This window comes from Panthera pardus, unplaced genomic scaffold (assembly GCF_024362965.1).
Source record: "Panthera pardus isolate Hobbes unplaced genomic scaffold, ASM2436296v1 HiC_scaffold_10, whole genome shotgun sequence".
In the NCBI taxonomy this organism is placed as follows: Eukaryota; Metazoa; Chordata; class Mammalia; order Carnivora; family Felidae; genus Panthera; species Panthera pardus.
The window spans coordinates 19,407,349-19,476,994 of NW_026526655.1; the positions used below are offsets into that span (position 1 = coordinate 19,407,349).

At 49.5% G+C, this 69,646-nt stretch overlaps 2 protein-coding genes across 11 annotated transcripts; both read right to left on the reverse strand.

Annotated features, from left to right (window-relative positions):
• Positions 1–19,156: 19,156 nt before the first annotated feature.
• On the reverse strand, positions 19,157–29,552 carry LOC109265081 (C-X-C chemokine receptor type 2). 2 transcript variants are annotated; one of them, XM_019446037.2, is made up of 2 exons: positions 29,467–29,552; positions 19,157–22,412 (listed from the first exon to the last, which is right to left on the reverse strand). In XM_019446037.2, exon 2 carries the CDS (start codon positions 22,385–22,387, stop codon positions 21,317–21,319), a length of 1,071 nt encoding a protein of 356 aa, XP_019301582.1. In that variant the 5' UTR covers positions 22,388–22,412; positions 29,467–29,552; the 3' UTR covers positions 19,157–21,316. The 2 variants fall into 2 exon arrangements, with proteins under 2 accessions (XP_019301582.1, XP_019301580.1); XM_019446035.2 differs by lacking the exon at positions 29,467–29,552 and adding an exon at positions 26,290–26,360.
• A 2,893-nt stretch (positions 29,553–32,445) lies between these two features.
• On the reverse strand, positions 32,446–54,747 carry RUFY4 (RUN and FYVE domain containing 4). Of its 9 annotated transcripts, XM_053904976.1 has the most exons (15): positions 53,880–54,744; positions 52,430–52,578; positions 52,194–52,300; positions 50,598–50,723; positions 50,179–50,285; positions 49,691–49,834; positions 49,162–49,225; positions 48,479–48,619; positions 47,445–48,074; positions 46,579–46,685; positions 40,674–40,820; positions 36,183–36,293; positions 35,296–35,656; positions 33,772–33,957; positions 32,994–33,602 (listed from the first exon to the last, which is right to left on the reverse strand). In XM_053904976.1, exons 2-13 carry the CDS (start codon positions 52,467–52,469, stop codon positions 35,551–35,553), a joined length of 1,830 nt encoding a protein of 609 aa, XP_053760951.1. In that variant the 5' UTR covers positions 52,470–52,578; positions 53,880–54,744; the 3' UTR covers positions 32,994–33,602; positions 33,772–33,957; positions 35,296–35,550. The 9 variants fall into 9 exon arrangements, with proteins under 9 accessions (XP_053760955.1, XP_053760951.1, XP_019301573.2 ...); XM_053904980.1 differs by lacking the exons at positions 32,994–33,602; positions 48,479–48,619 and adding an exon at positions 32,446–32,753 and having other exon boundaries at positions 33,806–33,957; positions 53,880–54,745; XM_019446028.2 differs by lacking the exons at positions 32,994–33,602; positions 33,772–33,957 and having other exon boundaries at positions 34,688–35,656.
• Positions 54,748–69,646: the final 14,899 nt, after the last annotated feature.

Sequence of the window (69,646 nt, forward strand, 5' to 3'; positions counted from 1 at the left end):
TTATGTTGAAATACAGTATTTTTCCCTACCGTAGTTACACTTCTGACCAACCATGGCCCCATCACCATCTCTTGCCCTCAGTTCAGTGGCCCGTTCTTACTAGTTCCAGCAAAAACATTAATTGATAGTCTGGGTTTTATTCGAAAGGGGTTTAAGATGACCCTTTTCTGTGCAACTTGCATTCGAACTAGCGTCTTTCAGAGGCTGAAAATTCTCGTAGATGCAGTCAAAATAAAAGGGCTGCCTCCTCTTTGGTCTAAGGGTCTTTCCTGAGATGTGTCTTTTCTTTTTTTTTTTTTTTTTTTAATTAAAAAAAATTTTTTTTAAGTTTATTTATTTTTGAGAGAAAGAGAGAGAGAGAGAGACAAAGCATGAGCGGGGGAGGGGCAGAGAGCAAGGGAGACACAGAATCCGAAACAGGCTCCAGAATCTGAGCTGTCATCACAGAGCCCGACTCAGGACTTGAAACCCAAAGCTGTGAGATCACGACCTGAGCTGAAGTCGGATGCTCAACCAACTGAGCTACTCAGGTGCCCCCTGAGATGTGTCTTTTCTGAGGTGACCACTAACCAAGAAATCATGATGGACTACAGCCTTTTGCTGCAGAGGTTGGAGAGGCCAAAGATCTGCGGGTTTGTCCCTTCTAGAAAATCCTAAGTGGCTAACACCTATGTTCTTAACACTGTTGTTTGTATCCATCCTGGTATTCTGCGTTTAAACTCAAGATCCTTCTTCCAACCTTGAGGGTAAACATGAATTAAAGAATTAGAAATATATAAAATAAACAGAACATGTTTCAGACTTTCTAAAATTAGTTTTTTTAAGAAATAAAAGTATTTCATGTACATTGTTTCAAAAAAGTGAAATAGCTTTATAAAGCTTATAATGAACATTAGCGGCAACCCTCCTACACTACTCCTTGCAGGGAAAGGCAACAACTTTCAACTCTCATAGCTGTTTCATTTAATGGTGCTGTACATATTTCTTTTTTAAAAATTTTTATTTATTTATTTTGAGGCAGAGAGGGGCAGAGAAAGAGGGAGAGCGAGGATCCCAAGCAGGCTCTGCTCTGTCAGCACAGAGCCCAACTTGGGGCTCGAACTCACAAACCGTGAGATCATGACCTGAGCCAAAGTCAAGAGTTGGTCATTTAACCGAATGAGCCACTCAGGCACCCCAATAGTGATATACATGTATCTGAATATCATGCTTATTCAGCTGGTTCTTGATTCCTGTCCCCTGCACCCTCCCCCCAGTTTTAGATATCATTTATTGACCTTCTCCTTTGGCTTCTGAGGATTTAACGCTTTTTCAAACTCTCTCCAGCATTTACCACTGTCCAAGCAAACGTAAATACTGTCTCTCCCATTCTCCCAGGAAAGATAATCACACTTTCTGGTTAAACCAACATTCAATGTTTTTGCTATAATGACTATGTAAAAAATTATTCATAGTTGGGTACAATGTTTACATTTCCTTTCTTTGTACAAGTTCTATTTTCTCTGGAATTAACAATAGGATTTTCCATTACTTTTTATTACATCATTCTCAAATGTCTCTCTCAATACATCAATATTCATCAGATAATCTATATATATATATTTTCTTTCTTGGAGACTTCATTCATGGGGCCCTTCATAGTCCTGTTTTCGATCTGGACAGGTTAACTCTCCAGGCCTGCCTTCCCCCCCCTCCCCCCAAATAGTTTTAACTACATTTCCAGATAGATTTTAGAGTCTGATAGCCAATTTCTACAAAATTATCCTACTGGAATTTTGATATGGATTATTTTGAATCTGCAGATCAATTTGGAGAAAGTTGATATCTTAACAATATTGAGTTTTCCAATCCATAGCATGGTATCTTTCTCCAGTTTTTTATGTCTTTTTTTTAAAAAAATTTTTAAAAAATGTTTATTTTTCAGAGAGAGAGAGAGAGAGAGAGTGTGTGTGAGCAGGGGAGGGGCAGAAAGATATGGAGACACAGAATCCAAAGCACAGAGCTGTCAGCACAGAGCCCAATGAGGGGTTTGAACTCACAAGTGGTGAGATCATGACCTAAGCAGAAGTCAGACGCTTAACTGACTGAGCCACTCAGGTGCACCTGTTTCTTTTCTTTTTTTAAAAAATATTTGTTTGTTTCTTTATTTGAGAGAGACAGAGAGAGTGTGAGCAGGGGAGGGGCAGAGAGAGAGGGAGAGAGAATCCCAAGCAGGCTCTGCTCTTAGTATGGAGCTGGAATCAGGGCTTGATCCCATGACCCTGGGATTGTGACCTGAGCTGAAATCAAGAGTCAGATGCTTAAATGATCCACCCAGGTGCCCCAACCAGTTGTTTTTTTTTTTATGTATTTCCTAATTTATCTATGCAATGTTCTGTAGTTTTCAGTACATAAATCTTGTACCTATTTTGTTAAATTTGTCCCTAGGTATTTTGTGGTTATTTTGATGCTTTTATAAATGGTATTCAAATTTTTTTCCAGTTTCTTTTTCTTACCAGTATATAGAAATATAACTGCATTATGTAACTTGACCTTGTATCCTGGGACTTCAGTAAATTCTCTTATTGGTTTTAGTGGCTTTATTTTTTTAAAGATTCTTTTGGATTTTATAGGCACATAATCATGTCATCTGAGAATAAAGACAGTTTTATTTCTTCGTTTTATTTTTTATTTATTTATTTTTAAATTTTTTTTAACGTTTATTTGTTTTTGAGACGGAGAGAGACAGAGCATGGACAGGGGAGGGGCAGAGAGAGAGGGAGACACAGAATCTGAAACAGGCTCCAGGCTCTGAGCTGTCAGCACAGAGCCCGATGCGGGGCTCGAACTCACGGACCGCGAGATCGTGACCTGAGCCGAAGTCGCACGCTTAACCAACCGAGCCACCCAGGCGCCCCTATTTCTTCGTTTTAAAAATTTCTTTTAGTGGGGCACCTGGGTGGCTCAGTTGGTTGAGCAACCAACATCAGCTCAGGCCATGATCTCATGGTTTGTGAGTTTGAGCCCCTCATCGGGCTTGCTTCTGTCAGTGCAGAGTCCACTTCAGATCTTCTGTTCTTCTCTCTCTCTGTCCCTCCCCCTCTCCTCTCACTCTCAAAAGTAAATAAAGTGTTAAAAAATTTTAAAATAAACAAATAAAATAAAATGTCTTTTATTCATTTTTCTTGCCTTAATTCATTGTCTAGGACCTCCAATATGATGCTGAAGAGAAGTTGTGAGAGTGGACATTCTTGCCCTGTTCCCAGTCTTAGGGGTAAAGCATTCAACCTTTCTCTATTAAATGGGATGTTAAGTGACGATTTTTCACAGAGGATCTTTATCAGGTTGAGGAAGTTCCTTTCATGAATGGGTGTTAAATCTTCCTCTTTCTTTGAGCGCATGGCTCTGGTGCTTTAATGCTTACTATAACTACTGCTTTGTGACCAAGGGCAGATTTCTCAGCTTTCTTCGACTACCTTGTAAAATGTGTATAATAACAATGCTCAGCTAAAATCTATGAGGATTAAATTAAATGAGCACACAGCCACCAATATAGCATTTAGAAGAATGCCTAGTATACAATAGGTACTATATAAATATCATCTATCGTCATTATTTTGGTTTATCCTTTATTTTGCTAGATTAGTGGGTCTTGATAAGGAAGGATATAAGGGAAATAACTTTTTGAAGACCTTAAGTTTCCAAAAAAGCTTTTATTCAGCTCCTGACTGGTATTTGGGCTGAGTATTGAATTCTAGGTTGCAATTCATTTTCCTTCAGAATTTTTCAGGCTCTTAGTTTCATCTAGCTTCTAGGGTTGCTGTTGACACTGCTCGTGCTATTCTGATTCTTGACCTGTTGTATGAGACTGACTTTTCTCTTAGAAAGTTTTAGAATATTCTCTTTATCTTCTTAGTGTTATTTTAAATTTATTTTTAATTTTTATTTGAGAGAGAGAGAGAGAGAGAGCATGATGAAGGGAGAGACGTAGAGAGGGGAGAGAGAGAGAGAGAGAGAGAGAGAGAGAGAGAGAGAGAGAGAGAATCTCCAGCAGGCTTCATGCCCAATGTGGAGCCCAATGTGGGGCTCAATCCCACAACTCTGGGATCATGACCTGAGCTAAATCAAGAGTCAAGCTCAACTGACTGAGCCACCCAGGCACCCCAATCTTAGTTATAGAATGCACAATGATGTGCCTTGGCGGGAGCTCTTTTCTCATTCATTTTGCTGGTGAATCCGTTTAATCTAGAAACTCAGATTCTGTGAAATTTTCTTGTAGTATTTATTTGGTACTTTTCTACCCTTCATTTTCTCTATTCTCTTCTTTCTGGGATTCCTTTTACTTGTGTGTTGAATTCCCCAAGGTTGATTCTCTAATATATATTTTTAAATCACTCTTTGTTTTTCAATGTCTTCATCTTTCCACGTCTCATGAAGTTACCCTTAACTTTATCTTCCAGCCTGTTAATTGGCATTTAAAATTTCTAATATCATATTTTGAATTTCTAATAGGCTTTTTTCCTGTTCCTTAAGGTTCCCTTTTAGAGCACCTCTTTCTTGCCTCACCAATGCAATATTTCCTCTTATCTTTCTGAGGTTATTATGGTTTTTGTGAAGATTTCTTTAGCTCCCTTCATTGTCTTTGTGTCTTTTCTTCTGGTCTAATAACATCTACTTTTTGATTTCTATTAAAAAATATCTCATATATTCTTTCACATTTTCTTTGTTGTTTACCTTGTGGGATTATACCTTTAGTGTCATTTTTAGTGGATTTTTAAAAATATAATTTATTGTCAAATTGGTTTCCATTCAACACCCAGTGCTCATCCCAACAGGTGCCCTCCTCAATGGCCATCACCCAATTTCCCCTCTCTCCCACCCCCCATAAACCCTCTGTTTGTTCTCAATATTTAAGAGTCTCTTATGGTTTGCCTCTCTCTCTCTCTGTAACTTTTTTCCCCCTTCCCCTCCCTCATGGTCTTCTGTTAAGTTTCTCAAGATCCACATATGAGTGAAATTTAGTGGATTTTTGAGAGGGAGAAGAGATAAAAACATTCCTTCAATCTTGCACTTTTTTAGATAAAACTCTCCTGGATTTAAAAAATATACTTATTGTTTTTATTTTATTTTATTAAAATTTTTTAATGTTTATTTATTTTTGAGAGAGACAGAGCATGAGTGGGGGAGGGGCAGAGAGAGAGGGAGACACAGAATCAGAAGCAGGCTCCGGGCTCTGAGCTGTCAACACACAGCCTCACATGGGGCTTGAACCTACGAACTGTGAGATCGTGACCTGAGCTGAAGTCGGACGCTTTGCCGACCGACCCACCCAGGCGCCCCCCAAAATATGCTTATTATAAAGGCACATTCAGATGCTCTGTTATCTCCAGTCCCTCAGGTATAAATTCTCCCAATTGTTATGTTGGCTGAGTGTTGATGGTAGAGGTATTAATTCTATGGAATATTGATTGTGAGCTCATATGTTGAAGAGCATTTTGTTTCATGGGCATCTTGCATATGTTTTGGATTATGAAGAAGTCTACCCAGGGGACGTGTCATGGCTATCTTTACTGGAGCTCTACTGGGTCACATGGTTCAGAGCATTTGTTGTTGTTGTTGTTGTTGTTTTTCTTAGTCCTGGGTTTCCACACCATTTCAAAGGGCAGATTTGTGTCCTCACCATTTGTCACTCAGGCTTGGGATTTGGGACTGTCCCCCAGGTGGCTCTCTTTTCCCTAGGGCCTAGGGAAGGTAGTTCACTTACAGGACACGTCTCAGAGCTAACTGGTATTTTTCTATCTCCAGACAAGCGTGGGCCAACTCTTTCTTGGTTCTTAGCCTTTTTCTGGGAAACCAGTTCCAGTTCCCTGCTGCGGGGTCTGTCAAACCTACTGCAGACCTTCTGTTGTCACTATTCCCATCATTAAGATACATGACCAGTTCTAGCATCCTTCTGGGTTCCTGTGGTTTTAGGTCCTTCCTAATAAGTCCAAACCTCTTTATGTTCCTCTTCTCTCTCTCTTTCTCTCCTTTTGCTTTTGATCTCACATATTTACTTAAAAACTTAAAAATACATGTTATCTAACACTTCTCTGTAGATTGTGTGTGTGTGTGTGTGTGTGTGTGTGTGTGTGTGGTTGTTGGTGTTTCCCATGCCTCCTCAGCCCAACATCATGATGATGGGATATCAGTAAAAATTGAAATATCTCATGAAATAAAAACAAAGTTTCCCTTCCTGTACTCTACTTCTTCTTTTCAATGAAGATAAGCATTGTTAAAACCTTCTTCCAATACATTTTAAATGTCAACCTGGAAGTCACATTGACCAGATTTCTAGTTAACTCACAGTGTGATGTGTATGTGTGTGTTGGAGGTACATGGCACTGGGTTATCCCAGAATTATCACCCTCTTCTTTCGGCCAGGTTCAGATTGGGGGTGTGGGAGAAGTAAGATATAAAGGTAAGTAGGAAGGTGCTTGTGAAGAAATCCAGTCATTTCCGACGTTGTATTGCCCAACAGAAATGTGAGGCCACATCCGTACCTCTTTTGGTTCCCATGTTGTAAACAAGGCTATCTTCCTGAAAGGGTTGGCTTTGCTCCAACTTTGAAAGTGTTGAGGGTGGAGGGAGATTAAGGACGCAGTGCAGGGCTCCCCACTTTGACAGTGTACTGTGCACTCCTCTTAGCTGGGATCCTGATGATACTTAGCATGTACTATGCCCTGTGCACATTGATTGAGGTGTTCTAGAAAACATACGTTCATAAGTTAGGATCAAATAACCAGTTATTGGATTATGTATCAAATGCCTACTATGCACCCAACTTCGTGTTAGTTCCTTAAGACAAGGGCACATACTATAGAAATGAAACTTAGGGGACAAAGGAAACTTGTGAATGGAGGATATGTGAAGAGTTATGAAATTTCCTGTCGCATCATGGTGGCCAGAACAAAGAGATCTAGCTGGGGGTCCTATTGTACTACAAGCGGACTATGAAGATTTGGGAAAATGCTTCTAATTAAATAAAAGAGAGAGAAAAGAAAGACTTAGCAGCTGTGTGACCTTGAATATTCACTTAAACTTTCTGAACCTCAGTTTCCTCTTCATTGAATAGAAGTTTGATTAGGGAAGCTCCCTTCCAGTTCTAAGAGGTGATCTAAATCTAAGAGTCTACTGAGAAGTACACATGCATCTATATTTGTGCAGATGTATAGCTCCATGTAAACTTGATAAGAAACTTTTATCTTTGCTCAGATCATGATCATTAGTGATTAGGTACGTCACAGAAGGCCACTTTGTGCTTTCCAGGCAGATGCTGACTAGGCCTAACATGAAGGGTTCCAGAGAGGCCTCCCTTCTCTCCCTTGCTCTCCCCTCTTTCCTCCTTTCTTCCTCCTTCCCTTCCAATATCTCCTTTTCTCATCTATCAGCAATTAATTCCTTTGGGTTAGGCAGGTCATCTGGAAAAAGGGAAAATGCTCCTGGGTGAGGGAAATACTTGTCTTTCAGTCATTAAGCCTAGAACAAAAATGGCTGGAATCATTCCCTTGCACAGAAGACTCTCTCCTTCTGAGCCTTCAAGGTCATGAGAGACTTGCATGCTGCGATCTGACATGTCAGCTTAGCCTGTCACTAACAGATGTGTCTGCTAATTGAAAACCTACTCTGTGCCAGGCACTGCGAAAAGCACTTCTTACATTCATTATTTCATTTAATGCTCGCCGAGACCTTATGTTAGGAATTATTACTATCCCCATTTTACAGATGAGAGAAATAAGGCCCAAGGAGATTAAGTACCTTGCTCAAGGTAACACAGCAACAGAGAAGTGGCAAAACTGGAGGTTAAATCAAGGACTAAGTGCTTTCAGAGTCTGAGCTCTCAACTGCTCATGGTAGGTGGAGAAGCACTATGGTAGAGCGAGACCCATGTGGGGCTTTGAGTCAGGATCGGTCTCCCTCTATCCTGACTTCTTTAATCCCGAGCAAGTAACTTAACTTGTCTGAACTCCTGTCTCCTTGAAGGGATGATAGCATGAGATGCTTGGCAATATACGGCAGACTCTTGGAATAGACCAGGGCCTTGACAAATGGCAGACATTATTATCATAGCAGAGCCTTGGAAGGACGACTCAGTTGAAGAGCTGGCAAGTATCCTGAAACCTTCTAACTTTAATGGCAGTGCTTCCTGCATGATATTACAGGGGTTGGGGGCTAATAGGAGACAGTTGGTATACATTACTTTCAAAGGCATCAGGCCACTCTGAGATGAAAGGACAGAGCTTGGAAAGGGGATCAATTGTCTTGCTTCATGTTCCTACAACCATTTTTTTTTCTCCTGAATCATTCCCATTAGCATCTAAGCTCCCTTCTTATAATAATCATCCCTTCACCCCACATCCCTGTCAGCTACGGTCCTATTTCTCTGCTCCACTTTGCAGCTAAGATCTGAGTCTTATGGCTCAAGGGATGCTTCAAACCCATGAAGGGAGATGAGGGACATTGAGCAGAGTCTCAGTTGGAACCTGACCTGGGCCATTCTGGGGGTTCATGTAAGCCTGAGCACACCTGAAAGGAACAAGAGGTCAGGAGCTTTTTAGGAAGTGAGCTCATTTCTATGGGACTAGAGTAAAGTCCATGGGCCTGCAGAGGGTAATGAGTCAGAACTAGGGGCAATGGGAGTGGGCGTTGTGGTTAAGACCATGGACTCTGGCCCATGGATTCTCACCTGTCAGGGAGATGGGGCTGGGAGAGAAAATGAAAAACACTGGGAGATTTTGCCAGTGCAAGCAACATGCTCAGGGAGACTGGGCCTGTTCTTTCTAGGTGGCCAGGCTGGAATTGGCAGAGGAATGAGGGGCAGCTTGACGAAAAGGCCAAGGGGCTTCAAAGGGGCAGGTGGGAGGCAGTCCCAGAGAGGTTCCCTGAGGTGACAAATCACAGCTTGCTCACTGGGTGTCTACATACAGGTTGTAAGCAAAGAAAGAGCTCAAGAAGGAAATGGCGGGCAGATTTCCGGGACCACCAGTAGCAGAGGAGGGCATTACTTCTCCACAAACCTCACTTCCTCCTTCTTAAAGATCTATTCTCCCTGGTCTCCTGCTTTCCTTCTGCATGTTCGTCTTCTTTTCAGTCTCTTTGGAAGGCTCCTCTTCCTCTCCCAGACTCTTAAATGCTGACATTCTTCCAGATCCAGTTGTTCCCCTTTTCCTGCTCTTTATCTATTATCATCTTTCCCTGGGTGATGTGATCTACCCCTGTGGCTTTAATGATCTGCCACCTCTGTGAAAATGATGTTCAAAAATGTGTTTCTAGGGTAGCCATTTTTCCTGGGCTTCCCGAGCTAAATTTTCCAAAGCACATCGACATGCCTACTTGGACCCTCACCATAAATCCAAAATGAAAGCTGGTGTCTTCGCTCCAAAACCTGCTTCCTTCAGGCTGTTTGTGCAAGCTACGGGTGGAAGAAAACTTTTTGACCCATTCCCTCTTTTTCGCTTCCTCACTCCTATCCTTGATGGCCGAGTCCTGTTGTCTTGCCCTTAAAGGTCTCTTAAACTCCACCCACATTGTCCTTACTTTGCCCAGACTTTCATCATTTCTGCTATAGCCTACTGACTGGACTCCTGCCTGAGCCTCTAGATCTCTGGGTCCATTCACACACTACTCATGGAACAGTCTGATTTCATTATTTATCAGCTGAAAGCTTTCCCAGAGCTTCTATTTCTTGTGGGATAAAGCTCCAACATTTTGGCACAGCACTCAAGGCCTCCTGAGGTTTGGACTTGCCCAGTCTTATCTTTCTTATCCTCACATCTGTTATGACCTTTGCTTTGGCCAGACTGTTTTCCTTAAATTTCCCCTGATACATAATGCTGTCTGCTTTGGCCTAGATTTCTTTGCTTGTAAGTAACAGAAACTTGCTTTAAAGAGACCGAAGCCTGAAAGGAATTTAGTGGAAGGGTCATCTGATGGAACCCAAGGGTGAGGAGGTTCTAGGAGGGACAAGAACAAGGAGGAGGAAGGTAACTCTTTTCTTGGGCTCTCTTTCTTTGGGGGCTACTGATTTTTCACCTCTACTTCATTTAGCAAGTCTGTTTCACTCCTCTTTCTAGGCATACCAGCTTTCTCTGCTTCTTCCTGCTCACAGCTACTCCATAAGTGAATTTATATCACCCTAAATCAATTGAAAATTCCAGGAAACATCCCAGGCTTCCATTTCCAGGCAAGCAACTCTTGTTGGCCCAGCTTTGGCCATGGAGGCAGCTTCGGGGCAGAACATACATAGCTTCATAAGGGAGGCTTGGATGATACCTTCAAAGAAGTCTCTAAACTCTCATTGCTGAGCTTTTGCATATACTATTCCCTTTCACTGGATGCCCTTTCTTGCATCTCCAGCTGTTAAATTCTACTCATATCTCAAAAGTTGGCTCAAAATTTAGACTGTTTTGAAAACCACCCTACACAGAGTTATGAGTCCCTCCATGTGTTCCCATAAAACTATTGTATGTCTTGACTCGAATGCTTATTGCGTTTGGGTTATGTCAATTAATTTTCTCCGTGTTTCCTTTAGACCTTAAGATCTCGGGAGTAGACACTGAATCTTTTCACCTCTTTTTCTTTAGAGTCGGGGGAAGAGTGAGGCCTAAAATGGGGGTAGATCACCTTTTAGATGAATGAAGAGAAAGGTGATTAATCTCCATCTACCGCATGTAGGTATTTTTCAGGGCAGGATTCAGGCATATGGTGGGAAAAGAGAAAATACCACACTGACTTCTTCTAATGGCAGCATGTTCTTTCACTGTTCGTCAGAGTCCTACGAGTGTCAGCCCCGAGGAAGCTGTGTAATTTAGGATTAGTGTTCTGCAGGTTTACAGGGTTCTGACTTCCTCGATAAAAAGGGCCTAATCTGATTTATAAGCTGATACAAGAAAATGAATGGCTAAACGAAGAACAGACTGGGTTGCAGAACACGTTTTAAAAATGTTACCACCTTCTTAGGACAGGCAAGTTGATAGTGGCTGTGTTCATTTTATATTAAAACTATAGTTGGGAACTCATTTGAACTTTATTATCAATGTTGCTGTGCATAAAGTTTAGCCCAAATTATGACTGACCTCTGTAAAGTCAGAGCAAAATTAAAATTTTGAATAAAAATTAATAGCTAACATTTATCGGAGTTTACAATGCTCTATTACTGGGCTAAGTGCTTTTTTTAAATATGTTTTTTAAAAAGTTTATTTAGTTTGAGAGAGAGAGAGAGGGAGAGAGAGACAGAGAGAGAGAGAACACGCGTGCGCACGCGCACAAGCAGAGGCGAGGCAGAGAGGAGAGACAGAATCCTAAGCAGGCTCCACGCCTTCAGCACGGAGCCCGATGCAGGGCTCAGACTCAGGAACTGTGAGATCATGACCTGAGCCAAGATCAAGAGTCGGACGCTTAACTGACTGCACCACTCAGGTGCTCCTGAGCTAAGAACTTTAAAAAAATTTTTTTAATTTTAATTCCAATTAGTTAACATACAGTGCTGTATTAGTTTTGGATGTACAATATAGTGATTCCATACATCATCTGGTGCTTATCATGACACGTGCATTCCTTAACCCCCATCACTAGTTCCCCCATCCCCCCTTGCTCCTCCCTCAGGTAACCATCAGTTTGTTCTCTATGATTAAGAATCTGTTCCCCGAGTGCCTGGGTGGCTTAGTCGGTTACAGCTCAGATCATGATTCCGCGGTTTGTGAGCTCGAGCCCCGCATCGGCCTCTGTGCTGGGGCTCGGTGCTGACAGCTTGGAGCCTGGAGCCTGTTTCAGAGTCTGTGGACCCCTGTCTCTCCGCTCCTCCCCCACTCATGCGCTGCCTCTCAAAAATAAACTTAAAAAAATCTGTTTCCTGGTTTGGTTCTCTCTCTTGTTTTTTTCCCTTTGCTTGTTTGCTAAGTGCTTTAGATGTGTTCACTAACTACTCTGATCCTTACAACTACCCTATGAGGCTGGTTTTATAATTAGTCCGTTTTGCAGAAGAGGAAGGCGAGGCACAAGAGTTTAACTAGAGTCGGGATGTGCCTGTAGGGATCTGGCCCCGAAGCTAAACCTACTTACAGGTGGTAGACCCTGGGGCCAGACCCTTAAGTAGCTAAATCTACCACCTAAACCAGCTCCAAATGTTTACCTGCTTCTCACGATGGGTGGGAATACATGAAGAAGTGTTGGGGACAGCCCTCTAAGTCTCTAATTTTGGGTTTTCTTACCCCTTGAATCTTTATCTGTAGGTGCTGGAAGAAAAAGGTCATGGGCACAATCTCATGAGTCTTGCTGTCAGTCCTATGCGAATTAGTTTCCCCGGCGACTTGACTGGAGGCTTCCTGGTCTAGTGAAGAGGGTAATGGATGGGGAATCTGGAGACCAGGGTCCAGCTCTGCCTCTGTCACTTGTAGTTCAAGACCTTCGGCAAGGGTCCATCTGCTCTCGGTCTTGAGTCACTCACCTGTCAAAAGGGGAGTTCAGACTGGAAGGGGATATTTTTAAGCTCCCTTCCAACCAGTCTAGATTTGGGTAAAGCAGTTCAGGGCCACCACTCGTAGATGGGCAGGTTTGACACTGCACAGTCTAAGGGGGGTGCCATTTGCAGAGTATGAGGTGAATAACACACACACACACACACACACACACACACACACACATATATATATATATATATATATATATATACACATGTATGCCCTAAGCTGAATTAGCAGGGCCTCCCCAAAACGGAGGGTTTTTGTGCAACCCTGACCCTGGTCCCCGGGAGCTACTATGACGTTGAGAGTCCTGAGCCTTTCAGAAGCTCCCTGGAAGTCACGCTCCTGCATTTTGACAACTGAGTGAGACCCTCGGCAAGCGTAGACTTATGGGACAGCAGAGTTGCCCAAAGTGCCAGCTATGCAGTCTCGTGTAGTAAATCCCGTAGCATAATGCTGGACATCCGACAAAGTCCCCTAGAAATGCTAGTTGGTATTATTACTGTAGTGGAATAGAGAAGAAACATGGGTCAGATCACCTCATGGGATTCAAGACCCAATCTCTGAGGTGGCTTGGCACAGAGCCAGCTTCGATAGGAAGCTGACCTTGCCATTTATGGCCGGGGGAACATGTCTGACATCAGACCTTGCAAGGCTCTGTTGAGAAATCAGTTGTGTGTCTGTCTTCTCCGGGAAGGTGACTTCTCCGGGAAGAATGTCTTTGAAGGGCTGGGGGAGGGGCCTTGAGTTGGGGATGTGATCTCTGTTTTCCCCGCTCTCCCTCCCCATCCCCACATCTGTTCTATTTTGAGCGGATGGAATGGTCAGGAGGAGGCTGAAATGCAAGGCCACCTTGCTTTGGGCTAGGGGTCAGCAGGAGTTGGAGGGTCTTAGAAACTGGAAGCATACACGGAGAGAGAGAGAGAGAGAGTAGAATACATACCTTGTGCAAGGGAAAGACTCACCTTCACACACAATTCTAATTGCAACGGGGCATTTCTCATCTCTGGTTTGGGCAGCTCGGCCATCACTGCTTCTGGGTCAGTGGGCTTTACGCTTGAGTCTTGATGATACTCCTCTGGGACTCCAGATTTCCAGGACCCCACCCTCAGCTATTCAGATTTGGTAGGACTGGGACCCTCCCCTTACATCAACCTCGGGTTGGAGCGGTGAGTTGGATGCCTTCCATGCATCCACTCTCTGCCTTTCTTACCCTGCTCTATGCCGTGGGATGCTGACCGATAGGGACTACCTAAATGGATTCCCCTGTCCTCTGGATTCTGAGCTCAGCCAGCGGGAACCCTAGTAGGAGATGGGTGGGCTGAAACTTCAAGTCAGGGCATTTATTCCCCCCCCCCCCCCCCCCCCCAGCTCTGTCCCTGCTAGTTGCTGGGATTGGCTCCTGCTGGGCGGCCATCATCATACAGCTTCCTCCCTGGGCTCCCGTAATGTCTCCCTTGCTTCACTCCTCAGACCTAGGGGCAGTGACAGCTCCCAACTGTTACTGGCCTTGGGGTGCTGCACCATCACTCATTTTCTTTTCCCCGAGCCATTTCCACATGTTATTACACTCTCACCAGTCTGATAAAACTCTCTCTCCTTGCCCAGCTTCAGTACGCCACCTGGTCCTGCCAGGGCTCTGATCCATTCAGGGATTGTCCATAAAGCTGCCTTTTAAGCAAGGGGTCCATCTTAAACATGGAGAACTTTTAGAAATACTGCTTTATGGCCTTTTATGCTCTCTAGTTCTTTTTCAGTCCCTTGGTTCTTAACTCATTTGAGACTAAGGTGATGTTTTGCAAAGGCAACTTTACCAGAAAATGAAGTTAAAAAAAAAAAAGACTGTTCAATGGGAAAATATAAAAGCATAGGAACATATCCATAAAGCCTAGCCTCCTTGTCTGTAAGGAGACCGATATGCGTGCAGCCTGGCATGCCCCCTCCCCAGACAATAGGCCTCCACTCCCCCCCATTTTTGAGAAAATCCCACCCCAATCAAATACGTGAAACAATGCAAAACTGTGTGAATTAATCCTAAATATTATTCCGCTGTCCAATTCTCTTTAACTCTAACGCCTTTCGATAACTGTGTATATCCTCCCAGATATTTTTCTGAACATTTATAAACCCATATATATTATGGTTTTTTTTTTTTACAAAAATAAGCCATTTACTGTTTTACTTTCCTTTTTCATTCAGTATGCTTTCTTAAAGATCTTTCTGTGTCCATGCATATAACCACCTCACTATTCTTTAAGGATTTTTAAAACAGCTTTATTGACTATAATTTACTTACAATAAAATTCACCTGCTTTAAGTATATACCATCCAATGACTTTTGGCAATTTTCCAGAGTCGTATGACTATTACCACAATCCAGATGTAGAATATTTCCATTGCCCCTAAAAGTAGTCTTGTGCCTGTCTTCAATCATTCCCTGCTCGCATCCCGAGCCCTACAGCTCACCTGATCTCTGTCTCTGTAGATACGCCTTTTTCAGACATTTTATGTCGATGGAATCATACAATGTGTGATTTTCTGTTCTGACTTTTTCCACTGAACACCATGTTTTTACCTTGTGTTTAAACCACTGCATTCAATGCATTCCATGGTGTGGATGTTCCTTCGAGCCTTATTGCATCTTTCCCTCCTGTTGAACATTTAGGTTGTCTCGAAGCTTTGAGTTTTAACAGCAACGCAGTGACAAATATCCTTTGTCTACCTACGTGGGTATTTGTATAGGGTAGATTTCTAGAAGAGTAATTCCCGAGTCAGAAGGTATATACACTAAAATAATACGATCAAATTACCTTCTCTAAAGGGTGTCCCTATTTACCCTGCTACCAAGTATGGGTGATGATATTGTCTTCTAATCTGGTGGCTTCTGACCCCCAAAACTATAGGATGTGGCAGCCTCCCCTTGACTCCCTGCAGTGGCTGCTCCAAGTGACCAGAGTTGTCCTTTGTTCTTCTGGTAACTTCCTTCATATTCTTTCCCTTAATTTTAGTGATTAAAATCACTTTTGTGGTGAGTAGAACACATACTACAGGTTGTCGAAAACTAATGTTTTTAGCTTTAAGAATAGTGATACATCAGGGGCGCCTGGGTGGCTCAGTTAGTTAAGCGTCCGACTTCGGCTCAGGTTATGCTTTCACAGTTTGTGAGTTCGAGCCCCCGGTGGAACTCAGCACAGAGCTGGCTTCGGATCCTCGGTCTCCCTGGCTTTATGTGCCCCTCCCCCACTCGCACGCACGCTCGTTCTCTCAAATATAAATAAACGTTTTAAAAAAAGAATAGTGACACAACAAATCCCAGGTATCCATATCCTAGGTAAAGAAAGGGAATATTACCAGGAAGCCCCTAAGTAAACATTATCCAGATTTCGGTGGTAACCATTCTTCTTCTTTCGAGTCTGCACCTATGTTTGTGTGGAAGATTTGTAATGAGTTGATGTAGTTAAACTGGAATCACGTTTCCTCAAGCTCCCTTTCTTGCCTAGTTCCGCCTTAGCCGTCGGCCAGGAGAGACTTCTGTGTGAGCTTTACCAGCAGAAGCTGCATTCTTTTTATGCTCTGGAAGGTCAGCGCGAGGCAGCAGATGCTGATCTATGTTGTGCCTCATTTGCTGGCTCCTCTTGTCAGTGTGGGGCGGCTGCTGAATCTGCAGCACTTCCTGCTCCAGAGCCAGGTGTGCTCTGACCTTCATGACGCAGGCATTGGCGTGTCCCGCAGGCCATCACACGTTGAACTTGAAGGCCATGAGAGGCCAGTGCAGGTCTCAGTCTGTCGTTGCACGGTCCAGCTTGTCCTATTCTCTGCTTCACGTGATCTCTCCTTCTCAGCCACCTGTCCTGCCACTTCCGGGTCCCAGCACCAGAAGCAAAGACCGCAGCCTGACCTAGACTGTCTAGCCAGCTCCCACAACTGCATACAGTCAGATCCCTATAACCCATCTCTCCTCCAAGGGGTCCCGCTTTCCTAATTGAACCCTGCGTGACAGCGCGTGTGTCCTCGATAGAGGGTTTAGGGCTGCCTGTCTTTGCACTTTGTACTGGGTTCCAATTGTCTCTTTAACTGGCTTGCGTACCAGCTCAGAATACGGTAACCCTGTTCTGAGCCTGCTCCCAACCCTGGGCCCCAAGCCTCAGTTGGCCCTTACCTCTATCATATGAGTGTAGGCAGTGAAGTAGAGACTGGCCCTACCTGTATGAGCAGAATGCTCTGAGACATTCATGTATATATTTCCCCCATCTGTTTGTAAGGGGCCTGAAGTCTCACCACTAGAAAAGCAAAATATCTGGGGCGCCTGGGTGGCTCAGTCGGTTGAGCGCCGACTTCGGCTCAGGTCACGATCTCGCGGTCCGTGAGTTCGAGCCCCGCATCGGGCCCCTGTGCTGACAGCTCAGAGCCCGGAGCCTGTTTCAGATTCTGTGTCTCCCTCTCTCTGACCCTCCCCCATTCATGCTCTGTCTCTCTCTGTCTCAAAAATAAATAAACGTTAAAAAAAAAAAAAAAAAAGAAAAGCAAAATATCTGAAAAAACGAACCACACTAGGAATTTTTATTGCAGCTCTACTCTGACCCAGCCATGAGATTTTGATGAAGTTGCTTTGTTCAGGCCTCAGTTTCCTCATTTATGTACTGCAAGGGTTGGCGGGGAGGGAGGGGGCCTCCAGGTTGCCTCCGGCTCCACTATGGCAGTGGTGGCATGGTTTTCCACGTGGGTCTGCATGCGATGAATTTCAATGTGATATGCAAACTGGAGGTACTTCTTTATGTCACCCAAGAGAGACTGGAGGCTGTCCTGATCTCATGAACAGAGGGAGCCCATCCCGCAGAGAATGGGGAGGGGTTGCTGTGGAGGAAGGCGGTATAAACTTGGGCCACAGAGAAAAAAGGGTGTTTGTGCAAGTAGGGGAATGTATCTCCAGAAGCAAGAGCCCCCCTCTCCCCTCTTGCCCCCCTGCTTAGATGGAGCAGGCAGATCTAGACAGAAAGGAGCTGGGCCCTAGGGACGCCTGGGTGGCTCAGTCAGTTAAGCGTCTGACTTCGGCTCAGGTCATGAGCTCACGGTTCTGTTTGTTCTGTTTGTGAGTTTGAGCCCCGCGTTGGGCTCTGTGCTGACAGCTCCGAGCCTGGAGCCTGCTTCGGATTCTGTGTCTCCCTCTCTCTCTGTGCCCCGCCCCGCCCCCCCTGCTCACGCTCTGTCTCTCTCTCTCTCTCTCTCTCAAAAATAAATAAACCTTAAAAAAAAAAAAAAAAAAAAAAAAAAGGAGCTGGGCCCTGCCAGTGGGACTCAGGCCTGGAAACTTGGGAGGGAAGGAAGAAATCAACAACTCAAAGGCAGGCCCGGGATTTGCCTCCTCCTAGTGATGGCTTGGTCGGTCAGTCCCTTGTGCCAAGGGAGGAGGGAGGGAGAGAGTGAGAAAGAGAAACATTAACAGACACCTAATTGCAACTGAGTCTCTGCCTGATTGCTTCTGGGCTTGTTTAATCCTCTTATTTTCCTTGGAGAAACATGCTTCCTCGAGCCCTTGTTATAGGAGGAAAGAGCAGAGCCCCGGAACCAGAGTGAAACTTCCCACTGACAATGATCTCAGGGAGCCATCTGGCCCATCCACTGTGCCAGGTCAGAACACCACCGGCCCCTCTGGCAACTCGGGTGTTCCCTCTAGTAAATACATGCTCACCTGCCTTTCCCACCTGCTGAATCAGAAGCTGCTCTGGAGGCTTGGCCAGAGCGGTGGGTCATGCCTGAACCTGAGCTTAGCACAGTGCCTGGCACAGAATGAGCTCAGAACAAGGGATAAATCGTTGCCTGGATTAATCCTGTTTGCACTTTCCTGAGTTGGGAGTGCTAGTTACGTGCCCTTCGAACACTCCAGCTCAAGAGATTTGCTCCTGCCTCCCTGGTGAGGCCTGTTTTCAGGCCTCCGATTTAGTGGTCAGAGAGCTGGTAACAGGAAGGGGATCAGAACCTGGTAAAGTTTGGGAACTGCGCACTTCAACTCCCCTTGACGTCTTATTTCCTTAGCAGGCTGCTCAGAGCTCTCTTGTCCCCTGCAGAGACAAGGCATGTGAACAGGAGGGCTGCCGGGGAAGGCTCTGCCATATTCCAGAGCCCTGGGCTGGCAGGCCCTTAATAAATACTGCTAAAGCAGTGAGTTGAAGCCTTTGTTTTGTGCAGAAATCAGTTCCCCATGCTGCAAGAGTGTGCTTTTGCCAGTCTGGACGATGGACATATGTGTGCACGTGTGTGTGTGAGTGTACGTTTTGTGTGAGACTCGAAGTAGGTGTTGCTGACGGGGCTCAGGAGAGCTCTCTGACTTCCTGCTCCCCCGTCTAGCTGATCTGGTCAACACACTTGGCTTTTCTAATCCCATCCTTGACACTCTTGACTATGGTTTCACCCAAAGTCACGAGAAGCACTAGATGACCCCGGGACACATTTCCTTCCATAACACATGACCAGCAACAACAGGCTTGGGCTCAGGATGAAGGAGATAGAAAGGCTGGCCTCGATCTCTATTTCAATCCTTCTCTCTGTGTGTCCAATAAACAGCAAAGGGGTTTATTTATTGTAAATAAATTTACACTCGGGACCTCTGCTCACCCTTATCTGACTTTCCAGTTTGGATGCTTTTTGTTGCAAGTCATTAAATACTCGACTAAAAGTGGTTTATATATAAAAAAAGACATTTAATTATCTCCCTTAACAAGAAATTATTGGTAGATGGTTCCATGGCTGGTTCAGTGGCTACAATTTGTCTTTTGGGAACTAGTTTTTTTTTTTTTTTTTCATTGTAGTAAAATACACATAACATAGAATTTACCATTTTTACCATTTTTAAGCGTACAGTTTAGGGGCATTAAGCACATCCACACCTTTGTACAACTATCACCACAAGCCATCTTCAGAACCTTTCATCTTCCTCGAATGAATTCTGTACTCATTAAACAATAACTTCCCATTTTCTCCTCTCCCCATTTCCTGGTAACTGTTATTTTACTTTTTGTCCATGAACTTGACTCTTCTCGGTACTTCCAATAAGTAGAATCATACGCTATTTCTGTCTGGCTTATTTCGCTTAGTGTAATGTTTTCAAGGTTCATCCATGTTGTAGCCTGTATCAGAACTTCATTCATTTTTAAGACTGAAGACAAAATTCCATTGTACGTATATCCAACATTTTGTTTGTCCATCATCCACTGAAGGACATTTGGGTTGTTTTCCCCTCTTGGCTATCGTGAATAATGCTGCTATGAACACTGGTGTACCAATATCGGAGTCTCTGCTTTCAGTTCTTTTGGGTATACACTTAGACATGGAATTGCCAGATCGTATAGTAATTCTAGGTGTCATCTTTTGAGGCACTGTTTCTCACGGCAACTGCACCATTTCACATTCCCACCAACAGTGCACGAGGGTTCCACCAGTTTTTCCATATCCTTGCCAACACTTGTTGTTGTCTGTTGTTGTTGAATTGTAGGAATTCTTTATATATTGTGGAAAGTAACCTGTATAAGATATACGATTTGCAAATATTTTCTTCCATTCCGTGGTTTCCCTTTCCACTCTGTTGATGGTACCCTTTGACGTACATAAGGTTTTACCTTTGATGAAATCTAATTTATCTATTTATTCTTTTGTTGCCTGTGCTTTTGGTGTCATATCCAAGGAATCATTGTCGAATCCAATGTTATAAAATTTTTCCTCTATGTTTCTACTAAGAGTTTTATCATTGAAACTCTCATGTTGAGGTCTTTGATCCATTTTCAGTTAACTTTTGTGTATAGTGTAAGAGAAGAGACCAAGTTCATTCTTGTGCACGTGAATAGTTTTCCCAGCACCATTTGTTGAAAGACTATCCTTTCCCCACTGAAGAGTCTTGACGCCCTTGTTGAAAACAATTTGACCATTTATGCTTAGGTTTCTTTCTGGGCTCTTCATTCTCGGGTCCTTTTTATACTTTGACTCCATCTGCCTAAGTATGTTGGGCATACTTAGTTTTTGCCACTTTGTCACATTAAATCCTACAACCATATTTAAAGGCAAGAACCAAGGGTGTGTGTGTGTGTGTGTGTGTTTAATCAGGAGTACTTCCCAGGAGTCCTCCAGTCCCAGCAGACTTCCTCTTAAGCAATGGTGCACTGAAGCCAGTTTGTACCTGCTTGTGAAAGCAGATCATTACATTTCCTAGATTTTTGTGAGCTGGTTACTAAACACCACCACCCCTGACATCGCCACGGTGGAGCATTTACACCAGGCAACTCGGCAAATGCTACAAATCAGGACTTCCCCCCCCCCCCCGGGACAGTGGTTGACCAGCACACTAATGCCCTTAAATCTTATTAGTCAGAAGTGAATGATAAGGCCACTCCTAGCAAAAAGGAGTCTTAGAAAGGAGTACCTGTCCTTTTTGGCCTCTCTCAAGGGAAGTGGACTTTGCTGACAGGCAAGAAAGAGAGAGTTGGGGCAGCAACCAATGCTGTATGCCACTAATGGCTCCCAATGGTGGGAACTTTCTGTAGTCACTTAAAAGAATGTCTGTTAAATGTCTTTAAGTGTCTCAGGGGACAGGGTGCTATGGGCTCAGTGGTAGGATGGACTGAGCTCTAGCAGCTGACATAGCAACTACAGTAAGGGGAGGGGCAGCAGGGCAGGCTTTCTCAACCATATAAGGAGGGCCTGATGAGGATGTGACCCCAGTAACTTCCTGTAACCACAACGGGGGCTGCCTTGACATAGAGACTGTGGACAGCCAGTGGGCGTGAGGCTTAGAATGGGGTGTTGATGGCAAGGGAGGAGCCCCGAGGGGCTGCAACAGGGGCAGGGGCCTAGAAGGTAGTAGAAGTGTTCCCTGAAGAAGAGCCAACAAAGGAAGGCCTGCTGTCCTTGGACAAGTGCTCCTTGCTGATGAGGCCATGGATGGCCATGATCTTGATGAGTCCATGGCGAAACTTCTGGCCAATGAAGGCGTAGATGATGGGATTGAGGCAGCTGTGGAAGAAGCCCAGAATCTCGGTGGCATCCAGGGCCCGGCCAATGTCATTGCGGCGCTCACAGGTCTCTTTGATCGCCCGGAGCCTCATGAGGGTGTCTGCGACCAGGACCAGGTTGTAGGGCAGCCAGCAGAGCAGGAAGATGAGCACGACAGCAAAGATGACCCTCATGGCCCGGTGTTTCTGCCCCATGTGGGCCTCAAACAGCGTGCGCAGGGTGAGTCCATAGCAAAACAGCATGACCATCAAGGGCAGGAGGAAGCCAAAGGTCTGGGGCAGGACCCGCATCACTATCCGCCATTTTGTAGTATTGGCACCCATGTCCTCATAGCAGACTGGGCTGGAATAGGGGGGATAGATGGCCCTGCGGAAGATGAAGATGGGCAGGGACAGGATCAGGGACAGGGCCCAGATGCCTAAGCAGATGAACTTGACCCAGTGCCGCTTCTGAGTCAGCGTGCGTGTGGCATGGACAATGGCCAGGTAGCGGTCCACGCTGATGCAGGCCAGCAGCAGGATGCTGCTGTAGAAGTTGATTTCTTTCAGGAGCGAGACCACCTTGCACAGGGCTGTGCCAAAGATCCAGCCCTTTGCCTTGGAGGCAGCCCACATAGGCAAGGTCAGGGCAAAGAGCAAGTCGGCTATGGCCAGATTCAGCAGGTAGACGTCAGTGACAGAACGACTCACCCGACTATATAAGACAACCAGTATCACCAGGGAGTTTCCCAGCAGGCTGAGCACAAAGACCAGGGCATAGATGACCACCATGGCATACTGATTGATTTCCAGAGATTCTGGCCTGCATGGGGCAGAGTCTGACAGAATAGTGGGCAGGTCAGGGATGTAACTATAATTTTCCATGTCGAAGAGATCTTCCAAGCTGTAATTATCCCAGTCTACTTCCATATTTGAGGCAAACTTAAATCCTGGCCTAGAGAAGAGAGGTGAGAGTTACTGCACAGGAACATCTCCCCAGACTCTAGCCTGTTTGCCCATAAACCTCCGACAGGACCCTTCGCTTTGGCTTGTATATTACATGCAAGCAAGTTTCACGTTAGGAAATAGTGGCTCTAGGGTTTTGAGACTCATTTACTTAGTGATAAGTGGTACATTGCATGAAGAGTGTAGTTCCCTTCAAAGCCAGAGAGGTTCTGAGCACTTTCCACGACACCACCATCACCCAAAACATTGTTGAAACTTCCCTTCAAATAATCCCTATAGAGCATGTCTTGGATTCTTCAGTGGTGAGCATGTCTGGCTGTTGAGGCTGAATTTAATGTCAGAAACATGAGGTACCATTTAGTTCTTGATCTGGGGGATGAAGCAGGCAATCCAGTTGGATTTGACCACTAGAAAAAGATCAAGGTTTGACTATAAAGCTGAGGGAGGAAGCCCTTTGTCCAACTTTTTGAAAGTTATTTAAAAGAAGTGTGCGGGGAAACAGATTTAGTGGTAACAGCATACAGTTGCAAGATACTTGAGCTAGAAGAAGGAGAGTTTACTCAGTACAGCCCAGTATTTTCCTTTCAGGATGCAGGAGACCTGCAGTGGGAGTATTTGTGTAGTTTGGAAAAAAGTATATTAAAAATCCTAAGCAGGTGGCTGATTGATTCTCCAAGTGGGTGGCAATGAAACAGGGTGTCTCGGGAGCTCTGAGGAGCCATATTCTGTCATGCTGAGGTGAGCAGAGAAAGCCAGCGTGCTCCCAGCATGAGGAGCAGAGGCAGCAGGAAGCAGAGAAGACAGGTGGAGACACACTATCCTTGTTTTGGTGGCTTTCCAGTTCTGGTGGGGATACTCTCTGTCCTGCTAGGGAGTGCCTTCATCCGTCATTGGCTCCCCAGCACCCCCAGACTCTCCCCAGGTAAACCTACTTCTGTTGGCTCTGCCCTTGTTACGGGGATAGCCCAAAGCCTGCCTCTGGAGGAAGCTGCAGTCACTCTGAAATATGAACCCAGTTTTCAAACAGGAAGTAAATTAAAATAGACTAGCTACCAAATTAGTTCCTTTTGAACCACAAAATATGTCACCATTGTGCCATTTCTTTATACCAAGGTATGACCATCCTGTGACCACATGCAAGTCTGTGACCCACCTCAAAATGGAACCGGTGTCAAAGAGAAAAAACATAAAGTAAATGGTTCTGGGATTACTTCAATACTAACTAGGATCACCATAATAGAACAAGATGGACAGCGACGATGTTGACAAGGATGTGGAGAAATTGGACCCCACATACGTTGTAAGTGGGAACGTGACATGGTGCAGCTACCTTGGAAAACAGTCTGGCAGTTGTTCAAAAAGTTAAACACAGTTACCAATGGCCCAGCAATTTTACTTCTAGATATGTACGCAAGGGAATTGAAAACGTATGTCCGCACAAAAACTTGTACACAGATGTTCATAGCAGCATAATAGCCAAAAAGTGGAAACAATCCAAATGTCCATCATCCAATTAAAGGATAAACAAATTGTGGTCTATACAAACAAGGCAATATTATTCAACCACAAAAAGTACTGATCTATGCTACAACGTGAGTGAATCTTGAAAACATTATTCCAAGTGAAAAAAGCCAGACATAAAAGGCTTCATACTGGATGAGTCCATGTATGAAGGAATAGGCAAATCAGTAAAGACAGAAAGCAGATCTGTGGTTGCCAGGGGCTGGAGGGAGGGGGATATTAATGAGTACGGGCTCTCTTTTCAAGGTGATGAAAGTCTTCAGGAATCAGACAGTGGTGATGATTGTATAACTTTGTGCGTATATTAAGAACCACTGGTTGTACTTTGGAAGTGGGTGACTTTGACAGTGTGTGAATTACATCTCAACCAGAAAAAAAATAACCAAAGGGCAAATACATTGAAAAGCAAATACAAATAGTAAAACAATAGCATCAACAACGAAACTCCCAGGGAGCTTTTCTCTTTAACGGAAGAAAGTCTGTTATTGTCAATCACACATAGTAAAGAAGAAAGCTGGGTAGGGATAAGAGACACCAGAAAGGTAATGCCCTTTCCCCTAGAGTGACAGAATTCTTAGCCTTCACTTTCCTGAGAGGTTATTACTTTTTTGCCTAGATGATGGAGGTCAGTTAAGTTAGCCTCTTAGCCCATGGAGACCACGCACAGAGCAGATTCGATCAGTCTGTGCTGGTGGTGGTGCCCTGTCTGGCCAGAAGGATAAGGTGGTTGTGGGATAGGCAGATGGTACAGCTGGCTCAGCCATGGTTGTTGGCAAGACCTGCAAGTCATTGGCTCCACAGTCCCATAGTCAAGAGCATGTTTATCCCAGGGTCACATCCAAGGAAGTCACAAGGTCAAGGGTAGGTCGCCTCTGGGAACTGATGATCAAAGGTGCTCTCAAGGGAAACAAGTGACCTAAGAGAAGGCCCACTTTTGAAAGTGGATGCAGAACTTGTGCCCACAGAGGAGACCCCTCCCTCCCCCCAGTTATGAGCATTGGCTGTGAGAAGACAGGGCTAAGGCGGCCACAGAAACTTCCCCATCAGGACAGGACAGGCAGCAGTCAAGTATATTTCACAGATATGCCCTCATTCTGGATAATCCAGTGCTCAGCTGTACTTCCACAAAGTGTCAGTTGGAGGGTCCAGAGGGAGGCCCCGCAAATCAGGATAGAAGGTAGAGAACTTGGGAAAGAGAACCAGGCCAGGGCAATGACCCCCAGCCACTGGGGGATGGGGGGGATGAGGTTTGTTGTTGCTTGTTGGGTTTTCGATTTACCAATCTCTAGGGAGGATGTTTTGACAGTTAAAGGGAGAAACTAAGGGAAGGGAGTTAACATATCTGAGATCTGCTTTGTGCCTCATAGGTACGTGATCTCCCTTGATGGTTACAAATAGATATGATTAGCCCCTGTTTACAGATGAGAAGAGAGGCCCAGAGAGGCACAAAAACCAGCCCAGGGTCACAGAGCCTACAAGTGCTGCAGCCAGGATTCCAAGTAGGTGTGGACATCTCCACATGCTACTTACAGTCTATAGACCTGCTTCATGAAAAAAAAAAAAAACAAAACATACCTCATATATTAAATATACTTCTAAGCTAAGTTCTCAAGATCTCATGAAGTCAGACTGTATACGGTGGACTCCCATCATTTGCTGTTTTGTGCAGTGCTTTCTTAGCTATTCTGTAGACCCAGAATGAAATCTACAGCCCTTGCAGGAATGATAAACCAAACGCCTTTGAACTGACTAGCTGCTACTGACCACCCAGTCCTGTTCTCGGTGAACGAGCAGGAGACTCCCTCATTGAGTGAGATGGCCATACCCTTGATGACTCATGGCCGTTCAGAAACTCCACAGATGGATGAGTCCAATTTATTTTATGAAAATGCTATAAAACGGAGACATTTATAAGATCCCAAACATTGAAGGCAATCTTTTCAACAGCAATGGAAAATTCAATCATCTCAATACAATTTTAGCATTCTTTCTCTCTATAAATATAATCCACACATATTTGCATTTAATATAGTGGACGGGGTGGCGGGGGGGGGGGGAACTCAGCAATGTCTGTCCCTTCCTCAGACCCAATCCTAGCCAAAGCAGGAGAGCTCACTGAGTTAGGAAGGGAAGGGGGTGTGAAGAGAGTTGCCCTAAGTGGTTGTTGGAGAGAGGTGTAGGGATGAAGGGCAGAAGCTCTCCCTTTGGGGGCAGGGAGGCCTAAAAATGGATAAAGCCCACCCAGGGTGGGGAGAGGTGTCTGGGATAAACAGAGGCTGGGTGTTAAGAAGAATAGAGAACAGAAACATTCTGGAAGGTGAGAGGGTAGGTGTTCCAAGACTTACCAGGAGTCTGGGACTTTCACCTGTACAATGCGATGCGTCCAGGAGGGCAGATGTGCCTGACTGACAGGGCGGCTGTGGTGAGAACACAGTGGAGGAAGTGAGCAGAGGATTTAGGTTGCTCAATTCTAGGGTGGAGTCCTCAGGGTGCTGGATGCTTTTGATAACTTGAATAATTAATTCCCAGGTCAGCTCTTGGATCACAAGTAATTTTCTGGACCGGTAGAGTTCCATACTGGTAAGGGACATATGGTGTTTTCTAGACAATCTTTTCCATTTCACAGATGAGGCAATTGAGGCCCACACAAAGGCAGCGGTTTGCCCAGGACAGCATGGGTTTATCTCACCTTTGCCCTGGTCTCAGCAGCCCCTGGTTCTTTCAGCTGCCTTGTCTGACTCTCTCCACGCTGCAGCTGCCTCGGGCAGCTCCCGGCTCATAAACCTCTTTCACATCTCAAAGGAGAGTGACTCATGAAGACGACGACAGAGATCGTTTCCTCCTGCCTCCTGTCCCATCCCATTCACCCCAGGAACCCTTAAAGCCTCACAGATTCCTTCTCCATGTCACATCCCTGTGAGAACTCCCACCCCCAAATGGGGGCCCCACTCTCTTGTCTTCCACCTCCCTGCCCAACCATCTGCCCTGACCAGGGGCTCCTCTAAGGGCATTGCGATTCTTTCTCGGCTTGTACACTTGGGATTGGCTCTGCTGTAGCTACCGTCTTTGGAGCCAAGACCATCGGATTTGGAAAGAAAGCCTTTCGGGAAAAATTAACAACGTATCCAAGTCCAAACAGTTTTGAAAGCAGTGTTGGGTGGCACTAGGAATGGATTTTGTCACATTGGCTATCGATTACAATGGAAAGGCAGAGCAGTGAACACGAATTCACGGCTCCCTCCCAAGCCCCCACCCCAGCAAACGATACCTCCATCCCCTCCACTACGCCTTACCCTAGCCTGTCAGTCCGTGTGTCCCTGCAGAATATTCTCAAAGCCTGCAGCAGACTCACCCAGGCTGCCTGCCCCTACAAAAGAACCTCTGAGTCCAACTGTTTAGCACCCATTCTTCGTCACCCTTCTCTTTCCCATGCCGGAGAAGAACGCAGTGACTCCTGACCGGGTGATGCCAAAACCAGACAGAAGCTCGTTATACACGGAGAGAGGAACATGAAAGCAGGATAAGGATTCTGCTAGCCGAGCAGCTCTGGCAAGTGACTTTTCCTTTCCAAGTCTCAGTTTACTCATCTGTCAGATGAGACCAATGATAGCATCTAACTCGTCAGGTTGTCCTGAGGATTGAATGAAGAATTACCCGTAAAATTCTTAAGACACACAGAAAGCGTGATGTTAGCCTTTGTCCTCATGATCTTTAAAAAAATTTTTTTTCATGTTTATTTATTTTTGAGAGAGAGAGAGACAGAGCGTGAGCAAGGGAGGGGCAGAGAGAGAGGGAGACACAGAATCCGAAGCAGGCTCCAAGCTCTGAGCTGTCAGCACAGAGCACAAAGCGGGGCTCGAACTCACAGACTGTGAGATCATGACCTGAGCCGAAGTCGGACGCTTAACCGAGTGAGCCACCCAGGCGCCCCTATCATTGTGATCTTTATTACTGAAATAGTGTATCAACTATACGATGACGTCTCTCCACTATACCCCCAAGCAAGGAAAAGCAGTGGGTATGCTTTCCAGGCTGACTCTGATGTACATCTTCACTTTTTCTGACCTGGATAACAATAGTCACATTAGCTATAATGTTGAGTGCCTACCAGGGTCCAGCTCCTGGGAAAAGTGCTTTCCAGAATTTGTATTTTAGGGGCGCCTGGCTGGCTCAGACAGTGGAGTAAACAACTCTTGATCTCAGGGTCGTGAGTTTGAACCCCATGTTGGGTGTGAAGAGTACTTAAACATAAAATCTTAAAAAAAAAAAAAAAGAATCTGTACATTTAATCCTCTCAACAAACCCATGAAGTACACATTTGGTGAATGAGGAAACTGGACTCTGGGAGTTAAGCAACTTCGTCAGAGTGACGCAGGGAACTGGGTTTTAAACAATTTTTTTAAAAAAATGTATTTATTTTTGGGAGAGTGCAAGTGGGGAAGGACAGAGAGAGGGGGACAGAGGATCTAAAGTGGGCTCTGTGCTGACAGGCTGACAGCAGTGAGCCCAATGTGGGGCTTGGACTCACGAACTGCGAGATCATGACCTGAGCTGAAGTTGGACGCTCATCTGACTGAGCCACCCAGGTGACCCTTAAACAGTTTTTAAGCAATGCTTTTTACCGGACCTTAAATCCTGTATTCTTTCCACTGTTAACAAGGGGCCGGAACCTAGCCTCAGGTTTCTGAGCTCTGTTAGGTACCTCTCTGTCCCAGGCAACTAAATGAAAAGGTGTCAAAAGGGGAGCCCAGATTTTTTTTAAAATTTTTTTTTAATGTTTATTTATTTTTGAGACAGAGAGAGACAAAGCATGAACGGGGGAGGGTCAGAGAGAGAGGGAGACACAGAATCTGAAACAGGCTCCAGGCTCTGAGCTGGCAGCACAGAGCCCAATGCGGGGCTCAAACTCACGGACCGTGACATCATGACCTGAGCCGAAGTCGGACGCTTAACCGACTGAGCCACCCAGGCGCCCCGTAGGGGGAGCCCAGATTTGACATTTCCTCACCTGCCAGCTTCTTCACGTCCACCGGGTTGATTTCATTTCCCCTGAACCCACCACCTGCATATGGATGTTGGGGTGAATAAAGAACAGGCTGGTTCTGCTGCTGATGGTCATGAACTAGGACAAGTCAATTCTCTCTGGGCCTTGACGTGGCCCGTTGGAAAATGAGGCGATTGTTCTAGATCTGCATTGTCCAGTACGATAGCCACTAGACACATGGAGCTACTTAACATGAGTTAAAGTGAAACAAAACATTTAGTTCCTCAGTCATAGCAACCATCTTTCAAGGGTTCAAGAGCCACGCGTGGCTATCACGTTGGACGGTGCAGATACAGAGTCTCTCACACTTGCAGTAAGTTCTTTTGTACCATATGCTGTCCGGGTGAAGATTTTGTTAGCTTTAGCTCGAAAACTCATCACCCCGGTTCTCGGGGGCTCAGTGGAGGAGACTGAAGTTTCAAAGTCACGTCCATCAGAAAAATGCCCCCGGCGGCCCTCAGCCCGAACACTCACTTACCTGCTGTCGCCGCTACAGCTGCTGTTGTAATTGGAGTGGTCACTGGTACCTCCTCTGTGACTCAGGGCTGGAAGCAGTCAGGGCTGTTGGACAGGAAAAAGAGTGAAGTGGACTTTATGGGGAAACCTCGAACCTGGAGTTGCCCAGGGTGAATTCCAGGAGGCCCGCCAGGGGGAGAGTTCCCTCGGAGGAATGAGGTCTGTCCGGAGACTCTGACTCCAGGCCCAGGATCCGCCTGGAGATTCTGTGATGAGCGCTGGGGATTTTCATGCCTACCTGAAAGTCTAATGGCTGCTGGAGGAGCCTGCCAGTCTGAAGGTGGAAGTATGCCTAGTCTACCTCTGTCCCCGAGCGTGCGGAAACTGCACCTCCTTCTTTACAAGGAAGATGCGGGCGACCCCGGTCCCCGTGAACAGGCTTGCGTGCCCTTGTTGCACACCTTCTTCCTTCCTTGTAGAGTCAGCGTAAGAAGTGTCCCTCCTTCTCTTTCTGGTAAATTCCTGCACTGTCTGTGGAACACACTGCCTCTCACATCCTGGAGGGTCCTGCCTCCCGGCCTCTCTGCCCCATCCCCCATCCCTTTCCCTGAGCTCACCCTCCCTCTGTCGGAGGACCCCTCCAGCTACCACTCCCCTAGTGCCCTCCTCGCAGGCAGACTTCTGGAGAAAGCGGGGACTGTCTTCACCTCGCCACCTCTTGTTCACCGCTCAGCCCGCTGTAGCTAGCTCCCTTCCCACCGCTCTGCTGACGCAGCTCTTGCCAACATTACCAATGACCTCAGGCCACGGCCTCCAATAAGCCCTTTTCTGAAATCAAGCCACTTAAATATTGGAAAAACAAAGCAGGACTATGGTAAAGAATAGAGGCACCACAGAAGCATCTGAAGTCAAACAGGAAGGACTCTTTCCATCCTTAGATTCACATATACCTAGTGTCCATCTTTCCAGACTTTTCCCCATGCATATACAAGCGTGTTTTCCTTCCTTCCCTAAAACAAGTGATAGTTAACTAGATGTACCATCCTGCACCTTAATACGCTGTCGCGGACCTATTAACCCATCAGTGCATGTAGATCCGTCTTTCTCTTTTCAGTGACACATACTGGCCCGTGGTGCGGATGTATCACGATTTATTCGATAATTACCTTATGGACGAATATTTAAATTTTGCTACGAGCATCTTTGGGCGCAGGTCTTTGGGAACTTGTATGATTGTATGTGTGACTTAATTATAATTTTGCTGGGTCATATCTGTGCATGTTTAAATTTTGATAAGGCTATACCAGCTTACGGGGGCTCTACTTACCGTGATGAGCAGGGCGTGATGTGCAGAATTGTCCACACCACCGTGTTGTACGCCTGAAAGTAATATAACATTATATGTCAACCATACTTTAAGAAAAAGACTGTATCAATTTATTCTCCCGTTGTCAGTTTACAAAAGGGCCCCTTACCCCATCTACTCATGTCTGCCAATTATGTTAAAATATTCCCCCCCCCCGCCCCCGTTGCATGCCCTGTAACTGTATTTATAGTGAAATGGTTATTGTTCAAGTGTTATTTAACCTCTGTAGCACTTAATCCCCCTGACCTCATTCTTTTTTTTATTTCTCCTGCACCTCTCTTCATCTCACTTTGGGGCATTATTTCTCAATTCATTCCTCAAATCTGGATGTTCCTCCGGGCTCTGCCTGGGTCCTCCTCTCTCCCTGCCCTCCCCAGGCCAGCCCACCTGCCCCCTGTTGGCTTCAACGGCCACCCAGTAAGGGCCAGGATCTCCCATACCTTTTGCTCCTGACTCGCCTCCTGCACTTCTCGCCTAAGCTCCAACTCCTCACGGGGCCACCTCTTGAAATTTCTGCTGAGGCTCCACAGGTGCTGCAAGCTGAGCAGGTAGAAAACCAGTCTCGTGGAATTCTGACCCCACCCTCCCAGCCGGGCATCTGCCCAACCGGAACGGCCTGCCCCTTGCACACCCCTGTCTCAGAGGCTATCTCTTTAGCATCTCTTGATTATCGCCATCTTCACTGACAGTGTTAGGCAACACCGCAGTCCTCATGCAACAGCTGTGGATTCTGGAGCTGGACTGTAGACCTTGGGGAGGTTATTTAGTCTCACTGGGTCTCAGTCTCATCGTCTGGAAAATGGGGCTGTTGAAAACACCCACTGCATGTTAGAGTGTTGTCATGCAGATTAAATGAGTCTATATTTATAAAGCACTTGGAATGGTGCTTGGCACCATTTGCTACTGCTGTTCCTACTACTACTAATCACCAATACCACTAGATCATCGTCCCCACCACCACGACAGCTACAACTATTCTCCTAAGTGATCTCGGCCTCAAATCTTTCCCCTTTAAACCATCCTCTACTCTGCTCTCAGAACCATCTTCCAAAAGTGTGAATTTGATCGTGTTCTTTTCTTTTTAAAACCCTTGGAGGACCCCCATTGAGCTCAGGTAGAGCCCATCTCCCGATTATGGGCAACTGGTGCCCCTGCATGTGACCTTGTGTACTTCTCCAGCCTTGCTGCTGGCCACATCCCCCTGACCCCTTAACTACAGCCACAGGGAACTACTTGCAGTTCCCCAAAGAGCTGTTTGGTTCCCCCACAGAGCCTGGCATGCATTTCCCTTCCCCTTGGAAGGTTCTTCCTTACCCTCTTGGTCTGGTCAACTCTCCATTTTCCTTTAAAAATTTTTTAAAGTTTGGGGTGCCTGGGTGAGCCAGTCAGTTAAGCATCCAACTTCGGCTCAGGTCATGATCTCGCAGTTTGCGAGTTTGAGCCCCATGTTGGGCTCTGTGCCTACAGCTCAGAGCCTGGAGTCCACTTCATAATCTGCGTGTCCCTCTCTCTCTCTCTCTCTCTCTCTCTGCTCCTCCCCCTCTTGCTCTGTCTGTCTCTCTCTTTTTCTCTCTCAAAAGTAAACATTACAAAATTAAAATTTTTTTAAAGTTTACTTATTTTGAGAGAGAGTGCACACAAGTAGGGTGGGGACAGAGAGAGAATCCCAAGCAGGCTCCACACCATCAGCACAGAGCCTGACGCGGGGCTCGAACTCACAAAACTCGAGATCGTGACCTGAGTGGAAATCAAGAGTCAGATGCTTAACTAACTGAGCCACCCAGGCACCTCTCTTTTTTCCTTTTAGATTCAGCCCAGTCATGACCTGTATGGAATGCAGCCCTTTCTCTCTGTGTTGTCCACCCCCTTAGGCTTACCTCTATCATGGCTTCAGTTAGGGGTTTTGTAATCTCTGGCTGCTCCCTCCTCCCCACTGTGAGGTTCTTCAAAGCAGGGATTTTATATATAATAAGTAATATACATATAAAAATATAAACATAAATAAATATATAAATATATAAATATATAAATATATAAATATATATATATATATATATATATATATATATATATATATATATATAAAATCTCTGCATCCCCAAACCAATCACAGTTGTTTGGCACATCCTGGGTGCTTCCTATAATTTTGTTGAGCACTGAATGAGTTGACAAAGTAAGGGGATTGATGTACATTGGAGGATCTGATTGACATCTAATTGAAAGACATAATTATGTTGCCAAAATTTCCCATCACATCAATAGCAGTAATAGTCAATAGTCACATCAATAGCAGTAAACCCAAACAGCACTGGCTTAAACCCTCTGTGCTCATTCAGGGCTTCATCCCCCTGTAAGGTGCTCTCCAGGAATTTTGAGGGGGTCTGTTGGGAGTGTCCTGGGTGCTCCTGTGCATGCTGCTGCGCTAGACATGTGTGCTGGAGTCACTGCTGAAGGACTGGTACTCTTGGTGACCCTTGTGGAACCTTCTGCCAGAGGATTCCCCAAGGTCTAACAAGCTCTTCTAATGTCTTTGTGGAGCTTTTGTGCTCTTCGTTGGAGTTGGTGTGGACTCTTTGGGGGGCAGTGTTGAGCTAGAGACTGGTCCTCATCATAGCCCTTCCATCCCACCTAAACGGGGAGAAGGTCAAGCTCCCCCATTTCTGGCCCCTGATTTCCTTCTAATGAGTTCTTGTCCAGGAGCATCTTGCCTTCTCTTTGAACATTGGCTTCTGCTACCTCTCTTCTCTCCCATCGGTTCATCAGGCAGGCCTGAACTCGACACTGGAGTTCAACTAGAACATGATGCCGTCCACTATAGTAAGAACCTAATAAAAGTATCTGAGCAAATCTAATCCTTAACAAGGGATCGCTGTCCTTTAGGGTAGGGGTGATTCTATTGCCCTGATTGCTCCAGAGCCCCAGCCCTGCCCCCCTCCACTCCCTCCATTCCGTGCCCCTCACCTTGTTGTAGCTTTTGCTAAGGAGAAGTTCTTACCAGCTCTCCAGGGCAGGAACTGCTATTGCAAAACTCTTGCTCCATGCTATGGTAATGGGATGCAACTCTGCGTGTCCCTGACCCCAAGAGGCGGTCCACAGGGGCTGGTCAGAGCCACAAGGTTGCCCAACTACTGCAGAGGCTCTGGCAGTCTGTGTGAGGCAGAGGGGATGGGGATAATAGCACACATGCCTATTTGGGGCCACAGAGTCTGCCCTGGAGCCCAGATAGGGCAGCTAATCCCTATCTGGTACAGAGTGGGGCCTGTGCTTCTTCTGAAACAGTAATCTCAGAAGCACCACAATTGGGAGTCCAGTGAACGACACAGAATGTGTGTAAGACTTCTTGGGCAGTCAGGGGATATGATCTTGTACCATGAAGGTACACAAATCCTCATAACTATCTTTACTAAAGTTTAGTTGAGTGAGCACTGCATAGAGAGTTACCTAGTCTCAGCTCCTCCGTCCAGGCACTCACAACTGGGGACTGACCAAGTCACCACAGTGGTTGGAAGGGCAGGACAGAGAGGCCCAAGCCTCATGTCTGAGCCTCCTCTCCTGCCCACTAAACCAGATGCTCTGCGAAGCGGCCGGCCCTCCCACACACTGCTGGTGGGAGGGGCCAACACACAACTCTTTTGGGAACAACTCAGCAGTTTCTTAAAAGTTAAACATATACTTATCATATGACCTGGCAAGTTCATTCCTAGGTATTTACCCAAGAGAAATAAAAGCAAAGGTCTAGGGGCACCTGGCTGGCTCAGTGGACAGAGCATGCAACTCTTGATCTTGGAATTGTGAATTTAAGCCCCACATTGGGTGTACAGATTACTTTAAAAAACAAAAATCTTAAAAAAAAAAAAAGTAAACGTCTATGCAAAGATTTGTACACAGATGGTTATAGGAAATGTATTTGTAACAGTCTCAAACTGGAAATAATCCAAATGTCAGGCAACAGTTGCATGTGTAAACAAATTGTGGTATATCCATGCAGTGGAATACTACTCAATAGTAAAAAGGGACTATTGAAGGCAGACAATAGAGAGTGTAAAATTAGGATTCCATTTATATAAAATTCTGGAAAACTAGTCTCCAGTGATAGAAAGCAAGTAAGTGGGTGCCGGGGAGAGAGGAGGAGGAGGGAGAGGTTACAAAGGGCATGAAGAAATTTGGGGAATGATGGGAATGATGTCCATTATTTTGAGTATGGCGATGGTGTCATGGGTATATATTAAAGTGAAAACTCATCAAATTGTACAATTTATGTGAAGTGTGTTAAATGTCAATAGTAACTCAGGAAAGATGTTAAAGACGAAAACACAACAAAAGCAGACCTTCAAAGCAGACAGGATGCTCCTGAGTGTGGTGAGCGGTGGGCTGGGTGAGGTGGGAGTGTGGGAAATGTCAGGGTCTCTGGGTCTTCTTCTTGGTCAAGGACATTCTGGGCCTGGAGGAACTTTAGAGAGGATGGCGCCCGGCTCCCTCACTTACAGAAGAAGCCCAGACAGCTGTGAGCTCTCTCAAGTCGCCCAGCTCATGGATGGTGGATGCAGGGCTTCAACCTGCCTCCTGCCTCCTGCCTGCCAGCCTGGGTCCTTCCACTCCCACACTACAGAATGCGCACACAAGTGTTGTCCGCCTTAGGTCACCAACTTCCAGAAGGCAGGATAGGTCAGACCAGAGGGGTGGGAAGGGCGGAGGGGAGGGAGTTGACGGGATGGGGTGGGTGGCCATTCCTGGGTGATCTCATTGGTCGAACTGAGCTGCTCCCTTCTGGGAGCAGGGTGGGCAGTGGCGCCCTCTCTTCTTGTAATCCACAGAGCAGGCATGGCAAACCAGGCCTCCGCAGAGCCTAGGAGCAGAGGTGGGAAGAGTGGGGAGCTCAGGGATGTGTTTGGGGGAGGGAAGCATGTTTCTCATCTCCCATCAGAGCAGTGTGTCTCAGGAGGCCTCCCCTTTCCTAAAGGGCGTCCCAGTGCCCCACCCCCTCCAGAGTCCTCTAAATGGCAATGACAGGTTCTCCTGCTGGCCCCCCTCCCTCTCTCTCATGGCTGGTCCTGCCACCATGTTCCTGGAGGAAGATGAGGGGAGCAGCTTCCTCTGTATAGGAGATCTCTCCCAGACCAGGAGCCTGTTAATCAGTCTCTTCTTGGAAGGCTGGCACAGTCCCATCCTCCAGACACTGTTGCTCGTCTGACTCCTTTCCACTGTTCTAGCTCATGTCTATGCTAAGTGTTGTGTAAAGTGAATGGCCAGCTTTAAGTGGCTCTCATAAAAGCCCAGTTCCTGTGACACCTCCCTTCCCAGAGAGGGCAGAGTGCTGTGGGCTGGTGGAAGCAGGGCTGTCCCAGAGGAAAAATTCTGTGCTCTCCCATTACCTGCATGGGTACCGCCGAGACAGCCGGCCAAAGACCTTGCTGCAGTCAACACAGCATCCGGGGGCCATGGAAGAGAGATGCTGGACCTTCTGCCACAGGTCATCCTTCTCTCTGATGAGTGGATGGAGGTGGGGACACACACACACACACACACACACACACACACACACACACACACACCAGGAGGATGGAGATGACACAGGTAGAGATACCGAGACCGGGAGAAAGAGAAACACAGAGACCAAAGGAAGAGCAAGAAAGAGAGAGAGAGACAGAGAGAGAGAGAGAGTCATACAGAGATACACACACACAGAAACAAGAAAAGGAAGTCAGGGGGTTGGAGAGGGAGACAGAGATAGAGTGGTAGATAGGGAGATAAATGTAGAGAGAGAGGGAAAGGCCAGGAGAAAAAGATGTGGAGACAGTCAGGGACAGAGACACAGAGAAGGAGAGAAAAATACAGAGAAAGACGGAGAGAGAGACATAGTGACAGAGAAGGAAAGAAATGAAGAGATCATGAGAGACACACACACACATAAGAGGTGAATGAGTCTGCAGTCTTTGGGAAGATGGATGGTGACACCCCAGTCCCCTCCCCCAATACAACCTTGATCCATTATTTAAGAACCTTCATATCCCACCTCCTCCAAGGAGTGTTCCCTGATCATAGAAGCCCCCATAAGTTTCTTACGATGCCCTTATCTTTTATTTGGCACTTGATACAACCCCCCTTGTATTTATGTATGTTATACTCCTGCAAAACTATCTTTACTGTTGTTTTTTTTAAAGGATGTTTAGGAATGTGGGTTTAAAGTCTTTTTTTTTTATCAAGATGATATATACACACGATTTAAAAATCCAACAGTGCAGAAGAACTTATATCAAAAGGAAATAGACACCCTCCCTACTCCTTCCATTCTCAATGGCAAACCACCTCTTACACTTGTCGCTTTTTCTCTTTGATATTACTTCCACACTTAAGTAATATGCTCATATCCTCTTTTTTTTGATATGTCAAGAGAGAACATCTACAGAGCTCCTTACCTTGATGTCAGAGGACTTAGCTTGTTTATTACCATCCCCACTAACTCCACCTCCTTCCTCCCCATGCGGCTATATCCCTATTTTTGGTTCCTCTATTACTACTGTAGTTTTACAGAATATACTCACACATTTATTTCTCACTCATTCTGTGAAGCACAGATAGCATCCTGACTGCCATTCTGTAGTATGATGATACCAGCATCACTTCCTCTTCGGTTGGCCTCCTTCATCCGCCTCCTACTCGTTATCTATTCCTGCTATGTCCAATATGGTAGCCACTAGCCACATGGGGCTACTTAACTTTATATTTCATTTAACTAAAATTAACTAAAATTAGAACTTCAGTTCCTCAGTCACATCAGACACATTTGAGGTACTCGGTCACTACATGTGACTGGTAGCTGCTGTATTGGACAGGGCGAGTATAGAACATTTCCATCTTCACAGAAATTTCTATTGGCTTCTATTTTGTGTACTTAATGTTGTTTAGGTAATAACATTTACATTTGTTCTATAATTACAATTGTTTACTGTGCTTTGTCTTTAGGTTGATTCTAACATTGAAAAAACCAATAAATAGTATTTATATTATTAGAAAATATATAAGCATATTGCTTCAAGGAGAGCTAAGATGTGTTCTAAACATTTCCTTGGAAATTTTTTGTTTTTCCAGGACTTTTTAATTGCCTTTCTTTGCTCCTTGCAAAGTCCTTGCATGACTTGCCTTTAACACAGTCTAATTGTTCCCTCTCCTCAACAAATTCTTCATCATATCAGGTATGGCATTGATTCTCTTTTTGCCCTGAGACCTGCCTCCTCAGTACTTCTGTTTCAGCCTGGATGTACTGCTCCTTGGGTTTGACAGCCACTTGTCATCTTGGAAATTCCCTTTTCTTCTCTCCCGGGCTAGAGCTACTGTTTCCTGAATTCCACATCTTCTCCTTTCTTGGTAAGCCAAGCTTACTTCCTTGTTTTTCCGAAGCACATCCTTAATTAACTTCCCAAGAAGGGCCCTGTGGGAGGTAAATTTTCTATAACCTGTCTTTCTGAAAAATGTCTTTTCCCATATCACCTTCTCTAGTTGTTTTATAGTTTGGCTGGATCTAGAATTCTAGGGCAAAAGTTAGCTTTCCTCAGAACTTGAAAGTATTGCACCATTGATTCTTAACATGTTTTTCTGTGTCCTACTTCCTTTATAGGTGACGTGTCTTTGAGTATATTGTCCTCATCTTTGTTTTATGGCGATTTCACAACAGTGTATCTCAATGTGGGTTTTGCTCCCTTTCACTTATTGTGCTGGTCACTCAGTGAAATCTTTACATCTGAAGATCTGCAACCATTAGAGCCTGGAAAGTCTCGCATACTTTTATCTTATATTCTCTCTCTCTCTCTCTCTTTTTTTTTTTTTTTTTTGAATTCTTATCAGTTGGAGAAGAGATAGTGAGATAGTGAATCTCCTGGAATGATTCTTTATGTTTCTAACTATCTCTTTCATGTATTCCATCTTTTTATGCCTTTTATTCTACATTTTGAGAGATAGCCTCCTCTTCCTTTTCCCATCCTCGAGTTAAAATTTCAGAGATATTTTTAATTTCCAAGAACATTTCTCATCTTTTGTAGGTCACTTTTCACATTATCCTGTTTCATAGGATACCGATCTTTTTTGTTTACCTTTGTCTCTGCTTCTATGTTCTAGACTCTTCTCAAACATCTGAGGATCCATGGTCATGATTTCATGTTTAAGCTGCTGGAGCTTCAACAGTGGACAGGGGTGGTTGACTTGTGGCTTCTCTTTAGGAAGGATGGGGCAGGAAGCTAACTGCCACATCAGACTGTCAAATGCCAGAACACACTGTTGTTTATTTGGGACATTTAACTTTGTTTAGAGAAGGAAGTTTTAATTATTTGCCTGGGAGATAGACCCCTCAGGGTTGATATTCTGAAGTTGGGGAAGCAGGCTGAAAGCAGGGGATATACACTGATCTTTCCAATGACTTTATCGGTCAATATTCCTGATTACTGTCCCTTATCTCATTTCTGCCATCTGTTTTCCTAGTGTCTCTGGTCCCTGAAGTTCTAACTTGGGCTAAATCCAGTCTCTACTTCTTCATCCATTTTCTGGCTTCTGGAAATTAGCTGAAATCTCTTATCTGTGGTTGGCTTCTCCACCTTTCTCTCTATTAGAAGTTTTATTTATTTATTTATTTATTTATTTATTTATTTATTTATTTATTTTGACAATCATTCTACTGAGATCTCAGGATGGAAAGCAGATGATGTGTTGTCTACCACCTTGATGTAGAAATCAGCCTCTATAGCTTGCCTGCCCACTTTGTGCTTAGGGCCATATTTTCCATGATGCTTCTGCAAGGGACATTATATTATGTATCTTGGGATCTCGTGATGAGTTTCTTTAACACAGGAAAAAAAATTTCCTTTCCTGATGAACTGGTATATTTCCTTGGAATGCATAGTGACATTTAGGCAATTTACTGTGTTTCCATTTTTGATTCTGCCAAGATGCTCAGAGCTAAGTTTTAACCCTAATCCTAATCCCTCAAAAGTATGAATGTTTCCTCTTCCATTTCATCTATTTTTCTTAACAATCATATGTATATGTCTTTTATTGTTGGCTACCTTAAATTCTTTTGTGAGATACATGGCTAATTTTTTATATCTCCCTTTCTCCCCATTGACAGCTCTGTAGAGGAGGTCATTCTTAAATTCTTTGTTTGTTCTTTCCAGGTTGACTTCTCCCTTCTCTCATCTTTAATATCACTTGGATTTTTTTGCAAGAGGATTTAGTCCTGGATGATCCCTCAGTGACCCTCCAATTCTAATGAAACCCAAGTCCAATGCTGTCCTGTTTCCTGAACTGGGTCAAAGTATAGCATTAGTTCCCTACTAGACTGAAGGGCGGAAACCAGGCTTTACACACCTCCTCCATTGCTCAGTGGTTTAGTGGTTTGGAATCCATCCTGGTAAGCTCTCTGGTACCTAGGGCAGCTGACCTGGGATGGCCCACAGGCCCAGTGGTCTCAGGAAGTCGACCAGGCAGTCAGGGGTAGCACATATGATTACCTCTTGGTTAACCTCCTTTTTTCTTCTCTCAAATCCTTCTCCATCTATGGGCTCTTTTCCCTTCCCCTAACCTTAGTAGGTATGTGTGTATGTGGGGGTGTGTTGGAGTGGTGGCGTGCCTTAGAGCTAGAGGAATCCATGCAATTTATATGCAGTGTGTCCTTGGTGTCCAAGTCAGCATCTCTGACCCTCAGTTTCCTCATCTGTGATATGAGGAGAACAGCTGGGGCGGCTAAAAGAAGATGAGTTAGCATATATTAAAGTTCTGCTCGATAGTTCTCAGCGGAGTAGAATTTTCATTACCCAGTCTCTACATCCCATATCATCCCCTCTTCTGCAGTCCTGCCCTGCTGTGTCCACCCTTACTGAATCAGTTCCAGCACCCTCATCTTCATGGCGTGGACCAGGTCCCGCTGCCCTCCAAGCTCCTTCTCATACATGGCGTCCCTCCTCTCAGCCTCCTGCTGATTCTGCTCCAGCTCTGTCTGCAGCCGGGCCCTCTCTTCCTGACACCTGGGCACAGAAGGAAGACTAAGTTCCCAGCATCTGTGACCAAGCTAGGCTGGGCCTCCACCTGACAAGGAGCTCCTGGGGGAAGCTGGTGGTACCTCCTATAGCTGATGCGCACACACACACACACACACACACACACACTCCCTTCCACACACACACACTGCATACATTCTCCATACCCCCGCGCCCTCCCACGCCACACATACTCACACACACATAAAACACGCCATACCACACACCAAGCTGAACACCACGGATAGCATGCCATCTATAGGCTGACTCCTTACCAACCGTCCAGAGGAATGAAAACAGGGTATAGCCTCCTGTGTTTCTTTAGAGAAGGTGAGCCAACATCTCCATTGGTTGTATTTCTTTTCTTTTCTTTTTTAACATTTCCATCTTAAAATGTAATTTTCTTGAAAGGCATGCCCACAATTGCAGCAGCTCTCTGGAGGGAAGGGGGGTATCTGGCAACCCAGGCTGGATGGGCTTTGCCCAGCTGAGAACAACAGTTGGTTTGGGAGTGGGGTAACTGGTGTAGGACTTAGGGGGATATTTTTAGGTTTTAAAATATTTTGAAAAATTATGGTACATTGTCTTTTCAATTAAGAAAATAATGTTAAACATATGGCTTCCTTAAATTTTTGTTTCAGTTTGGGCTTAGAATCTCCTCAGCTCTATTCTTGCCTCTTTTTTTTGTCTTTGGTGGCTTCTTAGAAGGTTCCAAGAAGTCTACTGCACTAGAAATAAGAAAGTCCCAGCACCCCCCCTCCATCACTCAGATGAGGAGGGTGTTGCAAAGGTGGGTGCACATCCTGTGACCTCAGGGTGTGTGTGTGTGGGGTGTGTGTGCGCACGCACACGCACGCACGGCCACACCCCTGGCTTTCAGTGTGTTTGAGGCTCGCAGGAGGCTTGCCAATGAACTGAATTATGAATTTTTACAACACTGCCGTGTAGCACACCTCAGAGAAGAAAGCTGGGTAGGCTGTAAAGTCAAACTGACAACAGAGATCCACCATAATTCCAAAAAGACCAGTCCCTGCAGCTTTAAGGAAGGGTGTTCTTGTGTTTGGGCACTGGACCAGGGCTGTATTTATTTTAATGAACATCTTGGCCTTCAGTGTCCTTGTTTCTTAATATTGGTATTTGATTTTCCTGAGCTAGTTTACTTGCACACTGATCCCAGGGCCTTTGGTGTGGCCAGTGCAGGTCCCAATGTGAAACCCGTGGTTAGTGTGTGTCTTTGAGGTGGGAGGGAATACTTATTAAGCACCATCTGTGTGCCAATGGCTGTTTGAGGTGCCAGGAATACAGCAGTGCCTACGGCTCCTGGTGGAGCTTATAGTGTGTTGGGGACAGTGCTCAAAAGAAGTGATAAACCAATAGCATAATTAAGCTAAGCGTGTGACGGAGATAAATGAGGGGCGGATAGAGGCTTGAGAGGGTGTTCACGAAAGGCTTCTTAGACAAGGTGACCTTTAAGCAGATGTAAGAGATGAGAAGTCAGCCAAGCAGAGCCAGCGAAGGTCACATGGAAAGGTCTGCAAGTTGGCAAGAACTTGCTTGTTTGAGGAACTGAAAGAAGACTAGGGAAGCTGGGATACCATGAAGTTGCAGGAGGTGGGGGTAGGCAAGAGATGAGGTGGAAAGGGGCAGGGCTCTCTCCCTCACTGGCCCCAGGAAGAGTGGACTTGAACCTCAGTGCAATGGGAAGCCACTGAAGTATTTCCAGCAGGGGCTGACAGACACTCCTGGTGCAGGAGAGGACACGGGAGGAATTAAAGTCTAGAGCACCTGTTACACGCCAGCCCCCGAGCTTAGTGCTTTATGCCCTATTTCATTTAATTTTCACAAATATGGCAGACAGGTGATATGGTCATAATTTTACAGGAAAGAAAATAGAGCTTCAGAGAGGAAATAACACTTGCCCAGGGTCACACTGTTTGATATGTGGAGGGAGAAGAAATCTGGACGCAGGCCTGTTGAGCCATAAGCTCTATTGGCCTCCCCAACTGGCCTCCCCATACTTTTGTCCGTGCAGGGCCCGGTCGCCAGTGGTTTATGGCACAAGTGCTGAGTGGGCAGCAGGTGGGAGCAAGGGATAGATCCTCATGAGCCCCTGGTGTGCCCCAAAGGAGCTCAATGGGGAGCGGGGTGGGGAGAAGTGTGATGTCTGCCTAATTCTGTCTGAGGACCTTCCACTTACACTTGCCCTAATCACTTTTGCTTTGAGGTCTTATCCAGGGGCAGAGGAAACCTACCTACTTGGAAAGATGGTCCCACAGCGCATCTGAGCTGGAAGGAGGAACTTTAGAGATCCAACTGTCTCCTTTTGCAAATCAAGGACCAGAGGCCAGAGAGGGAAGGCCAATTTCTCAAGGTGCCACAGCCAGAAAGCTAGGAAGTGGGTACTAGGTGCCCCATAGCTCAGTTCTAACTGTGTTTTCATAGCCCCTGGTTGGTCTGCTAAAGCCTGAGGCCAGGCTTAGCTGGCCCACTGTGTCTTCCCTATGTGTCCAGCCTGGGGCTCTGTGCCCAACTGGCTCTACGCTGCCCACCTTCTGTCTATTCTCCACACCAACAGACATAGTAGTCCTGAAACCCACGGGGCTCTCCACTTCCTGCTCAAGACTGTTCCAGCCTTCCATAGCACAGGGAGTCTGTCCACTCCAGCCACATGGGCTTGCTTGATTACAAGTGCACTTCTGGGATTTTGCCTTTGCTGGCGTTCCTGCCTGGAGCACTCCTCCCACGGTCTTTGCACGGTCATTTTCCCAGTGGCTGGGGTTTCTCCTCAACTGTCACCTCCTCAGAGAGGAACCCCGTGACTCTAAATCTAGGTGAATCTCCTGTCTCTGTCCCCTTTCCTGGACTGATTTTTTTTTTTAACAGCGCCCATGACTACCTGACATCCTATTCCTATTTGTTGATCTAGTGTCTGTGTCCCCAGGTCTGTGAGAGCAGACACTGACTGCTTCTATTCACTGCTGTCACCATGCTCATGGCCGCAGGAGAGTCACAATATACTATCTGCTGACCGAGTGGGCTCCCTGGCACTTCAATCCGGCGGTAGTGAAACAGTCGCCCCCAGCTTGATGCCCGTGGCCCCTTTTCCCTGGAGTGATGTGTTCCTCCTGAGTCCCTGGATGCCAGGAGGATCCCTCCTGGCCACGGGAGCTTCCGTCCTGCTATCTGCATTCTGACGACTCTCCCGCAGATCCCCAGCCCAGGCTTCTCTGAGCTCCACACTCAGCTGTCTGCTCAACAGCTCCACTGGCATGCCTAAGGGGTGTCTCACACTTGGCATGCTCTCCCCTCAACTCCTGAACTTTCCCCACAAGCGAGCCCTGCCACAGCACACCGTCAGCTGTGACTCTAGCTTTCCAGCTGGTCAGGCTGGAAAATGAGTCACTCCTGACTCTGTCTTTCCCTCTCCCCCCAGGAAGCCCCGGTGAATCCAGAATCTCGAAGCTTCTCTGCACCTCCACGACCGGAGAGCATTCAGAGGCACTCCCCTGCCCTCCCCTTCCTCATCGCTGTCCCTGCTTCCACCTTGGTTCCTTACAGACTAGCTCCACAGAGCAGCGGGCTCGAGCCCTTGAAAGCACAGATCAGTCCAGAATAGGCACATCTATGGGGACAAATCAGCAGTTGCCTAGGGCTGGGGGGTGGGGGGGGGGGGGGGGGTTGGGAGGAAGTGGGCAGTGGATGCTAATGGTGCAGGGTTTCTCTTTGGGCTGATTAAAATGTCCTAAAACTGATTGTGGTGATCAATGCACAATTTCATGAATACACTAAAACCCACTGAACTGTTAAAAAAAATGCAAACCTACTTAACCTTAAAGCACATAGTCACATCTCCCCCTCTGCTGTGAACTCTCAGTGGCTCCTATCTCACTCTTAGTCAATGCCAAGGTCCTTTTGATGACCTGTGAGGGTCTCCTATTACCCAACTGACCTCCCCCTACCTCCTCTCCCTCCTCTACTCCCCTGAACCTCCATGATGTTCCTAGGACCTGCCATGCCCATTCCTGCCTCAGGGCCCTTGCTCTTGCTCTTCCTCTGCCTGGAATGTTCTACCACATGCCCAAACAGCCCATTCCTCATTTGCTTCAAGTTTTTAACTCAAATATCACTTTTTCAGGGAGGCCTTCCCTGGCTGTGTCGCCTCATTTAATATCACCCCTGACACTCCCATTCGCTGCTTTATTTTGATCTTCCTAGAACTTGTCACCTCTGACATTCTACGTAATTAACCTGCTTATCGTGTTTACAGATTGCTTTCTGCACTAGAAGGTAAGCTCCACAAGGACAGGCGTTTGGTCTGTTTTGTCCGCAAGAGGATTTCTGGCACACAGAACAGGCCTGGAGCAGCTCTGAGGGTCTGTGGATAACGGACTGGATGACAAGTGAAGAATAATCGGCTGTGAGACAGGGGCTCCCCCAGATGAGGGAGCAGCCTGGGCCTGGTTGTCTCCTTGGAGCCTCCCAGCTGCTTCCTCCAGCCTGTCTTGATCCCAGAGAAGGCCCCTGGGTGGGCAAGGCCTCTGCATTCACCTAGGGCCTGAATCATGGGAATCCTTGCTGACCAAACTGCCAGGCTCAGCTGAGTGTCTGGTGGGAGGAGACCCTGGGGGCCTTTTTGGGTTGGTTTCTGGGCCTATAGTGTCTCTCAGCCTTTGAAACAGAGACTCAGTAAACAGCTCCATGATTCAGTCTGAATCACAGCTACCCAGGCTCTGATGGGGTTCAGGCTGGTGCCTCTGGCCCTGGGGCAGGTGTCAGCCATGTGCAAGAGTCAGGGGCAGGTGAACTGACTGGGGCACACAGAGCTAAGGGAGAGAGGGACAGAGAGACCAAGTCAGACCAAGGAAGATCTTTGCATAGCAGAGGTATTTTTTAAAATTATGAAAGAGAAACTCGGACACTGAGAAAGTGTTCTCTGGGCCCTTGCGGTTAATGTAATGACAGGAAGTTGGAGAAGGTGGAGGTGAGAGTAGCTGAGGGGGAGGCAGAATGAAATAAATACAGGCACACAAAATATTGGCGGAGGGCCCGTGTTTAAGCCCACAGGTTCTGGAATCATCTACCAGGGTGTAGACCTCAGCTTCTCCACTAGTGACACTGGGTGAATTGTGTGGCACCTTTGAGCCTCAGTTTTCCTATCTATACAATGGAAATTCTTAGAGAACTTATCTTATAAGTGTGTTGGGAGGAAATGCCTAGAACAGTGCCAGGGACATAGTAAACGCTCAGTACATGATAGTTATGATGATGATTATGCATTAAGAGAGTGAAAGAAGACTGTGCAACAGGGAACAGGAAAATGAGAGACAGAGGACCAGAGGAAAGGTGGACACTGAAGGGGCAGGAGTGTGGAGGGGCAGGGAGGGAGACTGGGAGAGAGGGGAATGGCAGTGGAAGAGGCAGCAGAGAGATAAAGGTGAGTGTGGGAGGGGAGGGAGGGACAGGAGGCATGCACCCCTGCTGCAGGCTGTTGGGAAGGCCAGTGAGGGAGGGTCTGCCAAGGGGAGGGGAGGGGTCGGTGGGAGCTCCTCCAGGAGCCCCAGGAGTAGTGCCCTGAATGCCTCAGTGTCCCAAAGCTGTGCCCAGCACAGGGCCTGATGTACCAGAGACGCTCAGAAGCCTCTTGCTGGTGTGACCATGAAGGTGAGCGGGCGCCGGGGGGGGCGCCTCCTGTCCTGCTGGCCTCTGCTGCCCACCTGGCAGCAGTTGCCAAGGTTGCCAAGGTTACCTGCTGAGCCGCTCCTGTAGTGTCCGCAGCTCCCCTTCCTTCTCCTTCAGCAGCTGCTCCTGGTGCTGCGCCCGCTCCTCGGTCTTCCGGAGCCCACGTCTCAGGCTCTTGGGGGTGGGAGGTAAAGGAAAGGAAAGGGAAGCTGGAGGAGGAGGGCAGAGATCCCAGCCCCGGGTGTGACCTGACAAACATCCCCATGAGACCCCAGGGCCATGCGAGATAGCCCTTGGGTGGAGGGCTGGACTGAGGACAGCACTGGGAGCTGAGAAGCCCGGCTCTGACTGCCCCTGGGAGAGGATGATGATCACAATTCAAGAGAGTGAGAGGGGACTGTGCAACAGGAACAGGAAAATGAGAGACAGAGGAACAGGTGAAAGATTTCTTCCTTTGCTGAAGGATGAAAGTTACAGAGCTCAAGGATACAAAGAAGGCGGAAGGAAGGCTCGAAATTGATCTTGGGGATCTCCAGGAGAAACATCTACAACCAGAGCTGCTTGGTGGGATGTGCAACAGCAGAACTTAGACATTGGTGGGACATCCGCCAATAATGAGGGCTACCGAACTTGAGAACCTGTCATTGCCCCGAAAGAACTGTTGGGGGAGGGGGGGGTCTTAGACTCCAGGGCCTGCAGGAGCCAGGCAGGTAGTACTGGTGAATAAAGTGGGCTTGCAGTGAGGCCGTAGGGAGAGGCAGGGACTGTGGTGACCTGAAGAAGACCTTCTCAGAGAATAATAACCCTGTGCAGACCAGTCAGAATTTTCTGTGGGCTGGAACGCACCCCTCCCCCCGGACCACTGAAGACTCCCACCTGGGGGCCAGGTTAGAGAGGGGAAAGGAGACAGGTACAGAGCTCAACTGTTCTCACCTTGACCACATCCTGCAAGGCCACTTCTGCTTGCTCCTTCCTCCTGGTCACACTGGTCTCTCCTGTTTCCTCTTGTGGTTTCTCTGGGGTGAAGTCTTCCTTTGTTCCCAGGCCCCAAAGGACCCGGGGCTCCCCTGGAATGCTAGGCACCTCCCACTCCTGCTGGTTCCCTGACATTGTGTCCTCTATTGTCCCTGTAGGGCTGGAGGCCAGTAGCCCACGGACATGACCCCGCTCTGCTCCCCCTTCATGAGTCCCCTCCGCACTGGGAAGAATCCTTCTGCCCTTGGCCTCTGTGCCTGTCACCTCCTTTGGAGCCCCCTCAGACCCCTCTCCCTGTCCCTGGATGCTGGGTGTTGAAATCTCCAGGCAGATCCCAGTTCTTGGGGCTCCTTTCTCCTGGGCTTGCTGAAGTTCCTCCCCTGCTGGTTCCCACATGCCCTGGGAGGACCCGAGGCTCCTGGGATGTTCTCTTTTCTTTTCCAAAAAGGGAGGAAGATGCCTTTGTTGCTGGGACCTGGGGAGTCCGGCTAACCAGTCTTCCTTGGGTGCATCTTGCAGACAGCTGGTTTGGCTAGTGTGCAGCTCCTCTGGCTGGACTGCTGTGGGGTTTCCACGTGTGGCTGAGATCTGCAGAGAAGCCCCAAAGCCATCACTGCTCTCAGCACCAATTTGCCAACCAGGTGGGTGGGAGAGGCCACAGACCTAATCCAAGGAACTTACTAAATCTAAAGGAATATTGATTTAGGGCCCAGGAATCAGAATGTTAACATCGCCCCAGGTGGAGGGGAGGCCCCAGCTTTGATCCTGGTCAGGGAGCAGTAGTGCTCCTCAGTGCTCTTTTCTGTCCCCACCTCCCTGCCTCCCCTGCGTCTTCTGAAGCGATCTGGTTTCTACTTCCCACCCTCTCCTCTGACCCTGCCCCCTGAAATTCTCTGGGTTTCAGTTTTCTTGTCTGTAAAATGGGAATAATAACGCCTGCCTTGTAGAGTTGTGGTGAAAGCTTAAACAGACCGACAGCAGCTAAGGGTCACCTCTCCTGAGAAGCCGTCTCCAGGCTCCCCTGTTCCTCCGTGCATGGCTGCATCACCGCACTTAACAGGTGGCGTTGCAGTGTGTTCCCCCTTCTGGGCACAGGCTGAGTCCTCACGGTATCCGTACCTGGTGCTAGGAAGCTGGTGGAGTGTAGAGTGAGATTGGGGAATGACAATGGCCATGAGCTACCACTTACGGAGCACGTGGCCAGGGGCCTTGCTCTGTGCTACACGCAGGCTGTCTCTACACTTCCTCACAATCACCCTGCAAGGCAGGGCAAGTACCTTGCCAAGGGCCTTGGTTATTAGGGCCAGAGCTGGGATTTGAACCCAGAAACCTGACTCTTCAATGTCTCCAACTGAATGAACTGAGACGTTTGCAAATTGTCCAACGGAGGTTGTTTCCTTGATGTGCATCCTACACGCTTCCGGTTACCCTCCCCACCGCCGCCTCCTCTCCTGGGCCCCATGGCTCCCGCAGATGGTGCCAGTGGCCCCCTTCTCTCCCCGATATCCTCACCACCGTAGGACTACGAGCCCTTTCTTGTCCTGTGGCTACCCAGTCCCCAGGTCTACATGCCGGCCTCTCTGTCTGTCTGTCTGTCTCCTCAGCTACTGCCCATCCTGTGGGGCCCAGCAGAGACGGAGAAGAGGCAAATCAGAATGAAGTTGGGCAGAGGCACCTGCTTTGGGGAGTCTTTGGTCTTTCTGGGTCTTCTTCCCTGGGTCCGGCTGGGGCAGCAGGACCTGCAAGGGAAGGTGGCAGGGGGACCACGGGCCTCTCTCCAGCAGTGGTCGTGGTGCTCAGCGGCAGGACATCCCATCTTTCCACCCACCCACTCATTTCGCTTCCGCTCCCGCCTTCCCACCTTCCCACCCTTCCATCCTCATGTGTGCATCCCCCTCTCCATCCATCCACGAGCCTTGCCCACCACTCGTCCTAACAGCCACCATGCGCTCGTCCTTCTAACCCTCCACCCCAACCATCCAACGACTCTTTAGTGAGTGTGCAGTCTATGCAGCATCATGTGACAGGACAGATCGTGCCAGGAAAATAGAAGTCTGGGGAGGTGGAGAATCAGAGGCTCAGACAGCAAGGAGGGAAGAACTGATGGGACCGGAGGCTGAGTTTGGAGCTTGCTTGGGATGCGTGGTGGTCAAATGGCAGGAAGGCACTGAAGAGAGGCTTCCCTTCAAGCTAGACGCACTCACTCTGAGAACATGGGCCAGGCTTCATCTAGGTCCGGCCACCGCAGGTTCAAGTCGAAGGTCACTCCATTGAGAGCATAGAGAGAATCCAGGAGGTCTTCCCGGAGTTCAGGGCACACCAGAGGGCTCCGGGGGCCATACCATTCCCTGTGTTATCGGTAATCAGCAGACTTGGCCTTTGGTACTTGGCCTTGGTGCTGTGGCCGCCCCCGCCCCCAGGGGATCTTCCTTTGCTATACACCACCATGGGATGGTTCCCCAAGCAGGGCTGTGGCCCTTGGGGAGCAAGAGGCTTAAGCATCATGGTGCTACCAGGACTCCTGGGTTCTGACGCCCCCTCTGCCCTTTCTTCCTGGACTTTTCCCTCATGGCTGTCATTTTAGTTGTCCTTGATATTAATCCATCCATCTGGGGGGCAAAGAGGCATCTTTCACAAGGGACAGACAGTAGACTCAGAGGGTGTCAGTAGGATCATGTCCCAACAGCCCCACCTGGTGAGCTCGGGGTTTAGAAGGCAGAGCTGCAGGGACTCGGCCAGCTGTCCGTGGGCTAGGCAGAAGCGGATGAAGGCACGGCCTTTTGCTAGAGAAGTCTTCAACTGCAGAGTGCATAGGGGGCGAAATGGTGGGGAAGAGGTGGGGAGGTGGGGGCGTGGTGTGGTATTAGATCAGAGGGAACTCGGCCAGGACAGAGAGACAGGATGGGGACTTGTGTTGTTTGGGAACGAAAGGGGTGGCTGGAGGGCTGCTGAGGGCAGGGCTAATGAGACATGAGGGCCGGGTGAGGGGTCTGTGGTCAGTGGAGTGGGGATGGGTGAGAAAGGGGCTCCCGGAGGCCATCCCCATCAAGGGCCTGGTGGCGGGACCCCCTCATGCTGAGGCCAGTCTCCCTGCCAGCTGGCTCTGGATACCTTGTCCTGTGAGCAGACGAAGCGGGCCGGCTCCGTGCTGCCCCGCTGTTGCCGTAGGCCAGAGCAGAGGAAGTCCCAGTAATCCTTCCGAGGCCTCAGGAGGCTCTTCTGCTCTTTCTGGTCAAACTGGGAGCAAGACCAGGGAAAGGAAGGCATGGAAATGTTTCCTCCCGGAACCCACCTTGCATTCCAGCATGCTGAGAATGGAGGGGAAAGGGCTACTGCAGACAGACCTGGCTTCAGGGGCTGGCTCTGCCCTCAAAGGCTGTGTGACCACGCTCAAGGTGCAGGACCTCTCTGAGCCTTTGGTATTCTCATTCATTCATTCCAGTAATACTTACTGAGCACTTACTATGCGTCAGGCTTTGCTCTGTGCCCTGGGAATACAGCAGTGAGCAAACTGACCTCATGAGCTTATACCTTGGTAGTGGAGACAGACAATGTGCAGAGTAAGTAGAACATATAGGATGTTAGATGGTGCTGACTGCTAAGGAGAAAAATAGAGCAGGGAAAGAGAATAGAAAGCACGTGGTATGTGCACCCGTGTGTGTATGTGGTGTGTGTGTGAGATGTGTGCGGGGTGTGTGATGTCTGTGAGCGTGTGGTGTGTACGTGTGTGTATGTTTTAAAAAATTGTGTTAGGGTGGCTAGAGAGAGCCTCACTGAGGCGATACTATTCAAAGTCCAGATCCAAAGGAAATGAGAAATTGTGCCATTCAGATTTCTGGGGGAGAGCATTCCAGGCAGAGGGCAAGTGCAAAGGCCCTGAGGTAGGTGCATGCTTTCGGAAGATCAAGGAGGTCAGTGTGAATGGAATGCAGCAAATGACGGGGGTAGACTGGCAGAAGATTCACACATGCATCCTACCAACCTCACATGTACACTCACACCACACACATGTGCATAACACGCAGAGAAGTAGGAAGGGTATGTGTGCGTATGTGGGGCTGGTAAGGTCATTCAGCACCTCAGGGGGTTAGAATGAGAATTTAAGGGGCACCTGGGTGGCTCAGTCGGTTAAGCATCCTCCTTCGGCTCAGGTCATGATCTCACAGTTTGTGGGTTCAAGCCCCGCGTCGGGCTCTGCGCTGACAGCTCAGAGCCTGGAGCCTGCTTCGGATTCTGTCTCCCTCTCTCTCTCTCTGCCCCTCCCCTACTTGTGTGCATGTGCTCTCTCTCCCTCTCTCTCTCTCTCTCTCTCTCAAAAATAAGTAAATAAACATTTAAAAAGAAAAGAATGAGAATTTAATAAGGTGGGGCAAGAGAAGGGCTTTGCCCGGCCCTTGGTAAGTGCTCAAGAAAAGCGCCAGCAGCAGAAGGGTCCAGCCCTAGGACATCTCAGCTCTGAGACTTCAGTCCTCAGAGAAAGGTGGCTGCCCTACCCCACCCCACTCCGCCCTGCCCCAGCCTCCTGTCCACCTCGTGCCCCCGCCTGCAATGTCAACCTCCAAGGGTGAGATTAGATGTCGGGAAGGGCTTGCTGACTCTGAGGGTGCTGAGGCGGCCAGTGGCTCTTCCTGAGTATCTGGGAAATCCCTGCTGGTGACCTGGGCCTGGAGAGAGCGGGGTGGGAAGGGGGCGGGGCGGGGGGGTCACCTGTAGCAGCAGCTCCAGGCAGCCACAGAGTCTGTGCAGCTCAGCGCTGGCATCTGTCACTGGAGGCTGCCCGCCAGGGTAGCCCTGGAGGATGGCGGAGACAGCAGCTGCAGGGGTGGGGGCGGGGGGATGGTGGACATCAGGCACTAGGTAGTGAGGGCTCTGACGGAGGGGCTCCCAAGAGCCCTCACCTCTCTCCCAACTCAATCCCAGAAAATCTCTCAGGACACACTCACCTTTCAGGTTCCTGGTGAGGATGGCCCCTTCTTCTGCCATGAGTATTTCAAAATGATGTGATTCTTTGTGGCTCTGCAGGGTCAGTCCAGGCAGGAGCCTCCGGGCTCAGCTGCCCAGTGGTCTCCTTATACAGAGGAAGAATCAGAGCCTAGGCCAGGAATGGGAAATATCTTGAGTCACACAGTGAGTCAACTGGTAGGATAGACACTTCGGCTCTTCCTCGTAGGCCAGCATGGGAAGGGGATGGTATGGGCCCCACAACACCAGGGGAGCAGTTCCTGGGTGCTAGGCCCTATGTTCTGTGCCTGACATCTTTGTCTTGTTCAGTCCCCATAATAACCTAGGAGGTCATTAACTCCATGAAAAATTTTTTTAATGTTTATTTTGAGAGAGAGAGAGAGAGAGAGAAATGGAGGGAGAGAAAGCGTGAGTGGAGGAGGGGCAGAGGGAGAGAATCTCAAGCAGCCTCTATGCCCAGCTCGGAGCTGGACTCGGGGCTCGATCTCATGACTGTGAGATCACAACTGCGAGATCATGACCTGAGCCGCTATCAAGAGTTGGAAGCTTAACTGACTGAGCTACCCAGGCCCTATGTGGAGAAGCTAGAGTTTGAACTCAGGTCTGGGTGTCCACACACAGGGCAATCTGATGTGAGCGGCCCTGCGAGGGCTCACGCCATGAGGACACTGGGCTGAGGGAAGGTCACCCCTCTCTGCCACAGGGAGCCTTGCCAGAGCAGTCATCATCCTTGAGGCGCACATTCATCCTTTCCTGGCCCCCAGCTGAGTGGAAAATGTGTGTTGTTTGAGGAAAGGGAGGCAGAAGTAAAATGAGGCCCTAGAGCTGGGACTGGGCCAGGATGCTGGGTGTGTGTGGGGGGCAGGGCACCTGGTTTTAATCCTGTGGTTCTCCCCGGCCGGGGGATCACAGCCTTTCTTCCCCCGTGGGTCCTGGGGCTCAGAGAGGAATACTGTGGCCGCTGGGGGCCAGTGGCTTATCCTGACGTCACCTGGAATAAAGACCAGTCATGGGAAACCCCAGGGGTCCTGTCTCTCAGACCACAGTTGCTGGAATTCGGGGGTGTGGGTAGGAGTAAAGAAACAGGGGACACAGTGGAGGGAGAAGGGGAGGGAAACAAAGGTAGACGAGGGTGGAGGGTGGAGATGGTGCTCAGGAAACACTGAGCTGGACGTTGAGAGCCCCGGGTCTTCATCCTGACCCTGCTACTAACTCACTGTGTGGCCTTAGGCTCATCATTTGCTTTCCCTGGGCCTCAGTTTCCCCATCTATAGGGTTTCTGCACCCCCTTCCAGTCCAGATCCACTTTGAACTCCATGAACACCTAGATGTGCCTCATCGTCTCTCATTTCTATCCAAGTGTCCCTGCCTCTCGCTCCCAGCATTGCCCCATTTCTCCAGCCACCCCTAGACCCCTTCCCTGCTACTCACCTGCGAAGGCCTGGCTGGCTGGGAGACGGAGAGCCGGCACTGCAGCCCGAGCCTGTCACTTGTGACCGTGGGTCCCGCGCAGCCTTTCCCAGAGTGCCGCCTGGGAAGTGACTCAGGCCCAGTCCAGCAGGAGCAGGAGGAGCAGAAAATCATGGGGGACATGTGGGAGAGGCGGGATCCAAGGCACCAGGGCAGAATGGGTGAGCTGGGGGACGGTACCCTTCGGGCAGATGGGGTGGCAGATTCACTTGTTGGCCAGACACCAACTCACCCAGAGCCACAGCGACAATTGCCCCTATATGCGAGTTTCCTTCCCTTTCTCAACAGGGTCACTGGCTCTTGCCTTTCTTCCTTGTGGCCACCAGGCGGCACAGAGAGGCTGTGATTGCTGCTCTACCAGATATTCTGTCTTTTCGAGCCTCGGTTGAACTGCGGAGCAGGTGGGGAGGAGGAGGACAGGGTCCCACCACGTATCTCCCTCCCCTTCCCCACCTCAGTCTCCGGGTCACCAGCGCCATCCTGCTCCGCCCCTCACTCACCCCTAAAAGAATGAAAGTGAAGCCACTGTGAACCCGGGTTCACAGCTGGGTTGCCCTGGTGGGCCGTGTTCTCGCACCCTGGCTGTGCCCCGCCTCCTCGAGGCCGGGGTCTTTCCACCTCCGGGTCCTCATTTTTCCAGGCTGGGATGCCCCGAGGGCTAGTATTGGGGGCCGAGAACAGAGGGGCAGGCACCTGCGAAGACTACTGTTTCACAGACCTCAGGAACCGCCTGGAAACAGTGGCACTCGAGGTGGCCGAGCCCGGGTCCGCCGTTTCGCCGCGGACTTCCTGCCCGTCTCTCCCTCTCTGGGAGTCGGTCTCCCCGCGCAGAGGCTCCGGCCCCCCTCTCTGTCCCCCGTGTCCTCGTGTCCCCGGTCTCTCTCTCACTGCTTCCTGCCTCCCCTTCGCGCCGTCGGTCTTCTTCTCGCCCTCCCCAGACTCGGCCGGCCGCCGCCCGGGCCCCCGAGACCCCGCCGCCGCCCCTCCCCGCGCCCTCGCGTCCCCCTCCGCCCCTGGCTGCGTCCGGGCGCCCGTGTCGCCGCCCCTCTCCCGGCCCGCACTCCCCGGCCGCCAGGCGGTGCGGGCCCAGAAGGCTCCGGGCGGAGACGCGCCGCCCCCCCCCCTCCCGACGTGCGAGGCTCCCCGGGCGGCGCGGTCTCCAGGGCGGGGGGGAGGGGGCCCGGCTGCCCCCGCGCCCGCGTCCCCGCCCCCTCCCCCCAGCCGGGCGCCCGGCCGGATGGGCTGCACCGTGAGCCTGGTGTGCTGCGAGGCGCTGGAGCCCGGGCCCCCCTGCGGCCCCCAGCCCCCGGGGAGCCCCCCGGCCCCGGCGCGGGCCGAGGGCTGGGAGCCGGGGGCCTCCGGCCGCGCCGAGAGCCGGCGGCTGCTGCTTCAGGTAGGGCGCTGCGGGGCGGCTGCGGGGGAGCGGGTGGCGGTGGCGGGCAGAGCCCCGCTCACCTGACACAGGTAGGGAGCCACGCCAGGGGAGCGCCTGTCAGTCGCCTGCCAGAGCCGGCTGCCCCCGGGGGCGCCGGTCGGGGCCGGGACCGGGTGAAGGGGCCGGGAGCCGGCCTGAGGTCCCTCCTGGGTCTGTTGTGTCCTTGGGAGGAGGCGGATGTCGGACGTGACCCCCTTAAAAGGGCAAATGGTTCAGGTGAGGTTTAGGAGCCACCCAAGTTGGGCAGGGCTGGGAGTGCTGGGGAAAGGCACCGAAAGAGTTTGATTTCCCCGGAGCCGATGCAGAGTTCACTGTGTCCCGGGGTAGCCGTCGCTGTTGTCCCTGACTTCTGTAGGCAGGAGGGAGGGGGCCTTCTGAACCAGGGAAGGCCCCGCCAGAGCAAGGACTGACCTGAAGATGATATGGGCAGCTGGACCCTCACCCCTGCGTTCTCTGTTTCTGGTAAGTCTTGGAGCCTCTCAAGTGGGCAGCTGACCCAGAGGGATGGGGATAGGCTGGTGCGGAAGGCAGGTGTTTGTTCCGGAGGAGGCGTCTGTCTGGGAACCACCAGGCCCCGCGTAGGTGTGGGCGCTAGATTTCTCCAAGGAGGAAGTGAAGGACAAGGAGATATTTGGGGTCACTAGGGACTAGATAACCCTGCTCTAGGCTCCCTGCTTAAGCCCAGCCTACTTCCCTGTTTGGGAAAGGTTGCAGCCTCCTAAGATTTGTTTACTGGGCAGGGTTTGGCTTATGCTGGTGTCTTATCTCCCTCCACCTGGGGCACATGGTGTTTGGGCAACTCAAAACGTATGCTGTGGCCATATCCCAGCCCTTCTTCCCCTTCACTGAGGCAGCCAGTGAAGTCCAGTGTGTGTGTGTGTGTGTGTGTGTGTGTGTGTGTGTGTGCGCACGCGCGCATGCATGTGCTGGTGACCTTTCTGTCTCGCTTGACCGGATGCCCCTCCAAGGCAGGATTATAGCATATTCGTGGTTATACTCCACTGTGCAAAACATGGGGCTGCATTTACCGACTGAGCTCTGTCTTCCCCAAGCCCTAGCCCTGATCATCTCTGTGATGACCCATCATGGTGAGGAACAGGCTTGGTGGGGCAGAGTGTTGCCCTAGCCCTTATAGTGGCTGGTGGCCCAGGTGTGATTCCGATGGGAGCCTTAGTGCCCCGGGGTGGGGTGAGGCCTCAGCGTGTCAGCTTGGCATCCCATAGTATTGCTTCTCAGTCCTGGCAAAAGGGCAGAGGGTCTGGAGAGTGGAAATGACACGGCACAACCCCTGGACTGCTGGGCCCTTCTAGAGGTCATCAGGACTCCTCTCTGCCTCAGAGCCTCATGAACTCTCCTCTCTCTTTGAAGGTTTCGGGGGGAAGTGTGCTCACAGCGCTTCCCCTTTATCTGTTCTGTCTCAGACCCTTCTGGACTTCACTTTCTCTGTTGGTGCTTCTTCTTGACTCCCCCTGTCTCCCTCCATTCTGCACTTGCAATGCAGGCAGCTGTGGGGTGGCTTCCAGGGGGGGCCACCTGAGGGTGGGCAGGGACAGGGTCAGGCAGTCGGTGCTGAGAAGGAGGAAGAAGCCAGGGGCACTGGAGGTGGGTGATCAAGGAGAAGGAGGGGAAGGGAGTGAGTGCGTGGGTGTGTGACAGCCACAGGGACAGGGATGGGGACAAGTGTCTGTCTGCATTCGGATGAGCTGGTTTCTGAGCGGCCTCTTGAGAGTGCCTGGCGCTCGCTCATGACTCACTGGCTCCTGTATCTGCAGGACAAAACTCCATCCCAGTCCCAGCCCCTGCCCATTGCTACCCTAGCCCTGGCTCCAGCGGGGCATGCTCTTGCCCGCTGCTTTCTCCTCTCACCAGCACCCCCCCACCCCCATTTATACTGCAACTCTCAGGAGACCGGTGACCCAGGAAAGAACAGCCAGGCTGCTTATCGCTTCACTAGAGGGGGCGTTTACCACGTTCTTGCAGTGGATAAACATCTCTTGGGCTCTGAGCTCCCCCCCGGAGTCAGGGCTTAGAAGTTACTCAGGCATCTGGGCTCCCAGCCAGGGCTCTCCCACTGACAGACCTGCCACTGACATGCCACCATTGCTGCCACTGACCATGTTCCCCCTGTCCCCCTCCAATACATATGCTAAGCTTCATTCCTTGGGCCACAGGCTCCTATCACTTCCTCCACCCACAGCCTTGCTCTCCTCCTCTCCCCTCTGGGCAGCCCCGTCCCACCCAGGCCATATTGCCCTCTCCCCCACTGCATGCTGCCCCCAACTCGTTCCCCTAAGCAGGCTGTCCTCTGCTCACACCACACTGCCCTCCTCCCTCTGGCGGCCTGCTTTGTCCACCCCTCCCCCGCCGCCCCCACCAGGCCCCATTATCCACAGCACTCTCCTCCTCCCTCCCGAATTTGTGGCCTGCTCCTCTTCTTTGCTCTGGGGAGGTCTGTCCACTTTGGTTCCCAGGCCTCAGAGCCCTAGGCCTGGGTTTTTGGAGCCTGGAGGTGTAGGCCCTCTACCCCTTAGGTGGCCTCCTGAGGGTCCCACGATTACCCTATGCTCTAAGCTCTCTTTTGGTTCCACATGTCAGCCTGCCAACTTCAGGAGAAGGGAAGGTGGGGTTTGGCACCCCTCCTGAGCATTCCCGCCAAACCTTCTCTGACCTGGGTGCCAAGGGGCCTGGAGGGCATCTCCAGGTGCCAGCCTCGCCTCCTCACTTTCTGCTGTATCCCAAGGCAAGTGGGTGCTTGTCAGATGGGGGCAGGAGCAGAGGGAGGAGACTCTGGATCGTTTCAGCCTCCTCTCTCAAAAAACCAGCCCCTCGGGTCAGTTGGTCTGGCTTTTGCCCAACTGCCCAGAGCTCTGCTGAGTTTAGGGGTTCCCCAGGAGGCCAAGTCCTACAGCCTCCCCTGTGTTCCTGTTGTGCGGTCCTCACCTCTGATGGGAGTTCTTTAGCTCCGTCTACTGTAGGCTGGATTACTTCCTCTTTCTCTCTAGTTACATATAATCATAACCGCCACCCCCACCACTGCCCCAAGCTGAAAAGGATCTTGGTTAGTGGATCTGAACTTCTTGAGGCCACAGATCCCTTTAAGAATCTGGTAAAAGCTATGGGTGTTCTTGCTAGGAAAATGTGCATGGGCATGTGTACACACGCGTGTATACACACATCATATACCCCTTCCCGTATACCCACCACCACCACCACCGTCTGTGGTCCTGATACAGCTAACCCCTGCATTTCACAGAGAAGCAGGCTTAAGCCCAGAGAGGAGACATGACTTGCCCAAGGCCATAAAACAAGTGGGTGGCAAAGTCAGGACCACAGCCCAGGCGTCCTGACCCCCAACGAGTGGAAGTTTTGTTCCCAGAGGCAACTTTGCCTTCCCCAAAGGCTGCCTTCAATGGCCTGGCCATTCATTTATTCAACAAGAGGGTTTTTGGTGGGGAGTTTTAGGGTATTTATTAGCTTAGCTTTTAATAGGGTTTATTTCACTGTATGTTGATGTATTTTACAAAAACGTATTTTTATTGAGATGTAATTGACATATAACATCGTAGAAGTTCAAGGTGTACGATGGGTTGGTTTGATTCATGTGTATGTTGCCATATGAACGCCACTGCAACGTCAGCTAACACTTCTATCGATGCTTCTACTGAGTCACGTAATTATCGTTTCTTTATGTTTTTGGTGGGAGCAATTAAGATTTAGTCTCTTAGTCCACAAGCAGTTTTGAGCACCAGCTATAAGCCAGGCATTGAGCTGGGGGCTGGGGAGAGAGCAGGAAATCAGGCAGCCCCTATCCTTGCCTTCAGAGGTGGTGCTGATGCAGTGGGACAGACAGAACAGAGCGCAAACATGACTGGAAACAGAGCTGTGGAAGAGAAATAAGGATGTGATGGGGGCTAATAGAGGGATCAGATTTAGGTTGGCAAGGTGGAGGAAGTCATCTTTAGCGAGCAGAAGGTAGGGAAGAGAAGCATTCTAGGTGAAGGGAACGGCATACTTGAAGGTCCTGAGGTGAAGAGGTGGGAGCCCTCATGGGATTTGACAGAGGCTTTTTCTGGCTGCGCCTGGCTCCCCATGGGCCCTGCCATCCACGTGGTGTGGATATTGATTGGATGGTGGATTGGAAGCGGGAAGGGGTGCCGAGCAGGGAGACCTGGGGGGGGGGGGGAGATGGGTCCCCCCCAGTCATCTGGGTGAGATGCAGGCGTGTGGGTGAGAGATGGTGGTGGTTGAGGTTAGCGAAGTGGCTGGTCATGGGGAGGGATTAGGGGGTGAGGGTGAGACTGATTCAGGCAGAGAAGGGACAAGATATGGAGATGGGTTGGAAATGGGCTGCGATGAGGCAGAGGTGTGTGTGAACCTGACCTCCTCATTTTACAGAAGTGGTAGCTGATAAAGCCTCATCAGGCACTCCTCGATTTCAGTTTACTTTTTCATAAATATAAAGTGTTTCATAAATACAGAAAAGCGCACAAACTTTTCCCAAGCTGAATACACCCACATACCCATGACCCAGAACACAGCCAACAATGGAGTGTTACCAGCATCCAGAAGTCTCTCCCCCTGCCCCTTTCCGGTCACTAAGTCCCCTCTGAGGGTTATTCGCTATCCTGACTTCTAACAACATAGATTTTCCCGTTTCAGAGCTTCTTATCCGTGAGCACTTACAGGGGTTATTTTGTAGCTGATTTCTTTTGCTTAACATTATGGTTGTGAATTTCATCAGGAGTCTTGCATTCGTTTGTAGATGGTGCCTTCCCATTGCTGGGTAGTGTTCCATCTGGTGAAAATACACTATCAATCCTGCTATTCACAGGCATTTGGGTTGTTTCCAGTTTGGGGTCATTGTGAAAAGCACTGCTATGAACATTTTTGGGCCTACCTTTTGGTTCTAATTTCTTTTTCTTCTTCTTTTTTTAATGTTTATTTTTGAGAGAGAGAGAGAGAGAAAGTGCGAGTGGTGGAGGGGCAGAGAGAGAGAGGGAGACACAGAATCTGAAGCAGGATCCAGGCTCTGAGCTGTTAGCACAGAGCCCAACACGGGGCTTGAACTCACGAGCCATGAGATCATGTCCTGAGCCAAAGTCAGACGCTCAATGGACAGAGCCACTCAGGTGCCCCTGGTTCTAATTTCCGTTAGGTAAATCCATCCCTCTGTTTTGATGGGTGTCTCTGGAAGACCCCAGCATCTCAAGAATCAGAGGCATCATTCTATAAGGGGAGCACTTCAGGCATTTGTGGGTGATGAGAGACATTTTGGGGAAGTGGAGAAGATTCTCTAGCCCCCTATTATGTCTCTTTGTAGTAACTCTTCTCATCTTTCCCTCCCTCTTACAGTGGGTGGGAGGGGAAGGAAGAAGAAGCTTTAGAGGCCTGCATTGAAGTAGGGGTGGGTGGGAGCTGACCACCTCTGACTTGCATACTCTCTAGGGGCAGATCTGGGTCCCTGGTGGATCAAGGGGGTGTGAGGCTGAGGATGTGGCCACGCCTCCAACCTTTCCTCCTTCCCCAAGGGCAGGAAGCCAGCCGCTGCCTCCTTGTTTGATGTATGAACTTGCCAAGGGCCCCTGGCACCAGGACAGAGTGTGATGCCAAGGGCAGGCAAGCTGCGGCAGCCCCTGGAGGGGCAGCGGCCTGTGGGTGGGAAACAGAGGCTGCCATCTGCAAAGAAGCCAAGTGGTGGGGAGCAGAGCGAACCCAGGCAATGTCCAGGGTTCAGTCCCCTTGCTGATCGTCCCAGTTTTGCTCCCTAAGTTGACTCCCTTCCCACCAGAGACAGCAGCCCTGGTGCTTCTGGCCAGCCCCTCCCTCTCTCAGCCTGAGTGGCCTGAGGGCCCAGAGCAGGGGCAGGGATGAGGGATTTCAGCTTTAGTGTTTGTTGCTGGCCAAAGATGTGAGAGTGTTGGGGTGCTTCTGGTGATTTCTGTCTCCCTAGTAGGTCTGGGAGCTGGTATTTTTAGACCAGAGCCCAGTTTTTGAGAGCTTGGTATCCTAGGAATTTAGCAGAAGGCAGGCTCCTTATGGGTCGCCCAGTGGAAGGATGACCGCCTGTGAGACTGGGACAGGTAGAAACCCCAGAGGAGGCGAGGGAATCCCCAGGGAGGCCAGGCCTAGGGGATGGCGATGGGCAGGTGTGGCCTGCTTCGCTGGGTGGAGCTATTCTGCCTGGGAGGCTGTGATCCCCACTCCGTCTTGGGCCCAAGCTCCTCTGGGCAGCCCGTGGGTGGGTGTGGGTGTGGGGATGGGACGGGAGGTAGGAGGAGACTCCCCTGGTCAAGCTCAGCCATGGTTGGAAATCCGCTGATAGAGGCCTTTCCGAGGTTTGGAGAGAACAGAGAGGAGAAAGACCCTGGTGATCTCCTGGGGTTAGCAGTGGGCGGCAGTCACCAGGGGGCCCAGGGGCTTGTTCTGTGGCCTCAGCACGAGTTTTGCCTCCGTCCAGCTCCTCTTGGCATTCTTGCCAGCCACCCCCTCTCAGGAACTTCTCAGTGTCCCCGTCAAACCCTACTTCAGCCCACTCCCCGTGCCACGGCTGAAGCCAAGGAGTCAAGGATGGCCTCGTGCGTCCTTGGGCCCAATCCTCAAAGCCGCCTGGCAAAGCTTTCTGTGGGATGTCCCGTGGGCCCCGGTGCCCCGTGTGGCATGTGCCTTCCGCACCTAGTAGAAGCTCCCCGGTTCTCCCTTGTCTGCTCCCCTCTCAGTTCACCTGTCTTCTCAACCGTCCGTTCCTCCTTCTCTTTTCCCTGTGCATCCTTCCTCCTTGCGCCCATCGCCTTTCCTCTCTCCCACTCACCCGCCCTCTGCCAGGTCCTGAGCACACATACTGGTCTTCCCCAGTAAGTCCTCACCCTCCATTCGGAGGCCCAGTTTGGGGGCCGGCGGGAAAGATGTCTCAACACATCATCTGGAGGCAGTGTGCAAGAAGGTCTGTATAAGCCATCCCCTGGTTCTAGAACTGGGGTGGCCTACTTTGCCTGGGGCAGTCTGGAAAGCCTTCCCAGAGGAGGTGACATTTTGACCTGGGTCTTACAAGGTGAATAGGAGTTCACTGACACAGAGGGGAGGAGAACCCAGGGGCGTGAAGGTGTGTGGTACCCTCAGGGTAGGGAGAGGAGAGGCTGGATCAGAAGCTGGAAAAGAGGTAGGTCAGTGTGGGCAGGGCCTTGAATGCCAAGCGAAACAGTCTGGACTTCAGTCTTATGTGGGTCACGGAGAACCCCTGGAAGGTTCAGCCGGATGTGTGGAGAGGGGGTGGAGTCTTCATTTTAAACTGTCCCCGGCACAGGGTGGAAGATGGATGATAGGTGTGTGGGGCGTACCTGGAGCCAGTGATGGGTCTTTCTTATGCGACTAGACCAATCGGGGATGGGTGTGTGTATGCGAGCATACGTGCATGTGTGTGTGGGTGCGTAGAGGTTTTCCTTCTTTGTCCCTGAGTTCACTTCCGCCGACCCCTTCGTCCCCTAACCAGCAGCCCCGAGAACTCTAGTCTGGCAGGTCAAGAGTTAAGCTGGGAACTCACCTGGAGGAACTCACCTGGTTCTCTGCCATGTCCCTTTGGCTCAGTTTTACCTGCTGCCCAGCCCAGACATCACTCCCACGGAGGCTGGGCAGGGGACAGGCCTGGCTTTGTTGGGACCCTGAGACCCGGCTGGGCTAGCCCTGTTGGCTCTGCCCCGGAAGGGATAGAGGACTAGGAATGGCGGGGGCGGGGAGGGATGGAGATTCCAGGGACTGGGCACTGCGAGGAGTCCCTTGGCTGACACCCTCATCACATGCCCAAGGGGGGCGAGTTGGGGGTGGTTGGCCAAGGATGGCAAGAAGTGGGTGGGGTCGGAAAGTGCTCCAGGGCCGCCTTCTCCTTCCTCTTTTCCTCCCTGTGGTCCAAGAGCTCAGCCCGTCCCTGCCCTGGGGAGGTGAGGTGCTCTTGCTTGTAGGATCAGGACTCTTCGGGGGCCAGAGCTGGCTCTCCTCCTAGTCTCTTCTGGCTCTCATTTGTGCCTTCATTCTGTCTCTAAATTTCAGCTCAGTTCTTTCTGCGTGTCTGTCTTGCCCAATCCTCAAGAGTTTCAATTCCCTTTTCTACCCTCTTTCTCTCCCCAGATGGGTGGGCTCTCTCTTATAGAGGAGGCAGTATGGAGTAGTGGTTACACAGAGGCCTTTGTGGTCAAACTGTTGCCAACTTTGGGCTTGGCCGCTTCAGGTCTGTGCATCACTGGGCACCTTATGTAACCTCTCTGTGCCTTGATATCCTCTGCTGCCTTTAAAAGCACTTAGAACAGTGTGGCGCATTTCAATAACATTCAATGAACGGTAACTATTGTTGCTGTTGTTATGGTTACTGAGTCATTGCATTAGTCCAAGTTCTCCAAGAAACAAGATGGGATTAAATGTGTAAAGATTTTATTAGGGGAAATGCCTGAGTGAAAGGAAGGAGCCAGGGTAGGCTGAGAGAGCCTTCAGATGGCCATATAAGACTGACCCTGAGTGAAGGAGAGGCAGAGGGAGCCAGGATTGGATGGAAGTGTCCTAGGCCTCTGTGCACTCCCGAGCAAAGCCCATAGGAAATCCATGAACCAAAGTTGGCCAAAAGTCTCGTGTCTGCCGGGAACAAGGCTGCCTTGGAATTGTCCCTGCGCTCTGAGTGCGTGACCTCAGCAAGCATGGTGGTGATTTCAAGTGGGGCCTTGGTCAGTCCCGTTCCTTCTGCAGGTCTGTAAGGTGCATTCTCGTGGCCTGCCCCAGGGCCTGGAGACAGGGGGGGAGGACAAGGTCTTTGATTCTGGGGGTGTGGGGTGGGTTGGTGTGGAGGCGAGTGATGTGGAGGGAGGCAGCAGACTGGGCCCCAGGCTGTCCTGTCCCCTTCCAGGCCTGGGCCTGCTTGGCCTGGCTTCAGGCTGGGTCCTGGCTGTCAAGTTAATATCATTTGTCCTAGTCAGGTTGGGGTGCCTGGGTGGCTCAGTCGGTTAAGTGTCCAACTTCGGCTCAGGTCATGATCTCATGGCTTGTGAGTTCAAGCCCCGCTTTGGGCTCTGTGCTGACAGTTCAGAGCCTGAAGCCTGCTTTGGATTCTGTGTCCCTGTCTCGCTCTGCCCCTTCCCTGCTCATGCTCTGTCTCTCTCTCTCTCAAGAATAAATAACACATTAAAAAAAAAAAAACCTTTTGTCCTAGTCAGGCTAAATAGAGTGATCCTGCTTGAGGCAGACAGATGACCCACCTGGCCTTTGATACGGCTCTCTGTTCCCCTCCCCATCTTTTCTTTGTGCTCAGGGTGCCTCAGTGCTGAGGGGGAAACTGAGGCATGGGTGCGTGAGGCCAGTGAGGGTCCTGTAGGTGCATGCAGGATTCTGCGTCATGCTGTTCTCTTCTTCCCCCCTGAACAGAGCCATCCACTTCAAAGTTTGTCCTGGGGAAGGAGGGGCAGCTTGAGACTACCCGTGACACCACCCTTAGGTGTCCTCTGGGGCTGGCCCAGGTTTGGAGGGAGCATGGGGCAGGGGTGCGGAGAGCAGGTGCCAAGCTGCGACACCATTAAGGGAATGAAGTTGGAGCAGGAGCAAGTGCTTCTGGGCACTGAGCTGAGGCCATCCGTGGGAGGTCGGAGCAAGCCCAGCCTGGCCAGACTGCACCCCCCACTCCCTCCACTGCCCGGATCGCCTCTCCGCCATTGCAGCTGCTGGCAGACTGCATTGAGATGTGCGAGCCACCCAGACGGCCTCTTGAACCCCAGCCACTCAATATGCTAAGCAGGGCTAATTTATTCCTTTGCTTCTTAATGGAATTGCACAAAGCCAGTAGGGGGTGAGCGTGTGGGAAGTAGCACTGGGGTGGGGGGTTCTCCGTGGTTCTTCTGCATTCTGAAGCAATTCTCCTGGCCTCCCTGTGGGACTCAACACTGCCTCTTCCAAGGCTTCCACTCAGAGAGGAAGCCGGGTAGTGGAGAGAGCAGGGACTGGGGGACAGGCAGCTGGATAAGTCCTTGCTAACTCTTTCTTAGCTGGGTGCCCCTGAAAAGCTACTTTTAGTGCCTCTGAGCCTTGGCTTCCTCCGACCTGCAAAGTGCGGGACTCAGGGCCCACCTCGCCAGGCTGTTGAGCGAGCCAGCTTCATAGTATGTGCCAAGCCCTGGGACCAGTGGACAGGCAGCACTGTTCGAGTTGGTCCACACTGTTCTGGTTGGCATCTCCTTTCCCTCTTTTGTCACCCTCTGCAGTCTCGAGACCTGAATCCTGAGGTCAGCTGGGGATGGTGTTCAGGGAGGAGGTTGTTCTGGGAGCTCTGCTCTGAGGAACTGGGATTGGGGGTGAGGGGCAGGGACGGGTGAGCTTAAAGCTCTATGGCAATGAAATGAGGGGGGGTTTGTGGTAGAAAAGCATGGGCCCAGGGCTTGGGCTGCTCTGGGCTCTGCCACTGATAAGTTTGTAAGCCTCAGTTTCCTCATCTGGGAAATGGGAATGATAGCACCTACCTTGCAGGGTTAGTGAGGAAATTGAGATGGCTAATGTATAATTGAGATGGCCTAGTACGTGGTAGGCCCCCAATAAACATTAGTTTCCTTCTTCCCCTTGAAGGAGGCTTTGAGATCATCTGGCTGACCCCTTCACTTGCTGGCCAGAAGCCTCACCTGAGAATTCCTCCCAGAAAGTAGAAATTGGGGGTAGGAAAAGGGGAGAGCCCTGGGCTTGGGATCTCTGATTTGTCTGGCAAGTCAGAGGTCGCTTATCAATAATGATAATAAATAAAAATAAAAAGAGCCTCCCATGATCTCACAACAACCCTGAAAACTGATGTGGGCAGTCATCGTTGCCCTATTTCACAGATGGGGAGGTTGAGGCCCTGGGAGGTGACCTGTCAACAGCCTCACTGCTGTTAGTGTCTTTGGGACGCGAGCCAGGTCTTAGGATTCCTGGCTCACTGCACTTGGCCTCTCTCCTGCTTCTTACCCATTCTTCTGAGCAGGATACCACCCCCTCTTCCCCCCACCCCCAGACAGTACAGGTTGGGGGTGTGCAGTAGGAGCAAAAGGAGAGGTTCCTCTCATTCCCAGTGGCCTCTTTGGAGCAAGAGGCCATTGTCTTCCTTGACTGGTTGGTCCTTCTCCTGGGACCCCTCAGTCTCACCCCAGCCTGGCCTTCAGCCCTGAAGAAGGTACTCACCCTTCTCCCAGCTAGACCCAAGGTAGCATAGGGAAGGGGGGTGGGGAATGGGAGGGTCTGTGGTTTCCCTGCCTTCTTTGGGGATAGTGTAGGGTTGGGCCTGTTGCTCCCTCACTCAGGCTGGGCAAGGAAGCCCAGCTCTCTCTCTCTCAATGCCTCCAGCAGGTTAGTACTTCTGACTGCCTCCTCCAGGAAGCAACTTCTGGTCCTCGCTTTCTCCCTGCCTCCTGAGCCCATGAGCCCCACCCCCCCCCCCCACTTCCCCCTCCCACTAAACGCTTCTGTGGCCTCTGTGGCTGTGAGAACAGCCCCTATCTTGCTTCCCAGACCCACCGATGGGTATTTCCAGCTCTGGGGTCTCCCCCCGCCGCCCCATTTATCTCCTCCTCTGGGAGCCAGAGGCCTTTTGTGAAGCTCTTTGTGTGGATTTGAGCTCCTAAGCCTGGGCAGGGGGACGAAGGGACACCCCTCTCTCCCCTCTCTATTGTCCCATCTCTTCCCAGGAGTCTGTGTGTGCATGTGTGTGCGTGTGGGTGCGTGTGTGTGCCTGTGCACGTGCCGTGCTCACGTCCATGTCTGAGCCTGGTGACTTTTACATGTAACTTGGGAGTAGGGAGGAATCTTAAAAGGATTCAGGGATGCCAAGCGGTGTCGGGGCCTCTACTCCAAGGCTGAGAGGCCCTGGTGGGTGAAAGGAGACTAGGTGCTTTTGAGGAGGTGAGCAGGCCTGAGGGTGTGTGAAGTGAGGACCAGACTGTCCCCACGAGTGGGTGCTGTCCCCCTCACCACCTCTACCCAGCTCTCACATTCCCTTGTTTTTCTATCTCTTTGTCTGTCTGTCTGTCTTCTCCCTGCCCTTCCCCTTATCTGTCCTCCAACTCACTCTGTCCATGCCCAGCCCTCTTTCTTAGCCTGGCATCTATCTCCTTTGGTACTGCCCCCTCTCATGGAGAAGAAACAAGGCAGACTCCCTTTCCTGCCCCTCGATGCCAGTTCCAGGGGGGTCTTGTCACCCACTGCCATCCCAGTATCCTAGCCTTTTCTGGATGTCTGCCCCTGACTCAGCCCTCCCTGGCCCTGACTCCTTGCCCTGGGCTCTGCTCTTCCTGCCCTCCCTTATTCTGTGGGTGTCTCCTCCCAGGGGTGCCATTTCCGCAGCCTCAGCCCTGGCTCTCCTTTATCCTGGCCAGCCTGCTGACCCCATGGTCTAGAATAACACCAGGTGGCCGGCTGCCCTCTGAGACCTGGCTAAAAATAGACCCATGCTTGGGGGAGCTTTCAGGGCAGTCTGGGGCAGAGGCAGGGTCCACCCCACAGGTCCCTCATGGTCTCCTTGGGGCACATATTCTGCTGGGGCCTTGGGGCCTCCCCACCACCCTGTTGCGGCCAGAAGCCTGGTTGGAGGGCCGTGGGCCCGAGCGACACCTGGGAGGGACTTTCTGGTGCTGGCGGGTGACATGTGGTCAGAGAGAAGTGAACTGAGTGCTGGGATCAACCCAGGATTCCTAGCTGGTAAGTGTCAATGGCCTGGATTTGAACCCATGTCGAGCCTCTCAGATTGGAGGTATAGACACTGCAGCCTTAGATGGTTTTGTGGCACGAAGGTTGAGTTAAGGCAAGAGTTCACATTCCTTCCCTGCACCGCGCTTGTCTTGCTTTAGACCCCGAGCAGTGACTCAACTTCTCTGAACATCCGCTTTCCCTGCCTGTAGGAGGGGCCTTCCACATCTGGGGGCTATTGCTAGGTGCATGGCTGCTACGTCAGTGGTTGCCAGGGCTCCAGGGGGACCATCTACAAGCTTACCAAGCTGGCAGCCTCTGTCCCTTTCCAGCCCCAGGCCTTGGACCCTCGTCTCTTCCTGGCCTCTTGGATCCTTCTATGTGTCTGTGTCTCTGTTTCACCAGGTCTCCAGGTCACTCCCATCATGGACTCTGGGGCCCTGAGGGGTGTGCAGAGCTTCTAGGAGAGGAGGGCCTGGCCTTCTGCCAGTGTGTGGGGGGTGGGTAAAGGGGAAGGTATGCACCAGTGCCTAGTGAGGGACTCAGTCTGGGCTCTGCTTTTTTAAGTTAATTCCCAAGAACTTTTTTGTTTGTTTTTCCTTCCTATTCTTGTTTCATAGATACACTTTCCTCTCTGGCCTCTGTGAATGTTAATAACTTTATCTTGAAGTTTTCTTCTCCCCGCACCCCACCTGTTTCCTCCAAGTGTTCTCTTCTAAGCTTTCCTTAGATGCCTATAGCCTGAGTTTTTGGCTTATATTTCAAATGGGACCCTAACAGGCTGATGGTTTGCTCTTGGAAATGGATCCACCAAGGGCTTCACTCCTGGGGACCTGGCTGGGCTACTGCATTGGGGAAGCTTTTGTCTTTATCTGGGTTTCTCCTCCTGGGCTTGTCAGATCCCCAGAGAAGTTTTCACTTCTCTGCCTGGGGGGCAGGTACAGGCCTGGCTGCCTCATTCTCAGGAAACACTTAAACCCCCTTTTTCCTATCAATACTCACACTGTCGGCTGGGCCTGGTGGCCTCTGGGGAGGGCCTGCTGTTTTACCCTCTCCAGGGAATAAAACCTCCTGCCTTCTGCTGGGGGTCAGAGACAGGATCTCGAAACCAATTGCTTCTCCAATGTTCTACATATCTTCTAGTTTAAGTTCACATTCATCCCCACCCCCAAAGGTATCTGCCTCCACTAATTTGGAGTCTTTGGAGGGTTCTGTGCCCGAGGGTCTGGCGGCTTCTTCTTAGCCTTGGCTTTTCCTGCAGGCAGTTCTGGGTGCAGCTTTCTCAGGCTCCCAGGTCCTGTTCATCCATCTGCCCTCCAGCTCCCAGATTTTTGACAGTGTTGTCAGGGGTGATAATCAAAATATTTAACAAGCGATTCTAGTGACTGGGCTGGGAGGCTAGAGCAGTCCTCCTGAGGCCCCTCCTGGGCCAGGAATTAGCCCTTTCAGGTCCAGGGGAGGGCCAGAGCACTGGGAGGGTGGGGGCACAGGAGCTATTTACCAACTGGAACAGAAGGAATTGACTATTCCAGTAGTGGTTGTGTTGTGCTGAATGGCACTCCATGGTTGTGTCTTCTTTTTTTGTTTTTTTGTTTATTTGTCTTCCGGACTTTTTGCTTTA

Coding starts and splice junctions, on each gene's coding strand:
- LOC109265081 (XM_019446037.2), bottom strand. CDS start 22,387: ATGGAAGTAGACTGGGATAATTACAGCTTGGAAGATCTCTTCGACATG.
- RUFY4 (XM_053904976.1), bottom strand. CDS start 52,469: ATGGCAGAAGAAGGGGCCATCCTCACCAGGAACCTGAAAG. Junction 50,286..50,597: donor TCGTCTGCTCACAGGACAAG/GTATCCAGAGCC, acceptor TGCACTCTGCAG/TTGAAGACTTCTCTAGCAAA. Junction 49,835..50,178: donor CTAAACCCCGAGCTCACCAG/GTGGGGCTGTTG, acceptor CCGATAACACAG/GGAATGGTATGGCCCCCGGA.